Below are 71,669 nucleotides of genomic sequence, written 5' to 3'. Positions count from 1 at the left end.
GCGGTTGGATATGGTAGGAACCAGCAGGTCTTGGTTTCCCTCAGTGTTTAGCTGGAAGAGGGAGTAGATCAATACACTGGGTTGCTGCACTCCAGCACAAATAGACACCGTGCCACATATGTACATGAAAACATAAAGAGGCACAGCTGCATCCATTTTGGCCATCATCTTTAGAGTGTTGCTTCCTCCCTCAGTGAACCAAAACTAGATAAAGATGCACACAGCTTCACTACTCAAAATAAGGACCCAGCGCTTCCGATCGTAGTGGAGTGAAATGTTGTATGTATACGCAGACTAGACGCAAGACTAAATCACCCTCTGACTTTCTTTGGCCATAGTCATACCACTGGGTGTATGTAAAAGAAAGACTTCTGGGGCTGTTTCTGTGGGTAAATCCATTACTCCAGAGCTAGATTTAGACCTTAGTTCCTCTGGTCAAAAAGCACCTACATACGTAGTTTCCTCCTTGTGAAATGTGATCAGGATGTTGATATTTGAAATCTAAATAGTGTTAAGAAAGCTGGAGCAAGATACCTTCATCAGTGGATTCCTAATGTCTTTAAATTAGCTCTAAATGCTGTAACTCAGGGTGCAAACAAACTGCTTGCTCGGTTCTTCTACATCTCAGATAACTCCATTCATCATCGTTTCTCCAGCAGCACCCTGGAGAAAAAGGTGGATAAGAAGTAATCAGTTTGTTAACAGCTATTATCATTCTTGCCTCTCAGCTAGCTGGGAAATATATATACTAAGACAAGAATTCTGTCACTTCTTACTAAATTGATTATAACAATATAATTATTGCTGCATCAACTATGAAGGTAAGTGCAGGGCTTAAGTTTTAATGTCTGCCATAAAGTTTTTATGGGATAAGTCACTTTATAAATGAAGCCATCGCTTATCGAATATATTTATGTCATTCTGTTTGACCAGCCCATCTAATAAGCAGCCAAGACCTGCTGTTTGCAGTCCCACATTAAGCTCCATTTGGAGGAATTAATGATCCATCAGAGCTGGGGTCTGTGTGTGTGAGAGTGGGAACACAGGATGTATATGGTCAATGTTTCATCCCAAAATGAGACGTCAACACAACGCTTACCACCGGGTGACGGACGGTACCACAGGTGGTGATCGCAGTAGTCAGATCAGCTTTAAATGAGCAGCAAAGAAATCACCTTACTTTGTGCTTGAGAGTGAAATCTTTTCTGTCTTTTCTTACTTTAAACAGGCAACACGAGGCGGTGACACAGTGAAAAGGAGAGCGTGGGCATGGTGTGGGCACAGAGTGGGTTGAAGTGTTAAATCAGCGTTATTTTGGTGTCACAGAGAGAGTGCAACTTAAAATGTCAAGGTTAACATGGAGAAACTTGTTTTTTTTTTCTCCCCTCTTTCCGTCTGTGTGTTCACATTAACTTTTTGAAGGGATTTGTGAAAGTGCAGGAAATGACTTTGGCAGCATTTAAGCGGACAATAAAATAAATTTGACACATTATTTCCAACACTGAAAATGTAAATGTGGATAAGTTGTGATTTCAGACCAATAAGTAGAATGTTGAATAAGATAAGAAAAAAAAATCTCTGCTGACGTACTGCACAGTAAATAATCAGCTGATGTTTAGCACTCAGACTGGAAGTAAATAATGTCAAACCCTGCCTATTTATGACTCGGGGTGTTGGTAGAGCCTGCATTACCTGAGAAATGCGATGAAATATGTAAGATACTCTTGTCAAAGTGTCTTCATGTGCCAGATGAGATAAATTTCCAGGTAGCAGGCGGCTGCTCTTCCTCATGTCATGCATAATTCTCCGTGGACGGGAGGCTGAAGGAAGTTTGCCGCAGCCACCATCGCTTGTCAAGACCCTCAAGAGGCTATTTGTTATTCTGCGTCTGTGAGAGCCGCTGACATTTCCCATTGGCAGTTGAAGCACATCTAGCGGTGCCCTCTGCCCCCTTCATCTCCTGTGGTTTGCTCAGCTGAAATGGGACAAAGCTCGCAGGGCCTTATAGAAATTCAAGAGGGAGTTCCAGCGGAGCCGCGTCCATCCAGGGGGTTTTCTGACAGATGTGCGGAGGTATTGTGGGATCTATGATGCCCACAGGAGACTGCTGGGATCACCTTATTACATATATTTACACAGGAAATGGAAGCATGAAGATAATGCCCAAAGCCAGCAGGCAAGTTGGAACTTCCTATATGTCTTTTCCAGGAAAAGGACAAAGAGCTTAAGACTCAGATTGGAGTGTTGCAGCAAGGATTTCTGCTCCTGAGTGTCGGCACTGTACAGGCTGAACATTGTCTCACAGCATGATAGATTTCCTATAACTCCTGCTGCTTTTATTGGGTTATTTAAAAAAAAAACAATTGTCACCACTGGGACCACTTCCATAGCAACAGAGCAGTGAATAATATGAAATTAAAATTTTCCTGTACTTGAAGCTTTATCTTTTGGACGATTCAGATACTAATGCCTAAAAATCTCTCATGAAGGTTTCATGAAAGGTTACCAACACATGCTCACATCATTCTTAGAGAATACTTACACTGTTTGCAGAGAGGATGCCCTTCAGCTGGAGTGCCCTCTTGGATGACCCTGTGGTTGATAAAACATTTTAAAATGCTCTCTGGTTCCCCTCTCTGTGCAAAGCAACATGCAGATGCTCTTCCAGTAAAAACAGCGTTAAAGAAGACCATCTGTTTGCCCTCCAGAGATTGGAATGCAACAAGTAGTGCTCTCTGGATGCCCTTCAGATCGTTAATGTAAAGCGGGGTCTCAGATCACTGTCCAGTGGGTCAAATGAAATGTGCCCTGTTGTTACCTTAACTCTTTATGTGCTGTCGTGCAAAGTTTTAGCAAAGTTTAAAACTCCTGAAAGTTGTTTTGTTTTTAGTTAAATTGGTTAGAGAACCATTTGATTTACATTGTTCTTATTGGTTCCATGTTGACATCATGGACATGAACTGGGCCTGTATGCATGACCAGCCATCAGCGAGGAAAATGGACCATTTGTACCAATGGTGAAAAAAACATTGATTAGTGGTATGCATGAGTCAGGTTGACAGGCCAAAATCAGCGTTAAGTTTAATGGAGGTAGACCCCACCATTACAGACGCTAACAGCATGATTACAGCACCTGTTCAACTGTTTAAAGGCAGACATCACGCGATGCATTACCATTTGAGACAAAATATGCAAAGACAGTGGACAGTCCTTTAGAAAGGTGGTGATGTGTAGCCAAATGGCAAATTCAAAATTTAGGAGGCACACAATATTTTTCAGTGAACAGATGAGACAATTGAAGTCTCAAACCACTTGTTGCTGTCAGTTTAACAAGTTTGATTGGCTCTTTGCTTTAATACTTCTGTGTCCTTTCAAGATGTGTGTGGTGAGCTGTTCATAAACTGCTTTAAGAGTTATTCATCAAAGTGTTATCAAAGTATCATATTACTGATTGTATTTGTGAGGTTTTCTACTGTATGCTTGGAAACACCACACTCATTTACTCTGTTAAAGATCGCCAAACTTTCTCTTTCTCTTTGTTTATCTGATTGACTCACTGATAACAGCTGTTTGTGTATTCTCATTTCTCCAGCTGAAAATGTTTTTCTTGATCTCCTCTCAGTCACACCATTACCGCTCGCCAGGTTTATTGCTGTTAATGAGTGGTAGACATGCTCAGTTTGACTTTGTTTGAGGGGGTTTCCAGGAGGCTCCCCTTAATTATGGTGTAATTAGTTAACTGACCAATTATTTGCTGTGGTTCATGTGGCTGATGCTGCAACTTAACAGGCCATTCCATAACAGGATTTTAGGACTAATGGTCCCATTTGTTTAATGACTGTGCATGCATACAGGCCATGGTCAACATTAAAACATTGTGTTGTTTTTTAATGGAAACAAAATTATACCATCTTGTCACATCTGCTCTAACATACATAACACTGGGGAACAATTGAAAAAAAATCTGTTGGGTTAGATTTTTATGCTGATAAAAACCAAAATTGGCATGCTGATTCTAAAATTTCAATCTGTTTTTTTCAAGCACGTCAAGTTCATTCTCCACAGCTTACCGTCCAGATCAGCAAAATTCCACTGATTATCTGTGGTAAGACTCTCCAGTTGATTATGATTGGACTCATCTACAGCTACGTGGCAACTTGTTTGTGCAGTCACAATTGAGACAGTGCGGTGAGAGGTGTATGCACTTCTATTTGGTTTTATGCTGTTTTTTTTATTAGTTTAAAACGTTTGCAACTTTTCCATCTTAGTGTTTTATTTAAATAGGTATATATTTTCTTGTTCCAGATCATGTCTGTTCCTATTGCTGCTCTGGTCCCTATATCCTTTATAAAAACATTAAAGTGTCAAAAAAAACATTCCACTCATGCCTGCTTCTTTAATATTTCATTGTATGTCAATACTTGAAGATTTTTATAAAACAAGCTCAAATCTGTCAAGTATAATAATTTTTGGTATTTTTAAGAAAAAAAGGATCCTACAGTTCAAAAACTTAAATAGACAGAGAAAAACTAAGATCAGTTTTGGATTCTGCACCCAAAAATTAGTTGAAACAGCTGTTAGACCTAACTTAACAAAAACTGTGTTCCCCAGTGTAATGAACTGATGCTGTGGATATCAAAACTTAGAAAGTTGCAACCTTCCTGCTGACCAGGTTGGAATCTGACCTGTTGAACAACTACCTCATGAATTCAGATCACTAAGGACAGGTAAGAAACTGAAGAGGACTCTGGGATTTTTGTCAAACACATAGGAATTCTTGTGCAGGACTCTCTTGGAGTTGATGATTTATGACAAGTTTTAACAAAAAATATATAAAAAAAAAAAATAAAAAAAAAACATCAAAGCACTAAAACACCATACAGGGAAGGAAGTGTGTACAAGAATGGTGGTGATATGTACACAAGAAGTGATGATGTGTACATAAATTTTAAAAAAAAAATGAATTGAATATATAATACAGTTTGACCAACTGTCTTGTGTACGTATCACCAACTGAGTTGGTGATATGTACAGAAGTGTTTAAGTTGTTTATAAGGGAACAGAGCTTACATTCAGGCCAGAGGCAGAACTTCATCACCACGAGGCATAGTTCAGCAGAAGCCTCTTCTTCTCAGTCTAAATCATTGTTAAATATCCTAACCTGTCACCCTGTGGTAACGTGGTAATGATATTCGGAAGCAGAAGTAAATATTTATTGACAAAGCAGAAAAACTTAAACTTGAACACTGTCAGCCAGACACCAACATTATCACCCCCAGCTCATTTGTGGATGGAGAGTCTTTTTTAAATAATACCCTCTGGGTTCCCACATGAGCTCACCAGAACTTCATAGAAAGTTTTACTGGAAGGCAGCCATGATTTTTTTATTCTTTGCATTCACACATGCAGAACACTTTGGGGGATTTGTAGGAGTTTGGTGCAAAATAAATAAATAAATCAAAATAAAGCTTAAAGCACTAATGCTAAAGTGTTTATGTTTAAGATTGGAACATCAGGTTTTTATTTTACCAAAAGCATGTGAAACCAGGGAAAAAAATCTTGATGTCCCTGAACTAACTCTCAGATAAAGAGAAGAAAAATGCTCTGTCATTACTACTGATCATATCACTGATATATATAATTTTACTGCTGATTAACTGTGCAGCATCTTACTGCTGCAGCATGTGACTGCTTTGATACATTTCTTAAAATGTGGCTGGAGTTGAAAATAAATTGTTCCAGAGCATGGATAGACTATTTATTTATTTATTTATTTATTTATTTATTTATCTATTCATATTCATATATTCATTCATTCATTCATTCATTCATTTATCTCTGTCTTTATAGATGAGACGCCAGTTTCCATCTGACCTGATGTGTATTTTTAATAGGCTATGATAGAGAACAGTCCACTGTGTAAAGACACTGCTAAATTCAAAAGTGACAAAATGCCGTGAAAAAGTGTCCTTTTTTGCCACTGAGCAACTTTTACCTACTGAACACAGTGTATCTGAGATAGTATTTAAAGGGGATAACAACATGTGGTCTGAGTGATGAAACAGCCTTATGATAGAGGTGTGAACAGGAAGCATTAAGATCAGATCACACAGGTACTCTGTGGATATTTCTGCCACTGCCTTACAGCACCAAAGATGGACTTGCCAGACTCCAGTTGTTACAGTGATAACTGTTTCTCTGTTATAACTACTGTGTCTGATTCAATGTTTGACCTAAAATCAGTCCCAGGCATCCAACTGCTTTTTGCCTTGTTTAAGACAAAGTTTAAGACTTCTGACTGATTCCTGTTCCCCCAGTAGTTTATGTTATGAAGCCAGCTATGGTAAATCTTTTACTGACTGAAACCCAGGTAAACAGTCAATGTCAGTGTCAGTGCTAGCTTTATTTATAAAGCACATTTAAGAATCAGGGGGAAACAATAAAAACAGTAAAAGCGTATAACATAAAAAATAGAACAGTAATATAAATGAAAGACCTAATAAAAGTGACAATACTACCAAGCATTGTGTCTAAAGTAGTGTTTACAGTGAAGAGGCTAATCATAGTCCTCACGGTCAGCGGTAATACGTTCCATTGAGTGGGAGCAGCAACTGCAAACACTTCATCTCTAGAGTTTAAAAAGGATTGAGGAACATCTAAGACCACTTGATCAGCTGACCTAAGAGCTTTGAAAGGCTGATTAAAGGGGCTGTTGGGAGTTTCTAGGTGATCTTAAAAAAGTCTCCCTTCTAGATATCTGCCTGATCATAATCCACACTTAAAATGAGATTATCAGCACCAATATTACAGGTTACAGGTTATTGCAAAATACTACTTCTTAGCTTGCCAATCAGATCGAACAGGATCGTATTGATTTACATCTCCTTTCAGGCATCAACAAATCCATCTGAAGAGCAAAGAAGAACAATGAGAGCTAGCACAGGCTGGATATCCTTCATGCTAACATGCTAAATGGGATGTTGCCTTGTCCTTCTATGGTGTCATTTTCGCTGAATTGCATTCTTTGTTGTGTAACTGCCCTCTACTGCTCTGGTGGTGTGTTGCAGTTTCTCTTATATTTTATCCCTTCCATACATCTCTGGCCTGATTTGCACAGTCTTCCTGGGTCCTTGGCTCATAGTGAAAATGTAGGCAAATAACAGGCCTCAGGAACCATGTAGTTCTTTGAAATAGACCCTCTGGGTGAAAAGCACCTTGTGGTGCTGGTTATTATTTTTTAATCTACAGTTACATTTGATCATCAAGGACAATCTGCAAATGTGTTTCTATAAAAAATGCATCTTATGCTGATGCAATCTGACCGTAATGATTACAGCAGCTCTTACTTAACCAGCCATCAGCATTACATACATGATGGATTTATTAGAGGGATGAGTCACAAAATGCCAACTGAAAGTCACAAGAAGAGGATAAAGTTACTTTGGTTAACTCTTCTTCATCACTGTTTGAAGAATAACTTGGCCCTCTGCATCTCCAGAGAATGAATCCTCTTTCAGAGGAAAATACAGGGACGACTTCATAATATAAAAGCTTGTGTTGTGTGCAAATTTAACTACATTTACGTTATCTTTAAAGGCTGTAAAACAGCTGGACACTCTGTTAGTTCTTCCTGATGTCTTCTCCCTTTTCACAGGAAGTAGTTACAAGGTTTAAAATTATATGTTTTCTACATCAGCTTGCATTAAAACATAGAATTTGCAGGAAGATGACTCCAGTGGAATGTTGACTTGTGAACTTCAGTGATCCATACAGTGCATAAAGAAATAAGGAAAGTTTCTCCCTCAGGATAATCACAGTCACTAACCATCCACGATGGTTCTTATGAAAGACGTTCACCTCCAATTACTGCTGTCATTTTTCTTTTTTCCATATGTCCAACAAACATGATTTCAGATGTGAAGTAGAAGGATTGTTAGAGTCATACTGAACTGTCTGCACACTTAACACTCCACACTGTAATCTTAAGGCTGAATATAGCTTAAGTGCAGGGTTACGTGAACAAAGAGTAGCTGTAAGTACAGCTATCTCAGATTACAGCAACATAATACAACAATCTGAAGCTACGGCTGTGATCAGAATCATCAGAACCAGAAATATTTTATAGAAGGTGGCGAGCCAGTCTGATCAAAGAAGATCTTCCTCCAAGCATCTTCAACTTAAAAAGGTCAGACAAGAATTCAGAGTTTAAAAGAAATTAAAGAATCTTAAAATCAATCCTTTATCAATCTGGAAGCCAGTGAAGTGAAGCAAGCACTGGAATTACGCGCTCTTGTTTCTTTGTCTCAGTTAGGAGATGAGCTGCCACATTTTGAACGAGCTAAGGTCAGTTGAGCTCTGAAAGTGACAAACGCCAGGGTTGGTACCTGGAAACTTCAGGATGAAAATACGAAAATACAAAAAATCCAGCCAGATTCGCCAAAGCAAATGTTACAGAACCTGCATAGTCTAAGACTAGGTTTAGGTACTGACAATGACACAGCAAGGGAGGAAGCACAGCCTCTAAATGTCTGAACAATAAAGGCTGGTTAACTTTTTTTTTTTTCTTCTTTTTTTTTAACATTCTTTATTTTTTCACTCTCCAAAAGAAATGGAATCAGACTCAGGAAGTGATAAGAACCTGAACTGAAAAGCTGAACTGGAATTGAGAAAAGTGGAACATTACCCTATGACGTCTCTCAGTCACAAAATGACAGCAGACATGAGGCACTTATTCCCTCAAAACACAGAAAAATCTCTAACTGAAATTGTTTCATCCATTGATATCAGTGTAATGATGCAAAAGTTTGTCCTGGACATATTCAGAGTAATACAACTAAAAAAAGATCAGATCATTCATCTATGTTTGTTTTCAGCTACCAGTGAAAGCTTATTCACAGTAAACACAAAGATGTATCCTCTCAGTTTTCTGTAATTAGAGTTTTGACCACTTTTCTGAAAATGCCAAATCATTGTTGAAGTAAACGCTGTCAACTGAAGCAATTATCTCCTTGGTGGTCGCCTCAGTAAGAGATAGGACATTATTTCTGTAAAGTGACAAACACATCGAAGTGATGACACCTGACATTTGGAGCAGACATTTACCAAACATGCCTGTGATATCCTATTCACCAATGAGCAAGGGATTCAAAGAGCAGAGAAACTTGCGGGGGATAAAAGTCATTAGTGGACAGCTTTCTTTCAGCTCTGTAATATCTTCTCATACAGCCCCCAAATTCTGCTTTTCTACTCTTCATATTGTAGATCAGGACAGTATTCACAAAGCATCTTAAGTCCAAAAGAAGGTCTGAGTGACATCATTAGAATTTTCCCTCGGTAAGACAAAAGTTATTCACAAAGCATCTCAGCCCTTCAGAGAGCTCCTAAGGTGAAAAACTGTTAGGAGGGAGGAGGACTTTTAAAGGGGACATACCATGCTTGTTTCTCCTTTTCACTATGCCAGACTAGGATGCCTGTAAAGCATTTCTGCCCTCAGTACAAGTCATTTAGTTCCTTCATTGCCCCACAATAACGTTCTCAATATGCTCATTTTAGGCCATTCTGAAGATCTCGTTCAAACGCTCCATTTCCAGAATGACCTCCAGTAACCTCCCAACGTCACAGCCCTTTGTGCTCTGATTGGTCAGTTCTATCAGAGGGGCGGAGAGGGGTAGAGCCAGGGGGCGGTTTTTGCAGCATGGCAGTATTTACAAAATCGCTATAATAGATGGGGCAAACTGAGTGAGTTTGCTGTTTGCCAAAACTTCACCGTAAGGCACTGATAGCACTAATAAAATGGCAGAGTGTAGGATACGTCCTTTTGTATTGGACCCGAGTCAGACCCGGACGGTTCTGCAGCTCAGGAGGAAGAAAATCCACCTGGACACAGATCATCTCAGGATGCTTCAGTGTGGTGAGTCAAACCGGTACTGTAACATGTAGAGTTTATACGTGGAAATATAGGCAGACTTCACCAATAAACTATTTCTATAACAGGGCTCCATCCTGCTCCTTCACTTTTCTCTGTCTGTTTTATCCATCATGCTGAAAGTGTAGTCTAAAGATCGCCTCTACCGTCAGTTCGTCACTATGTTATTACCGCAGCATTGTTGTGGTCCAGGTTCACAGTGCATGTCAGAACAAGCATGCAAATATCACAGTCTCACAAGTATTACCACGTCTGCTAAAACTGCAGTGTTTTGACTGCTAATTCACCATGTAAAGCCGAGCTGCTCAGCAGAGCAGAGTCCCTGCATCCAGCACTCAGTCAAGTTAGCCAGAGCTAGTTGGGAGCTTTATTTATACTCGGCTCTTGGTGGGTGTATCCCTCAGTGGCGGTTGTGTGACTAACTGACATCACAGAGGAGGAGCTGCTTTATCAGATTACTCCAATAAAAAGAAAGGATCCTCAGGTCGAAATCTCGCGGCCAAATGTCAATGACCTATTTTCAGAGGCATCAAATCTCGTTCTAGGATATCAGAAAAAATACAATATCTCATTTTTTGAAAATTCAGGGGGTGTAAGGTCTTGTTTTCAAATGTATTATATTATATGTAAGTATTGAATCAGGTATCAGCATGATATCTTTAAGGTGCCTGTGGGAGTGCTCCAAAAAACAGCACTGGCCACAATGGAGCTCCCTACTACCATCATTGTGAAATAATTACCACTGACCTGTAAGCAGTCTCTTTATATAGTATTACTTATGATTACTGTTATTAAAAAGTGAATTGTGCAATCTTATTCAGAAATTTTTATCAGACAAGTAGCCCTTCGTGCCACTTATTACCTGTGAGGTAGCCCTTGGTCTAAAAAAGGTTGGTGACCCCTGCCTTACACAGTCCAGTAAATGAGCATATGAAATTATATAACATTCATACAGTTATTATTATTATCAAAGCAAGCCATAGCAGCAGCCAGAGCCTCAGGTTGTGGTCACACTGGAAAACCGTACTGTGCTTCAGAACGCATCAACCCTAAAGCCCAACTTGTTTGGCCAGTGTGACCACAACCTCTGACCAGATCATTCTTCATGTAAGCACATGCTTTACGACGATGGAGGTGGGCTGTGTCTGTGTGTGTGATACCTGCTAAAGTCTGGATCATATTGAAGAATTGTAACTCGGGGAACGGAGCTGTGGGGGCACAATCAAATAGCCAGTATGACCACGCCTTAAATAGTACTCTAAACACTGTTCGAGAAGGACTTGTGTGTCACAATCTCTGCCCCCACTTGGGATTGCAGCATATACAAAGTGCTGCTCACACTCGTTGCTCAGGAACAAGGAGAGGGAACGATGCATTGATTTGTTGGGCAATGAGCTCCCAAGTCTGCCTCTTGCCTTGTGCCGTGTTCCCTGGACCCCTCCTCAAACTCTTTTATTCTCCTTCACGAGCTGTGCTAACAGCTGGCACTGCCCTCCAGTTGGGCTTTCCAGCTTTTTTTTCTTTTATCAATTTTGATCGTTGTTTTGGTTGTTCTCCCAAATCAAACCACTCTTCATAAGAGGTGTGGAAAAAATATTGATACGGCAATATGTTATTAATATATTAATATGTTATTTGTAAATATAATTTACAAACGAAAACAAAGAGGAACATTTCAACCCCTCACATCTTCACAAGAAGCAGTTCACACCTTGTGATGTATAAAACATGTAATATCAAAAAGTACATGCCCTCCAACAAACCGATATTGTAATACACTGTGATACTGTTGTATCATGACCCTAGTATGACCCATGACCCTATTAACAATCACTGGACTCACTGACAGCTGAGTCTGTGTTCACCATTAATATTAAATACATGAAGTAGTAACATGAGCAGCATGGACAGTACACAGAACAACTAGCAAATCAATGTAAAATGAGCATGTGAATGAGGTACGTTCAAACATTTTAAAGCTGGGTCACAATTAATGTAACTTAGCTGAGTTTCATCATCATATCGTAAAATTAATGTAACAATGACATATTTCTTCTGCGAGGTGCCACCCTGTTGTTTGTGGCTGCCTGTTGCAGCAGCTCTGTCTTCTATGTCTGTTTCTTGTCATTTTTTGTTTCTTTTTCATCATCTTTTTATTTGGCGTGCATCATTACTTTGTGTGGTTCATTTGTTGGTCATGGACCCCAAACTCGTTTTGTCTTCAGTGATATTTTTACTATTTTTGCTTCTGTGTTTGTCTGGAGATCCTACATGTAACCATGGCTGCATTGCTTACATATGAACTCAGCTGTTAGCAGCCTGTAGCACCTGTAGCGGTGCAGATGACCTCCTGGGTGCGTTTCCTGACCAGGCTCCTCTGCTCTCAGCCACATATTTCTAAAATATATTAACCCTGTGTGTGTGTGTGTGTGTGTGTGTGTGTGTGTGTGTGTGTGTGTGTGTGTGTGTGTGTGTGTGTGTGTGTGTGTGTGTGTGTGTGTGTGAATGTGTTTTTGTGGGTTTGGGGCCTGGGTGGGTTGGGAGGTGGGAATGGGCAAGGGCTGCTTTTTTAATCATGTAAAGCACTTTGTGCTACATTTGTAATGTATGAAAAGTGCGTTATAAATAAAATTTGATTGATTAATTGATTGATGTAGCATGTCATTGCTAACTGGTGCAAGGCCTGATGTTTCCCACAAGGTGAGGAGAAGGAGGTAAGGATGACGTGCTGGTTCTCAGGTGTGAGCTAAGAAGTGACGACATAGACCTGTCCTTCCATCCATGGTTATTGGGAACATAAGATCGATCTCCAATAAGATGGACAAGCTAGCTATGCTAATGCTGCAACAGAGAGAATACCAGAAGGCAGAGTAGCATCATGCTATTTACAGACATGGCTAACAGAGCTAACACAGACACCAATGCCTCATTGGAGGAGCTTCACCTGCTGTGAGCAGACAGGATCCAAGAGACAGAGACTGAACAGACTGCTGAAGAAGCTCAGTCCTGGACCCTGTGGAGGTGGAGACTGGCTGAACTGGACAATGATAGACAAGCTGTCATCATCTATTTTCTTATGGACCTTTTTCCACTTTCTATACACTTTCTTACTTTTGTTTTCTTGATTGCTGCTGACTCCTGAATTTCCCCTCAGGGACAGATAAAGTATATTCTATTCTGTTCTGTTCTTAATACAGTCTGAGTTATGTGATCAGTTGATTTCACTGTCCATTTATCACTAAGAGCATAGGGAACATTATCTTTTTTTGTTGTTTTTCTTTTCTTTTTCTGTCTTTTTTTTGTTTTGTTTTCCCCTTTCATTGTAACAGACTTCATTATATCTAGCAACGGTGTCAACCATACCTCCTCTCTAAGATCAAAGTTTCTGTTCCCTCCTTGCTCAGAGTAGCTTTTAGAAATCTCCAGAATCACTCTTAAACAAAGATCCTTGGCTAGGATTTTTAGACTAATTTAGGATCTCTCCACGAGCACTCTAAGAAGCTTTGAGAACACAGGTCCAGGAGTTCATTTGCAATTTAAACGAACCATGTGTGAAATATTTAGGCTGGCATCTTTCTCTTTGCCAACAATAACAACTGGAACATCATCCCAGAGAACAGAGCGCACTCACTAACAAGACCAAGGCCCTGTGAGGTATAAAAGTATTAATGGGAATATGCCTGGAGTGTGAGGGGACAGGGGTCAGGTATTGAGCTGTCAGGAGCCAGGGAGCTGAGACTCTGGGTCGATGCACGTCTTGCATCCTCCACTGGTGTGAGAGGAGAGGAAGGGGAATTCAAGAAGGGCTTCCTCCATTAAGATTATTTAATGCAACAAATTTAAAGATTGAAAACAGGATGATTTTTCTTGTTTTATTCCAAACCTTGTATCCCATTGTCAGGTTTTGAATTATCAAAGATTTACTCAACATTTCAAACGCTGTCCTTCCTATCTGCATGCACTGTATCAGTCAGTGTTTGACTAACCTCTCTGCTGTTGCCTTGTTCAAACGTTGGCGGATGGAGCTCATCCAGGTGCACTGCGGTAGGTGGATCTCTGATTACATGGACTTTCTGCATAAAATCAGCATCCTGTCGAGAGCCCTGACTCCAGGTCAGCTCACACAGCTCTGTGGAAAGTTTCCACAGCTGTTTTCAGAGCGCCTTTAAAGTGTGACAGTGAGAGAAGCTGTGGTGACACGACACGGCTTCTCTGTGTTTTTGTTGGCTTTAAAATGTTGTACTGTTAGAAAAGTTCGAACCGTTGTAGCCGTGCTCTGAATTATGCATGCCCTTTCATTATTCATGCATTATTCAGTGTGCAAAAGTCTGGTGTTCATTTTCACAATTATAACTTTAGTGGAACACTGACTCTTTATATAACAGTTCACGAATGGTTAGCCACCAACAGCGGAGGCTTCGGGTAACCAGTCATCACCAATCGTTCGGAAAGCGACATGGTTTTCTCTTCCCTCGGCTGAACCCGTCTAAACTCAGTTCAACCATGAGCTCCATTAATGAGCCAACATCTCTCCTCCCCGTTATTTACAGCCTTACAGGCCGGGATGTGGTGACAGAAGCATGACAGGAGGATACCTCCCTTGGGGGTTTTTAATCAATAGCCTTGACAGCTCTCCCTCATCTGAGACACTCCCAGGGCAGATCCAAGGTCAAACTGAATGTAGCTACAAGCCTGTAAATCTGACAACGTGTGGGTCCCAGGGTGATGTGCAGCAACAGGAACTTAATGTCAGCATTTACTACACTGTGTCATGGCAGACTGGAACACAGTGGTTGAAGGGTTTCCTGCAGGACACAGGGGGATCTGCCTGAAGCTGACCATGGCTGTTCATGAAGGAAAGCTCAGGAAAGTGAGGTTTAACGCTTTCAAGAAGCTCCACACACACACAGAGCCAGGATTTCAACCAGTTTATACCAAGGAAGCAGAGACTGTAAAGACTGAGAGTCATGAAAACTAACACAACTGCCCACAGTAAACATTCACAGAAAATAAAAAATCACTTCAATGAACAAAGCAGGGGAGAGTTTGGCAGTGAGTCATGAGCCAACAGTACTGTTTGTTCAGGTTGATGCAGCTGATTCTCTGCTCTGTGGGCTCCAGCACACCTCCACCTCCTCTCCTTGTACAAAAGTGATGCCAAATCCCCCTACAATAGGTCTGACACCTGGCTTATTGGAGCCAGAGCTCCAGCCTGTACAGTGGTGTTCAACTCACACATGTAACTCACTGATCAAATGTCAAAACAATCACTCAGGACATTACAGTTAGTAGAAAAAAATACAAGTCTAGATTGAGGTGTTTTTTTGACCACAGGATATTTTCCCCTCAAACCATGCACTTTTTAACCAGAAGAACAATGACATGGTCTGCAACCTTTTCTATCAAATACCATTACGCCAGACCGACAGTTTCATATATCTGCCACGGAAATATTTCACTGATCTATCTGGGTAGCAGCTCTTCTGATTTGTTTTCAAAGGCAGGACCTTCAAAAATATCAGCAGCTGGTGATTGGACGACCGTTCTGATTGACACACTCACCACAGACCAATCCACATCAAGCCACGGTATGACGGAGCTTATGTGCGCCGCTGCAGAGAAACAATAGACAAACAACTACAGGAACATGAGAAACAGCTGTGGTAATGGCATTAAGACGACTGCTGCTGTTTTTGTAAAGTTAACGTAAGAATCAGAGGAACGCTGACAAGTACTAAAGTCTGCTGACGTCACGTCTGCTCGTGCATGTCACTTCCGCTGCTCGTGCCTGTCCTCCCTGATTGGGCTGGTCAGAATTTAGCAGAGTGAAATCGTTGGAGCCCGGCAAGATGGATCTGCAGGATTTCAGAAACTTCTGACTTCAGCGGGGAAGCGTAGAGTGGGTTGTTCCACTGTTGAAACTGGATGGTCATTGGATAAACGCTGGGCTTTGTCCCGCCCATCGGACGCTCAGCGTCTCTGTGGGTCTATGAGGCAGTAGGCTGGCCTGGACGTTGGGCTTCTGCATGATGATTGGATGATCTGTCTGAGGCTGAACCCCTTTTTGATTGACAGGGAAATGAGCCAGTCAGCGATCTTGAAGTATAACTCTCCACTGGAGCACTGGAGTTTTACAGTTATTTGTTCTGGAGTGATCCAGAGGCTTCATCTATCCCCAGCGAGTTCACTTTTCTTAAAAACGACGAGTGTTGTGTTCAAAGATTCTCCCTCTTTTCACCGATAAGCAGCTACAGCTTCTCCCCCGTCACTCACACTTACAGCCTGTCGTAGTCTCACGTGGCAGCTCCAGCTGCTAACAAGCTGGCACGGAGGGTAGAATTTACGTTTAAATAAATAAACAAATGTATGATGTAGGCCGGAAAAAAAATGAGCTTCCCCTCCTTGCCTGACCAGCAGCTGCCACTGGCCTGAACTAAGATGTAAATTTATCTTTGTTGGTTGAAGCTCCTGCTAACGTTTTCAAATGGCTTGAACCAGCAACCACTTTGCCACCGGTGCTCATCTCCTTTCAAGTGTAGACAAATCCATCTGCACTGCAATAAAGTACAAACAAAACCTGCACAAGCTGAATATCCGCCATGCAAACAGGCAAAAGGCACGGTCACTCTAGCCATCCATACCATGCCCAAGATCCCTTCAACCTTAAAGCCAAGGTTGTTTGATCTGTGTCACCCTTGCTGTGGCACGGTACACTTCCTTGGCTTTGGCAAACTTCAGAGAGGTGTACACTTCATGCACCCGCACAAGCACGTTTACATTAAAGATATGATGTATAATCCTTGCCACTGCTCTTTTGGACTATCATTAAAATCAGTGGCTGTGGTGTTAGAGGGCTGTGTCGGACCAAAATGACTTACCTAAAGCAAAAAAGTAACTCCAGTCTTGGCCATTTTCTCTGTGTCTCATTGTGCTGACTCTGATGAGACTGTGTAAACAGACACTTCATGATGGTGTCATTGGGCCATGCTTGTGCCTTAAGTTTGTACTGGTGAGCTGGGGATTGGTGCTGCAGGGTGCCAATCATGCTTGAGTATGGCACAGTATGGATGTCCAGTGTCACCACGCTCTAGCAGCGGTGTTGAACATGATGGTGTTGGCCTGTCTGTCTCCTACTCTGGGGTCATTTTTGCTCACTGGCCTTCATCATTGTCTTACTGCCCTCTACTGGTCTCAACGTTTGTTACAAGTAATTGTATTTTTTCTCTTTAAAATGACTTATTTATCTAATCTACTCATGTCTTAGTCTGATGGAAATGCAGACAAGCAATGGGCTAAGGGAACCATGTAGTTCCTGGTAATGTTAAACCAGGAACTTTCAGTTCTGGTAGAAAAGCACCTTCACATAACAGCCTATAAAAGTGGTGTGAATGTGACGTGATGTAAAAGCAGCATCAGTGTTCAAACGATGAGAGAAATTGTCATGGAAACCTATTGTTTTCTAACTCCTGTGTCAGTGTTAGTCACATTTTCTCTCTCTGTCCTTTTTCCACTCTGATAATCTGATCCACTCTGATCCACGGCGAAGCAGCAGAAGCCGAATTTGTCAATACAGCTGTCTGACTTTTCACTCCTTGTTAAAATCAAATAACAGACTCAAACTAAACTTTTCATAAAAAATAAACTTGTGCATAAATCAACTTGATAAGAACTAACTCTAATTACAGAATGGAGGGATGTAATATCTATGAGTGCTGTAGTTTTCTGTTCCAGATGCTCGGTATGCCAGCCACATGACACTGAAGAGTTTAAAATATAAGACTGACTCCCGGCTGGGTCATCTGTTAACTGTTTGCTCCAGGATTATGACAATCTTCTGTCTGCTTCTGGGTTATTGGAGGATCCCAGAAACAGCCCGAACAAAATCAAGGATTCAGCTTTTGTCAATAAAGCCCTAAAGCCATGGAGCACACCTCCTGTGGATATCAGAGAGGCCAGCTTGCTCAGTACTTAAAAAGGAAGCTAAAACTTCTTAGCTTTTAACAATCAATAACTTTTGCTCAAATATTTAATTTTGCTCTGAATTTACACTTGTGCACTTCTTCTCCTGCTCTACTAATTCTCTATGTATTAGCTATCTGCTGTATCTATTATAAATTTCCACATCCCACTGTTAATTTCATGTTTTTTTTTCTGCCAAGCACTGTCGACTTGTCATTTACAGAAGTATAACCAATTGAATATATTTCTAAATGCAGATTACAGTCATCATGAGTCAAACCTGAAAATTGATCACATCAGAAAAGTGGAAAAACATGACATGAATGTATGAATTCAGCTAATACTGGAGACAGAGCTTAGACTTAAATCACCTGATAAGTGCAGCATAATGACTCATGTTCACAGAGCCATAAAGGCTGAGAGCTGTGAGAGAAGATGTTGGGAGGAAACCTCGTTTCACTCCATCAGACTGACTGTAACACTGACAGGAGCAGGTCAGTATGCAGGGACACGTTTCCATGGTGACTAGGGTCACACTAACTTCGATCTAGTATGAAACAGCCTCTGGAAAGTGAGCTGGAAATAGTAAAGTACACATTACATTAAACTTGAAAGGCTGATTAAGACTCCTGAGAAGTCTAATTGAATGTATGTAACAGAGGAAATGAAGCACATGTTTAATCTGAGATGTTTTCTGTAGACTGAGGAGGCGTAGTTCCACACAAATAATTAAAATGTGATTATCTGTGAGTTTGATTCTTTAAACTCAGGAAGAAGTAGAAGCAAATAAAGAGATTATCTAAAACTTGTCACTGCATAATGAGTTAAAAATCTCCTTTTATCAGTCTCATTCTGAGGCAGTTGACTCACTGGTGCAGTGTCAGCTGAGATGTCTGTTCTGAAAACATGAAATGCTCTGTTGATGCCGGGCACTGGGCCAGCACTGGAAGTCGGGCACTGAAACAATATTAAACATCTGGGTGACTTTCAAAATAAAATACCCTGTGCAGACGGCAGGTAGTATTTATCTTTACTACAACAAAAAACCCACACAATGAATAATGAGTGGAGCCAGGCCAGGAGTCAACAGGATGGAGGTTTTTAGGGTCCACTTTAGACAGCATGAATAAAGAAGCACAGGAAACCCAAGGTTACATGATTCCAGCTGTGCTTGTTACCTACATTTAGTAACATTTAAACATTGAAAATATATCAATATTTATGTCCATGAAACTTAGCTACACCTGCTTTATCCATTAAAAAACAAACAACTTTACCCTCAGTTTCCGCAGTGCAGGACAAAGCACTTAACTCTGGTAGAGTCAAAGTATTTTTACTCTTGGTCAAAACTTACAGGGGCGTAGCTACAATTAGGCAAACACAGGCAGTTGCCTGGGGCCCCAAGATTCCCAGGGGCCCCCAAAACATCTCTTTAAAACTGATTTATGAAGTTCTCTTCAATTGAAAGCATTTCTTTTTTCTAAATCTTACTTCACATGCTTCAAAATACATCAGAAGGCTTAATCTTTAATGATGGTTTTGGGTACTCCCCCTCCCTTCTTATTCAATGGGCTATTCCATGTTACAACACATCTGAAAATTTGATTCAGGAAGAAAGTCGTAAAAAAGCACTTCTTTCCCATTTTTTTCTCATTTTCAACCAAGTCGGAAATAAAAACAATGTTGCTCTGAGATCTGAGATAAACATATAAGACTTTTAGGATTTTAAGGACTTTATCTAGCCCAGGAAATAGGATCATTTTCTCTAAATCAAACTTTCTGAGCTGGTGATAAACATTATTGTACAAAATCTCTTTTCTTGGAAACATAACTCACTGGACAGGGGGGTCAAATAAAAATACATTCACTTTAAAATAATAGTACCAAAAAGTATGGTAACTGTAAATATCACCTCTTTCAGTAGATTTTTTTCCAGTTTTATGTTGTACTTGATATTTACATATTTTTTCTTTACTAAATTATTTTTTTCAATATTTACCTATTGTAATGTTTTTCACTTCATACTTTCTTGTTTGTTACTGTTACTCTGAAATTCTCAGAAAGAGACAGTGGACCCAGGGAAGGCCAGTCTAGCTCTGAGGAAGATGAGTTACAAGGACATGGAGGGTCCCATTGACTGGGTTTTCCTTGGGCCCCCAAACCACTAAATACGCCCCTGAAAACTTACTTAACTACAGGTAAAGGTCTTTTACATGCCAATTTTTTTTTTTTTTTTTTTTTTTTTTTTGTTGCATTTTTTAGATGTATGACCTGAAACAAAGAAAAAAGGAAAGGTCAGGCAAAGACACCTTGCACACTGAATCCAACGCATTTATTTTTCTATTAATTGTGAAATTTCGCAGTACGAGAAAAATGGAAACATTTCATGACAGACCTAAGTTTCCATGTGAGTGTGCAAACACATGACATAACATGGAGTTAAATTTCCTTTTTTCACATGAATCAGTTTTGGATGAACGGACTCAGTGTGCAAAGACCTTCTGAGTTGCCCTTTCAAAGTTTCCCCTGCTGTAATCTTGCCTGCCCTCCTCCATCCCCCAACCTCACAATGGCAGCTCTGACTCCCCCTGAATCAAATTAATTTTACTTGCTATAAAGCACCAGATCACATCTCCTAGATCAGGTCTTTGTTCTTTTATTTAACAGACTAAACAGCCTCATGTTTTTATCTTAGTTACATGATGGGATGTCATTTATGTCTCTACATGGTTGTACGTTCACAATTCTCCTCTGCTTTCTGTAGCAAGCACAGCAGAGTTTCACCTCATTGCGTACACACACGAACACTTAAACTTAGGGTAAACACTGAAAGCTATGACTACTAGATATACTTCTTAAAAATGTAGTGGATTCAAAAGTACAATATTTGTGTTTGAAATGAAGAGGCGTGTAAGTTGTAATTTTTCCACAAAAGACAAAAACAAAAAACAAAACAAAAACCCTGAACCAAATACTCAAGTAAAGTACAGCTGCTCAAACAATGTAGTGAAGTACACTACTCAAGTAAATGCACTGTGTTACTGTCCACTGTGGTAGAGAAGCGAGATGCTCCTGCATTTTCTGACAAGGATTTTATTCTGCATAAGGACTTTAATCCTCCTAACTGATTTCTTTCTACACTTCAAATGGACAGAAAAAGCTCACACGACTAATGACCTTAATTCGATCTACCCCAATTAATAGTCAGACTCTGGAAGTTTTATGGTCACTTAAATCAGGAGCTCCCAAACTTTTCAAGTCGAGGCCCTTGAAATAATGGTACCAGAGACGAGTGACCCTGACTGTCCCACAAGATGACTGATCCCTGGGCATTAACGTCAGCAAACAGCTCAGATCATTTCATCAAGGGTGGCGGCAGAGTAAAAGTAATATTCATTTTAAGTAGAGACAATAAACAGGCAGACAGACGGACAGGTGATGTCTGTTTCAATGAGACTGAATTTATCAACTTCTCTGTTCCTTTTTTCAGAATTGTCAAAAAGAAAAAAAAACAGTAAAAAGTTATTTCAAGATGTGTTATTGCATTTTTTTTTAGGTTTTATACTGTCCTTCCTGTAACATTGTAGCTTTACATGATTAACAGATTATAAAAAAATCTCTATTTTTCTCTTTTTGGTGTTACAGAAAACCCTTATTTCAGCCTCTGTCTGAAACACTTTGTTTTAGCTGCTGGCTCTTTAAGGCTCCCTGTTCCACAAACCCCCTCCCCTCTGATTGGCCAGCCCTCTCAAGGCCTGTTAGAAACACAGCTATGGGCAGACCTTGGTGTTTGGGGCCTGACCCTCCTTATGTGATGACCTCATCGTTTCGGCAAGTTTTTAAAAGATCTAGGGCTATATTATTGATCGGTTTACAAACAAATTCACGTAGAAGTTTGCAAATTTGCACACATTCAGTATAAACATCTGGCTTTGTAACTTTATATCCATGTGGGAAAGCAGACTAACCCCTCTTTAAGATGTTTGTGGATTTTTAGAAGTCATCTTGTAACCTCCTGTTTGGTGTCTTGTTTTAAAGTTGGATTCAATAAGTTTATATTAATGATGATAACAATAAATGATAGCCTCAACAGAGCACTTTTCTAGAAACTAAACATTGCTTTACAAAGACAAATTGAACATATGGAGGGAGTAGGAGTCCTGTTTTGGAGCGGAGTGAGTCAGAATTGCTGATGTTTGAAAGTAGAAAGTTCCAGAGAGTTTTGGCAGCAATGACAAAAACTCTGTCCCTCGAGGTGCAGTACTTGATTTCAGTGATCAGGGGTCAGGAGGTTGGCATACAGTGACCTGAGGTGGCATGAAAGAGAGTGGCGTTAATGAAGGTAAGTCAAGGATAAAGTGGCGGGATTATGGAGGACTGTGTCAGTGATGAGGAGGATCTTGAAGTGGATTTAGCACTGAATGGGGAGCTAGTGAGGGTGTTAAAGGTCGGGTGTGGGGTGAGCAAACAGACCGCTGAGTTTTAAAGATGTTGTTGTTTTTGGAGGTCAGGTAAGAAGAAGACCTTAAAGAAGGCTGTGACATACATTCATTTCAGTAAACTGCATGAGTTCACTGAAATAAAACAAAAGTTTGATAAGCAGAAAAATGTGGGCATGTGTTGTGTGCTCATAAGACGCCATAACCCCTCATAAACAAGTCAAACCCACTAGATTAAGCATGTTTCTACCAGTCATCTCACTTTGTGAAACCTTTCTCTGGACCTGGCTGGAGCAGAGAGGGAGTTACCATGGTTACTTCAGTATATAGATCTTCTTTTATTACACAGAATTTGCTGAAACCCGCCTGATGTACTGCAGTATCCCTGGCTGAGCTGCTGATCTGGCTCCGTGCTCACTGGTAGCTGATGCTGTTTGTCAGAAGTGAGGGGCTCATCATTATCTGGAAAAACTTCTTCATCTTCTCACAGCTGCTGAGCCCCACCAGGGAGCCACAACTCATGCTCCATCAGCCCCATCATGGCCGACTCTCACTCAGCCGTTACTCCGAGCAGGCCTGGATGTGAGCTGCAGAGGAAAGTACTGGTTTCTTATGCAGCTGCTGAGATATGCTGCAGAGAAAAAAAACAAAAAAACAACAAGACTCCTTTTGTCTTTCCAGGTGCACATATGACGTGATGTTTGGTATGCAGCCCAGGCTCTTGTAGAGACAAACAGAGATCAGCAGGTGAATGCAAGATGGATCGTGGCCTTCAGAGTATAAAATGACCAAGACAAGAGAGGCTCTTTGCAGGACGTTCAGAGCCTCCCACCTGCCCCGTCTGCCTAAATCACAGAGCGCTGCTGCAGCACTCAAGTGCCTCTTCATCCTCTTGTCATAAATACGCTCCATTTTCCAAATTAGATCCTGGTGTTTTATATGATCACTGTCAGGCAGGTACACTCACAAGAAATAATGAGGAGAAATTCTGGAGCAAAACTGCAAAAACAAAGCCAGCAATATCAACAACCACGAAAGAACGGTTCCTGAGGGTACCCTTAGGAGTGTTTCTCCTCCTCTGTGTCTCTTCAGTCCCCTTCAAACACTTCCCTGATTCTTAGAAAGTTGATCACATAAGTTTTTATTTCTAGTTATTTCTGTATGTGATGGTGGATGTTGCTGCAGACACTTTTTCACACTTTGACTGGTGGACTAATAACACTAATAATGAGCCTGCACTCACTACAGGATACAATAGAGCGCAGCAATTAGAGTCGCTTCTCCAGCAAACAAGTGTCAAAATATGTCCTGTGTTGAAAGCTGGTAGCATCAGTTATAGCTGTGAAAGAAAAAACCCTCTCTCCATTTAGTTTATTATAACTAGCATTTTGTTCCACCTCTAAAGATTCTGCTGCCCATGCTCAAGTGATCAGAAAGCTCTGCATTATTCAGCTCTGTGTCAACACCAGGAACTAATCAATGTAAGCACTGGAACAACAGCATCTCTGTGTGCTTCACTGTATCCAGGTGCTTTCAAGTGGAACTCCACAAAGACCATTCACTCAACAGCGGCTGACAGGTGAAGAAAGAAAACCATTGATCATCTCTGAACAATGTCACCTGTCAGTAGGTTTGATGTTCAGCAGCAAGTCAACAGTAACTATGTTAGCACACACACACATCATATTCCCATTAGAGGGGCTGTGAGGAGTTTCTAACTGAATTGATATTTCCACCAAATGGTCCAGTATGCTCGCTTTTGAGCTATGCTGTGTAATATTCCTTCTTCATCAAAGTGTCACTAGAAGCTAGTTCTCATTCACCTCCTCAACCGCCGCTTGATGCACAATCTTTCGAAAAATATCACAATAGCGGTGCTTTCACCAATCTCTTTCATTATTTTGAAAGAGTTTGTCCCCTCCAGGCCCCAAAGTGTAAACTTTTTTACTCTTTTGCTGTTTGCCTTTTTGAACATTTGCAGATGTGAGAAAAAAAAAATCCTTTAAATCGCTCACTTAGGGGCAACTTCAACCAACACATTTACAGAACCCAATATTTAGGTTGATATGCCAGGGCTCTTAATTGGGATTTTAATAACTGGAAAATGAGCTTAATCAGGTTATGACAATCAGAATAAGGTGTTCCCATGACTCCTACGCAATCAGAATATTGTTGTAATTCCAATTAATATAGGAACGTGGCGTGCATGAAAATGTGGTCATTTTGAGCTCCAGGTTGATTTGTGTGAAGCAGGAAAAATGGGCATGTTTCATTTTTATGTCATCTGCTGTGACTCTGTTTGATATGCCATGAAGTCCGTCAGTCTGGCAAGTTGTGAACCAATATTGACTCTGGCTTTTGGAGATTTTGCTCCTGCATGAATTTAAATTTTCTCATCAGGAGGCTAATTTCTGAAGTATTCCAGCACGGCCTATCCAGAGAGACAGTTCCAAAAAGTTTCCCTGATTGTAAAGTGGGTGAGGATCTTGTGTTGTTATTTTGAGGCCTTTATGCACCCTTTTCTTAGTGTAAAGGAATTACCCAGAATCCATAGCAGGATTCCCAGGGGAAGCCTTTAAGCATGGCAGGGTAAACCAACACAGAACTTAAAGAGGGAGATGGTAAACAAGAAGCAGGGAAGGTTCAATGCTTCATAAACAAGTTTGCCTGTAAGTACAGATCCATAAAACGGCCGAAATCCACCTAAATCCCATGATCTTTAGACATATGTGTGTACCTGCAGAGTAATGAATATACTATTCTCCCCATTGTTTATTAAGCTGTAATTAAAAAGTAAATAGTGTATTGATGAAGAGCAAGTAGAGTCTGAAAATATGAGACAATGTCAAAGTGCTATTACGTAGCTGAAGCGGCTGTCAGCATTCAACTTACACGCAGCCTACCAATAACGGAACGGCTGGCTGTGGAAACACAAACAGGGCCAGGCTTTACTGATCCATACCAGGCCACTTGGTGGAAATGCCAATTTGCGTCCGATGTGGCCGCAACATTATAGGTGTTAGTGTGGAGGCTTTAATGCTGCGTTCCATTTGTTCTCGGAACTGGGAAGTCAGGAGTGGGAGTGACGTCATCTCCAAGTTCCAGTTGCCAAGTCGGAAAAACTTGCCGTAACAGCAGAATTTCTGTACATTAACAGTGAATACTTCTATCTACACAGCTGATTTATTGCGACAAACACAAGTCAGAAATAGTCAGAAATTCTAAAATAAAAAGAATTAAACAGGAGCTTAATTACTGTCTACCCCTGAACTTGGAATTTCCAACTAGGGGGTGGTGTGGATGCTCCAATTTACAGTCGGAAATTCACACCTCAGGGGTATTCCAGCTCTGCGTTCCCACTCAGAACTCAGAAATTCCGACTTCTAAGTACAAATTTCCAATATGGTGGCTAGCCAATTTGCTTCAAAACTGTTTCAGAAACAGATGGGTGACATCACAGAGACTAGGTTCATTTATTATACAGTCTGTGATAAACGGTCAATTACTTCTCTTCACATGGAAATCATTCAGTTGGACCTTCTCAGGCAGGTTTTTTTTTTTTATTTAACTTTTTTTTTTCTCTTTTATTGAGGGCCACATTTGATTTTGTGAAAATGACCATGGGCCAGCAGTTTAATCATTGTAAGATGAAATTTGGGGGAAATATGAAATCAAACCCGGGGCCTGGCTTTTGACCTGCCTGCTTTAAGGCCTTGGATTTGAGGAAATTCAAAGTTACAGAATAAATGCAAATTCTATGGTGAGCTTCAGGATGACCTGCAGGATATGATAGAAGTGTCAAAGTGCTAACCCAGGGTTGTCCCATATGATCACTTTGACCATTTGCTGAAGGTTAAAGCAAAAAGATGTCTAACGTTCATATCTCGAAGAAGTTAAAGATGCAAGTTTCAAACATTTTAAGCTGAAGCAAAACACCTTACAGTGAATCAAATTCAATTTATTACCCATTGAGTGAGTTACAATAGGCCATTGTGTTTAATGTTGGAACTAAGTGGAAATATTGGTTTTATATTTACAAAAGCACAATCAATAACCCTTTTAATTACTTAATTTACCAGATGAGTCAGGAACAGCTGTTGTTCTCCAGAGAGGCTTACATTAACTTTCTCAGATGAATTTTAGAGCACGAACATCACTGTCATACCTCATTATGGTACCTCAGATTTTACCAGACCTCCTCTTACCAAGGCACATGAGAACAAAAGTGCATTTATTATGTCTCTGTTTGTCAAGTCAGACTTTGAGCACTCGGTAATTGTGTCATGCTGCCCATCAGTTCAGATTCTCCTCCCCCACCACACACATTCAACCGTTTTGAAAACCCATTTATTTTCATCTAGCTCAAAGTTCACATTGTCTTTTTTTTCATTGTCCCTCTGACTATGGGTTCAAGCAGTGGACATCAGGGCATGCCCGGAAAGTAGACACAGAAATGATAAAGTTAAAACAAGAAGACGGCAACAAATTTGGAAACAATAAAAAACAGCATTCAGAGACTTTACAAGAGTTCATTTAATCCCAAGGACTGCTGGGAGAAAGCTGTAGAGGGAAGAGCTCATACAAACACTTCACTGTACATAGAGATTTACATCGTGGGGGACATGATGGAAGGTCTGCCTGGTGCACTCAGCCCCCCTCTGGAGTGAGTGGGTTTCTGTACATCACACATCTGATTTGGGAGGAGGGGCTTGTTTCCCAGCTCCATACCTGTGTTTGTATCTGTGGGCTCCAGGTGGCCTTCAGAGTTACCATGAATCAATCAGACAAAGCTGTGCCAACAACTGTTAGGATGGTCACACAATACACTCAGGATTATTTCTATGACGGGACATTTTGGAATGCAGACTGCAAAGTTAGCAAACTAGAGCACCACCAAACAAACTTGTTCGGTTATGGAGCTGGGAGCACATTTTGTTTGATTCATCCCAAAATGTTACATCTGTTCCTCAGAGAGGGGAAACACGGCATGACATCACCAACCTTGCGGTTGAAATACGCTGTATCAGGGCAGCGGGGCCTGCTGCTCTTTACAACATATCCCTTGATTCTTTGTAAAATCATACTCTGTCCTGGTAATAAAATCAAAAGCATGAAAATAAAATGAAAGTATATATAACTCTTTCAGGTCCATTTTCTAATTTTCTCCTCGTTTGCTTTCATTCTTCTTCGCTCTCGTTTTCATGATCCATGTCTTCCTCTCCGTTAGCTTTGGAATCTGTTCTGCCTGGATCCTCCTCTTCCTCTGACAGCTCCTCGTCTTCGTCCATTTTCTCTTCCATCGCCTCCTCCTCTTCCCAGTTCTGAGAGGAAAATTAGAAAACATAAGCGTCTGAGTGCTCGGCTTAAAACTATAAATTGAAAACAGCGTCAGCATTTCTCTGAGACTCTAAACAACAGCAGTCAGGTTGTTATCTGGGTTGCTGGGGTGTGACTTTTGATAACTTCTTTCTGCACACACACACACAGACCTCTATAATCATAGTTTGTTCTCACTTACTTCGGAGTCATTATCGGGAAGACCTTCGTCACCAGAGGCCTCATCTTCATCAGATGATTCTGTAAAGAACACGCAGAGAAAACAGAACCATCAGATGATGTTGCAAAACTGTTTGAGCTGTTTCAGCAGAAAGAAAGCTGAAGAACAACAAGGAAGGGGAGAAACACTGCCTCCTCTTATTTGTTCAGACACTTAGCAGGACTGGGAGATTTTTGTGTTCCAGATTTGTTGCTGGGCTTTTTGGTCATGAACAGTCCTTGCTGTGTGACGCAGGAGGGAAGGATGTGTGTGTGACTTCCTGAGGCTATTTGTTCTGTCAGGTCAGCGCTGCAGACTTTGGTTTAAGATATTACTGAGATTTCTATCATATGCCTAAAAATACAACAGGGGATGTGGAAGAGAGGTTATTATCAAAAGTGAGTCATGAAGCAAAATTTGGAGTCAACAGAGCAGCAGCACAGCGTAGTTAACGTGATAGGTTTATGCACTAAAAAGATGGAGAGACAGAAGGATAAATAATGAAAGAGGGGAAAATGAGCTGAAAGGTTGATCTGCTCTGATATCACTTCCCCCTTGAATTCCTAGTGAAACCATCTTGTGTCCCAGGCTACAACGATGAGTAGACATAATCGATAAAGTCAAATACAAAATTTAATCGATTGTCATAGTTGGTCAATTGATGTTTTCATCGTCACAAGGTGAAACCAAATACCAGGCAGTTTTTATAGATGCTTATCTGTAACTACAGTTCACTGCATGAGGTGTCATTTGACAGTTGTATGGATAAAGTTAGCTGAATTCATACATTAAGAAAATGATGAGGAAATATCTCCACAGCCCTATCACCACTGCCTGCTGATGCTCTACATCTGTAGCTTGCACATCCTGACAGCTCCTGGTGATTGGTGCCTGACAATGTAATTTAGTGGAATAAAAGTTGGCTCTTGTTTTCCTCGCTCTCTGTTGAAGACATTTTTTATTTTTTATGGGATGTGAATCACAAACTAGTGTCAAAACTCTTGTAACGTTTTAAGAGTAAGGACTTTATTGAGGGTGGGAGAATTTTTGTTCAAAAAAATTGTTCTGATTTATTCAATTCTTCATTTTAGTCTTTGTTTATAAGAAGAGTTGGAAAGAGTTACCGCTTTTCTCCAGCAGAGGGCGAATTGTTTCTTCAACTATTCAAATAAATCCTAAAAACTGACTCATGTGTGATGGGCATTTTTTTTTTGTAAAAAAGTAAACAAAAGAAAAATAATAATAAAGACACAAAAATTAGAATTATCAAATAATTGCAATTTAAACTGAATCTACATCCCAAAAAAACATAAAAAAAATTTAAACGAGAGAAAACTTGAGTCACCCAAGCCATGATGATAGTCCCATGGGTCCCATGTAAGGTCACACTGCACTAGGGATGGGTACCTTTCACATTTGAAACAATACTGTACCCATGCCCGGTACTTGGTAACCAATACCGGTACTCAATGGTACCAATTTTTGGTACTTTTGTGTGTTGATGGGGTAAAAAAAATCAATTTTTTAAATAATATATATGTATTTTTCAAATTAACATATATTTTCTTCAATATATAAATTAATGATTTGACATAAAAGGAGAAATGGCGTCAACATGCATCACCGTGGGTTGAGTTGCAGGGTAAATTTTACAGTTGTGCACTCTTCAGCCACTGCTGTAAAAACAGAGTCCTAATGAGGTATACACAAAATTGTGATTATCAACTAATTGAAAAAATAATTGATAAAATGATCAACAATAAAAATAATCATTAGTTGCAGCCCTACTTGTGTCAGAGGGTCACAGGTGAAGAATGTTGCAGCGTGTGGTGAAAACCACATTTTTGGGGCATTTTACTGCCTCAATCTGCATCACACTCCTTTCTTTGTGGGTTCATGATTTTGTCAGCAGTGGTTGGATAGACTATAAACTCTACAAACCCAGTCTTAAAAAGAAGACCAAAATAAAAAAATATATTAAAAAACACAAGGTGGAGTGAAACAAATGTGCCAGAGTCACCTCAGCACTTTGGTATTCAGATGTTGTGTCACAAGCTGATCTGCTGCCATGTGAGCAGGCTGAAAATGTGCTGGACTCACATCAGTTCTTTGTCTGACTGCTGTTGAAAGCTGCTGTTTTTGACACCACAGATAAGAATGAAGGCGGCGCTGAAAGGTGATGGAAGGTAAAGCTCGAGACTTGTGTAGGCGGAGGTTGAGAGTGTGTTGCTGAACGGAATAAAAAAGCACAACAGGCCTCAGCAGAGGCACTTAAAGGGATAGTTCTTGGAAGCTGAGCGCTGACCTGTTTGAGACGGCGGGATCAAAAAAATAACCATAAATCCTTCATATAAATGATCAGTTTCAGCTACATCACAGCTTGTATTATGTTGGGTAAATAGACCGGAATGTGTCACCTTGTTGCGTTTTTACCATTCAATGCAAGAGAGAAACAGTTAGGTCATGGTCTGTGACTGAAAAAGCCTGTCTGCCATCACCATGATGGTGATGGCAGACCATGATCCGAGTCTCCCTAATCCCAGCTAGGTAGAGATCCTTGGAGTCAGGTTGACCCTGGTTTACAAACAAAGCCAATTTAGCCCAATTTCTACCAAGCAGTCTGGTTCAGATCAGTAAAGTCTGATCCAGTTTTTGCTTCCACAGCCAACTGTGCCCTTCTTGGTAATCGGCGTGTGAGCCGGACGCTGATAGCCGTTCAGCTTACACTTACTTCTTAATAGCATGACGGCATAAGAGTGTGACACAGAGTATCCCACTAACAAATCCAACAAAGAAGATAAACACAACCATGTAACACTGTTTCGTGATGCTATTTTCCAGACAAAAAGAAAGTTATCTCCAGGAAGTCAGCTAGAGATTTGGAGATGGCAGAGATATGGGTTGCATTTTATTACCCATGTCGAACAGGAAGTGATGATTCTTTCAGCCAATCAACAGGCTGCAGTGTTTCTAGCTCCACCTTCTGGGGTTAGATTGGTATATCTGGCTCCCAGCAGATGGGTACTAAACAAGTGGCAACCTCTGGTTTGAGAATATGAGACAATACGGAAGTGCTAAAATCTGCTGTTTCTTGAGTGTTTGCTTGAGGCTGGCTCCGGAAGTAGCGGGAATCACATACACACCAAGCCAAAGAAGCTGTTTTCAAAGCAGAAATTAACCTATTTACAGCCTGGTTCAAAAACGTCTCCTGTCTGAGTTGCTAATTTTACTACCAGCACCCACTGTACGGGGGGTGAATTTTTTTCTAACGTGGCTGTTCAGAGGATATTAAGATCGTGAGCTCCCCTAATAAGAGGCAAAGCTGAGGGTCACGTGACGGCTGGTGCCCTATGGTTGTAGGTGAAGCCCTTGCCACTACCAACATGGCCGCTATGGCCAATGTGCTTCATTTTCCGTTTCAGAAACAGACAGGTGACATTGGCGAGACTACGTCCATGTTTTATACAGTCTATGGTACTAAAAAGTGGGACTGTACAGGCTGGTATTTTGAGGACCTGTCTCTGTTTTAATCAAAGGAAATGTCACAAAATGCAGGCTGTGCTAAGACAAACCAAACTGCAAAGTGGAAATGGGGCTTTTAGAACCTGAACATAAAGGATGGGTACCTTTCACATTTGAAACGATGTGATACTAATGCCCCATACCTGTCAATTGGTACTTAATGGTACCAGTTTTCTGTAAGTTTTTTTATTTATGTAGTGATTAATATTAATATTTGTTTAAAAATAAATTTTAATTGAACAAATATATTCCTAAGTATACAAACTTGCAACAATGAGTTCATGTCCAGTAGGACAATCGCCTTCTCTTCCACTTCCTCACAGTCACAAGAAAGTGTTAAGGACCCGAAACATGGCACAGTTTGATTCTACATGACTTGATATGTGGTACTACAGACAGAATTTTGTTGGTACCTATAAAAGTACCTAATTTGGGGCCCCATCCCTAGAACATAGAGATGCAGTAAGATAATTAACAGAAACAATTAATTAACATTTAACAGCATTACTCCTGCACACAAAAGACTTAACAAGAGTAAAACCTGGATTATACAAAAAAGTCAAATACATTTTTTTTTCTAGAGTGCAGAGCTCATCAGTTTGAGCTTAAATGTTCCATTTTCTGTCCAGGAAGAGTCAGAGTTAAAGTCTGACGGACAGAGAGGGTTCACAGAGTACAGGTAAAACAATATGTGTGCATTAATGTTCCTCATGAAAGTCAGATGTGGAGGCTTACAGTTAATATAACATAAAGCTTGAACCCTGATCTGCTGCTTTACATACATATTGGCCTAAACGTGATTCATTTTAACAGCTGCTGTAATGAAATCAGCACATGTTGCCAAAGTCTCAGTGGAGCAGAATGAATGCTTCTCAAGCAGGAAACACCTGAACTGTTTGTTTGCAACTTGAAGATCAATAATTTGGACTCCGGCTCTCTGACAAGTCTCCGGCTTCCTGTCACAGTCCTGTACTGGAGCTGCAGCCTCACTGGACTGGAACCACCTTCCTGTTAATCAGCTCTTTATACCAACTTTTCCTTTAATGAACCTTCACGTGCTGCTCCGCTGACGGGTGTAGCAACTCAAAGCGTGGCTTAATTATTTCACGAAAGCCAATTTTCTACGCGGCTCAATAAAGCGGTTTATACAGTACGGTAATGAGAAATGAGAGTGAACAGAGCAGGGCCTTGTTGTTCCGCTCAAAAGGGAGGATCTGAACGCTGCTGGTCTGGTTGCCAGGCAACAGGAGTCATGTTTGCGTGCGGTGCATCAGCAAGAGTGGAAGCATGATGGGCAACAGTGCATCTGTAAATCTTCGCCGCCTCAATGCAGTGCTCACAAAGCGCCGCTAATGACCTCAGGTGAAGTGACAAGATAATAACTGTCAATCAAAATGATGAAGGAGCAGAAGTTGGTGTGTGGGGTTCAAACCAAACAACACTGAGTGGTTTCAAGGATGCAGGGATTTAGTCAGACATAGATCTGGTATTAAGAGGGTAAAAAGGGGTCAAAATTATGGTTTTTACAGCTGCTTGTGAAAGTGAATCATCCCTTGGACAAATGTAGGTGGAAAAAAGGAACAAAGATTTGAAGGAGAAATAAAGAGTCTGGAAAACAGAAAATCAGAGAGATTTGAGATAAAGAGGGACACAAGAGCAACAACTTACCTTCCTCATACACCAGCTTGGCTGTGTGGTCAACATCTTTAACTGTGTTGCTGCTGTCACTTGTCGCCACCTAGTGGTAAATGAAAAAAAAACACTTCAGATCCAAGATGAACTCAAACACAGGGTCCATCTTCACGCTGAAACAGTGCGTCATAACAGTTTAGTATAAGAAAAGCTATGAACTTTGCAATCTGCAGAGAGATAAAACTTGTTACTTAACTACAACCTCCGCAATGTTCCCTATGACACAGCTGACCTCGAACACATGCAAATTTCACAAAATGAGAAAGAGGAAGCACTAAAAAGCTGGGACAAAAGCGGCCTGAAAAACTTCATTGCTTGTTATACGGTTTGGCTGAGACAGCCACGCATTTTATGATTTGGCAAACTATGAAAGAGGGATGCTTTTATAGACCAAGCAGAATTAACCAGCAGACAGTGAATCAGCGGTGGCAGGAGGAAGATAATTCATGCACTTTATAAAAACCAGTCTATGAAAATGTAGATGCAGCACATAACTCAACGAAATGATCTTTGCTCTAATATTTGAACTGGTGTATAAAATTACAAAACTGATAACACTTTGAAAGTTGGCCTCAAGCAGATGACAGGACATTCACTGTGGATAATTTTTAAAAACATCAAAAAATCAACCTTTAACATGTAGAATACTCAATCTTCTGGCAGTATGAAGAGAAGCTCCCATAGTTTGGGCTTGTTGTAAATTTGTAGATCCTATCCCCTTTTCACATTACACAACACCTTACAGTCAGAGGGCACTGGTCATTTTAGAGATCGTGTTGAAACCATAACAGAGCATTAATCCCTGACATTGCATTAACCTGACATTGTAAAACCTTTCAGGGTAAGAGTCTGTTCAGTTCTCAAAGAGATGATGAATCTAAAAGAAAAGTTGTGAGCACTGATCTTAGTGTTTAAAGTACAGATCCTCATAAGGTGGGTATTGTAGCAGAGTAATTCCCAATACCTCACTAATGGCTAACTCAACCCCCTGTATGATAATTCATAAGCCTTTAGTCTTAAGCAGCACGCCATGACTTCACTGATACCATTAGAGGCTGCAGGTTTTCATGAGATCCTTTATTTGGTTACATGTGCATAGACAAAAATAAAAAGTTATCCTCTAAGTTGTAAAATGCAGCACACTCAATTTTAAAGGTCCCATATTATGCAAAAATCACTTAATTAAGTCTTTAAGTGAAATTTCTGGGTCTTTGTCTTTCCTCTCAGCCAACAAAATGTGATATTTAATGACAAAACCTGTACTTAGTAGAGCTTGTGAATGTAAAATCCTGACCTAAACGAGCTGTTTGGAATTTCCGGGGTTTGCCAACGTCAGCGATTCCATTTTTTGACCAATCAGGAGCAAGTCTGACCCGAGTGTGGCTGTTTTTGGCTGTAAACAGCCACATAGTTCCATGCACAAGCTCCCCATCTCAGAAGAAGACAAGACTAAATGGCTAGAGATCATTTATCAAGGAAATGTGCCAGCTACACTTAGTAAAACTGTGCATGTGTGTGCTTGTCACTTCACGGCCGACTGCTTTTCCAACTTTGGACAGTACAACAGAGGGCTAGAGAATAGACTGGTCCTAAATCCAGGCCCATTACCAACCATCCACCAACAAACCTGGGACCCTGGAAATGTGAGTATTTTAAATCCTGTGTGCTGTGGAGCAGATGGAAGAGCTTTTCCTCAGTGTCCCCCCCTGTCTCTGTGTTAGTTTCTGGTTGCTAACTTTAGCTGCAGTTAGCCTGTTGTTTTAGCCTACGGTAAACAAGCTTCGCTGTTTTCTAAACATTGTGCACTCGGAGCTCCTGGCGCCGCTCTCAGTGACGCTGAAGAGCGGGGCGGTATCAGCTGTGGCTCATTTACAATATGAAGGCCACGCCCACTAAATCAGAGCGTTCTGAACAGAGGGGCTATGAGAGCCTGGAAACAATGCTGCTGTGCTTGATTTATTGGCTTTTTAGACCAAAACATGTTACTACCATTTCATGAAGACACCAATAATCCATATTAAACTGCAGAAAAAAGGAGCAGAATATGAGACCTTTAAGCCCATATGCCGATTCTGATATTTTTTCTGCACACCTGATTGCAGAGATCAGCAACTCTCTTCTGTATTGGAAGTAGCGTACAGTATTATAGTGCATAATCAGGTCGCAGATATAGTGTTCCTAAATGTAGAACCAACAGGAAGAGGAATTCTTTGGTTCCGGCAGCCATTGTTCTGCTGAGTAACTCTCTGTAATGTCCTTGTTGTATATACTGCCTTAAATGGTCGATTTATTGTATTTACTGTTGTCTGTGAAAGTGCTGGCTGCAGAACAAACTGCCCCTCAGGGATAATAAAGTTAACCTTGATCTTGCATACTCTCATCCCATTTGTTATGTATTAATCATTTTTCTTATTCTACACAAGAAACGAAAACACCTAGAACTGCTTATTTATTTATGATAATTGCTTTCAAATAATATGAAAGGATAAACCCTACTTAAACTTGGATGATGCTCTCCATGAGACAACCATAACAATACAACACAACCAGGGAAAACTGACCAATTTCACAACTGACTTGGTAAGTGAAAATTTACTCCGTTTACAGGGAACATGTAAGAAATGCAAGTCTACAGATATTAAACCCAAATTAAAGAAAATGTTTCTCTTTGACAGTAAATGGGTCTAATTTAGTCAGCTACATGCACCCAGCAGACTGATACTTGTATTCAAATTTAGCTTAAAACAGGAGCAAAATATGTGACGGCTCAACCTTCATTGTGCAGTTAGGATCAGAAAGTGCAAAATATATGCTGCTTCAGTCCCTGATCACAACATGAATAAGTAGGTGGGCTATGCAAACACAGCACAATTCTATGAGCTACAAACATTGTGTAATGAAAGCTGAACATACTAGCAGCAGCTTTAGTTCATGGCCCTGATGGCGTTTGATAAAGTAACAAGAAATCCATTATTTATTGGTTTATTATATCTGAGGATATCAGGGTGTTGGCTGATGTCCGTTATTTCATTTTTAAGCTAATGTCAGCTGATATCCATAGCGTGCTAATATCACGCTATGCTTTTTAATGATGCAATCCTTGCTGTTTCTTTCAGCCCACTATTAAATGTCACAGTGGGATAGAGCTGGAACCAAGTCATCTTCAGCTGATCCACCATTCAAAGTAGTAATAGAGCCAGCAGGGGGGAAACAGATCTGTGTGTGTGCATCCAACTGTGCATATCTGAAGCTCTACCTGAGTGTTTAAATACAAGCCCTTAAAGCTTCTCAAAGCTAAAACACAATTTAAACCACACACCGGTGTTGCATTGTGGGATCAATGTGAAAGCATAAGGCTGTGATGACGACAGCGCTTTGTGTTTGCTCTGTTGCAGAGCTGCTGTATATGTTTTTTTAAAAAAAAGCTTGATCACAGTCTGGATGATGCATCATTCACAGAGCTGTAGTTCTAGGAAGCATTCGGATGATTCTGGATTTGACAAACAGAAACTGCTTCTTTCACAAGGTCGCAGGTATGAATGGTATTATAAAGTAAATCTTGTGGGACAGCTGTGCCTGAGGCGGGGCTGGAACACTGAAGACTAAACTCAAGGTTAACAGCAAACACAAGCAGCAGTGTGACGAAAGTGTTGAGATTTTTTTCCAAGTTCAATTTGAATAAGCACGGTGGAGGCTGTCAAACATAAACCAAATAACATGCATGAGATGGTACACGTATCTAAGGAAAAGCAGCTCAGAGGTATCCAAATGAGCTCTCCTTCATTAATTCAACAATTGGAATGATTAGTCAGCATTAAACATGAGTGTATTCTTGTTTTGTTGATGTATGTCTGTATTTTTGTTTCCACTGTCCCACCGTATGCAGAGCAACTGTCTGGCTGGCTGTAAACTGCAGAGAACCACTCTCAAAATGACCCTTCAGTGTTCATCGTTCCCAAGGCTTTCACCCAGAGCCAAATTACCAACAGAGGTGCACTTCCCTGAAACTAACCATCTTGTGATTAAACTGGTTAATAAGACTTGATAAAGCAGTTTCACTTTGGAAGTCAGTGTTTCTAAAAAGCAGCTGAAGGGGCCGGGAGTGGAGATAGCCTATTAACGTTTAGCTCAAATCTTTCATCCACTTAAACGACAGAGATAACAGATATTAGGTTTGAGATACTGAGAATAAAGTGAGATGGAAATGTTTTACTGACCATCAATCAGCTAACGTTTGAAGGGCAACTGATAAATTTGTGATCAAGGGTAGAATATGACCTTGGGCAGGCTGGTAAAGATGGTTTGTGGTGGGAATGAACCATCGAACAGCTAACTGACTAAACTGTGAGTCAGTAAGGCGCTTAATATTTTTCTTTTGTATTGGACCTGCTTCTCACAGTAAATTCACCAACATGTGATCTATTTGGCTCTGTTAGCACTTCATGTTCCTGCTATGAAACAGACTCTCCCAGCATAAGTTTGCTTTTATAACCACAGGTGAAGAAAGAATTTCTTCAGTGACTGTGCTTCTTGTCACTGCAGCACCATAAGGCAGAGGATAAACCTCTGTTCATACTTTTACCATCACAGTCCAGAAGTTTAAACCAGTAAGAGGAGACTTGTCCTGCTCTTTTCAATCATTCACACCAACACTTACCTGTGTCATCAGGAGGTACAGTTTCCCTTGCAGCTTCGTCAGTTTGTGAAACATCTTCACTCTGTTCTCGATCATGTGATACAGGGCGCCCAGCTGGGTAACCAGGTCTGGCAGCTGTGGGGTACACAAAGGGATCAGCATTACAGGAGGAGAAAACAAACACAGCGACACTCAATGGAAAGCAGATCCCCCATCAAGTGGTCTCCTCAACATGCACCAAAAGTGTTGTTTCTAGATCTCAGTGGGCTTTACGAGAATGTCACAGTAGCCACGTTTACATGAGGAGTTTTTCGTCTTTCCGAATGGAATCTTTCTGAATGACTTTTCCGAAAACAATAGTATACATGGAAAGGAATATTCCAATCTCTGGTCTACATGCGCCGCTAAAATCAAACAGAATAGTCAACGGGGCATGCGCAGAAAAACATAAACATCACGTGATTTATCAAAGACGGAGGACGACAATTTGTTCATCACGGTGTTGCAATAATCCGTATTGCGAGTTTGTCGTCCGTCCAGTCTTGAAATTATGTTCAGTTCTTCAAAGTTTGGATCAAAAACAAACTTTCCTCCAGTGCTGATGGCTGGCCGCCATTTTTAAAGTTGAGGAACGTCTCTAGTTGCCTCTTACGTCATATCTGAGCATGCGCTGAAAGAACGTACCCTGACAACTTTCTATTTGAGTAGATACATGATACCTCAATCGGTTTGGGGAAAGGAATATTCCAAACCTGTGAAACCGATTAAATGTCCATTCGGATTGACACTTTTCTTTCAGAATGAGGTGAATACAAAAGTTAAATTCTCTCCGTTTGAGCAAATAAACCGAATGCAAGCGGAATATTTGGGTCCATGTAAACGTGGCTATAGTCTCTTTCAGAGGCATCTCAGGCCTTGCCTACACAGCAAGGTTTCACCTACAAATTTTACATTGAACATTTTATTGAAAGGCAGTCAGCAGCACAAGTACAATCTGGTCATCTGTGATCGCTACTTTTTTCTTGCTTGTGCATGTCAATTTAAGTTGCCACACTGAAAATATAGTGTGCAAAGAGGAGACTGGTGTCAGTGTTTCCTCTAAAAAGTCCAGAAAAAACACAAAACTGATAAAAGTGATTGGGGATCAGAACACCTTAAAATATAAAAGTCTTATGTGTGGAAATAATGTTTAGGAAAATGCTGCAGGTTTGAGATCACTCCTGACAGGATCAACATAAACATCAAGTTTTACAACATTAGAACTTACAAGTAAAGAAGCACAGCACTTGAAAATGAAAACTATAGTCTCTTCAGGCTCTAGAGAAAAGGTGAAGAGGGAGGAAAAATCGATTCCTCTTGTTTTAGAATTAATGTAAAGATACTTGTTGATGGCAGTTGAAATGTTGATGGTGTGAAGAAAATATCAGGCCTGTTTGTGGGTCTGAGCTCCTGTTTGCTGTGCCCACTAACACACTTCTATGAGCCCTGCACCTAAGCTGTGGTGTCTCAGTAAGCATCAATAAAACAGGTTGTGTCGGCTTTTCATCAGAGGAAGAGGAAGGCTGATTTGTTGCAGTGGACTCACCGATGCCAGGTATGATGTGTGGTGCATGAGTACAGCCTTGAGCCATCGGACCATTAGGACCGCCCTGAAGGAAGAGGGAAACAAACACACGGTGAGACGCCGGATGAATGAATTGAACAGGATGAATTTATCAATGCCTGAAAAAGTAACTTTGAATGTGCAAGAATCCTGAACTTAGCAAACAGATCCCTCAGAGGTAACCAGCCAAACTCTAACTTACGTAAAAGGATGCCCCTGAAGCCTCTTTGTGAGCTGGAGGAAAGAAGATGGGTGTCGATTAAAAGCATGAAACAGTTAGCGTAACAACTTCCAGGTATCTGAACAGTTTGACAGAATATCAGTGCAGGTTAATTCAGCTCTGAGAACTCTGCTGCCTCCATAAAAACACAAGCTCCTGACAGATTAGAGAGAGATTTGCTGTTTCTTTTCTTGTATTTCACAGAAATTTGACTCACCTCTTCCACTAACGGTAATACAGCAGGGAGCGGTAACCGAGCAACCGTTTTCTTTATCACCATGTCTTTGCGAGTTTGAAAAACTTCCTGTACGAGGAAAAAGGAGAAAACAGATTTAGACATCAGAAATGTGTCAAGGAGAGGCTGCCAGATGAGTTTCAGATTATGGCATCCAGGTCAAATTTTCTCACAGTGAAAACTTCTTTAAAAGCAGCAAAGCCAAACTGAATCACCCAGGCTCTGTTTGAGAGATGTTTAGAGAATTAACCCTTGTGTGAATCCCTGAATCAAATCACGTTTTGCCAGAACATGTAACTTTTTGAATACCAAAGGAGCAGAATCTGTGAAAATTCACTTTAGTTTTTCATTTTTCAGAGTTGATCTTGATTTAAAACTCAGAGAGAAGACAGACTTACATTTAGGATGGTGGCATCGCTGCTCTCCAGGCCCTGTATCAACAGAACTGCAAAGTTATCCGTCTGTAAAGAAGACGTCCCTTTAGGAGCTCTCTTCCCAGCAGAAGCTGCGGACAGATCGATTTCTCCGAGTTGCTCTGCTATCAACAACTGCAAAAAGAAAAAAAAGAAAAAAAAAGATATTTTAGGTCAAAATCACACACTTTAAACTGGATACATTCTCATTTCAAGGGAGCCACTTTACAAAAGGAAGGAGTTTTAAGACAATTATTTTTTATCTGATCATAGTTAAACTAGAAAGGCACTCAAGAGCGCAGACCTCAACCAAGCATATTGTGATTGTCACCAACACTTTAGTCCTACTTTAATGTTATACTCCCTTTCAGCAGACTGTCTGCTACAATTTGGTGTTATGCCGCGGCCACACCAAACGTGAACACGCGAATTTACTCGCGCGAATGGCCTGTCACGCGCCGCGTGAACGCCCGAGTCTCGCCGCTGGACTTTTTTGACAACCTGAGGCGCGAACACGCGAATGCGCTGTACTGCGCATGCGGAGTAGAGAGCTCATTCATTTAAAGACCGAAAGTCCAAAAGAGCAGCTGAAAAACAATGAGCTGTGGTTTCAAAAGCATGACAGGAGAGTGTGTGAAAGCTTTGGAGATCACAATCAATGCCTGCTGCCTCTCCCTGGTAATCCACCAGCCCTGCTTGGCTGTTCCCTGCGATCTCATCCCCGATCCCCCGAACCTCCGACACCCCGTGCCCCCGACCACCCGAACCCCCGACCCATGTTCCCGGAGGTCTCCCTGGGGATAATGAAGGGGTGGAGGAAAGAGAGGAGCACAGAGAACTTTCATCTTTTCCCTGGCTCTGCCCCTGCCCCACTCTTTCCTCCTCTCTATCAGGCTCAAAACTCCGCTGAGGAAAACACAGTCGGACTCAGTGATAGCCTGTACAGGCAGATCCAGCTGGGAACGAATGTTTTCAGAACTTACATTCAAAACCTGTCTCCTCAGAAACTTTCAACCAAGCCTGATCCTTTTTTCCCGGTCTCTGTAGAGTACACACGTCGTATCGTATAACTCTGGATGATGACACACCGCACAGATTGTTTTCTCCTCCATCCTCCGGCGGAGTTGGAGCCGGAGCAGGCGGCAGTTGCCCCCCAACGTTGTCAAAACAATGACGTCGTGGGGGAATATTTTGAACTCGAGCGAATTCGCGTCTACCGCCCAAACGCGTGAACGCTCCAAACTCGCCGCGCCAAACGCGCGAATCGCGCCGCGAGAGGCGAATCGGCGGCTAAACGCGTCTTTGCATAGACTCTGTATGTAATCGCGCCGCAAATTCGCGTTTGGTGTGGCCACACCATTAGTTGCAGGTTTGTACAATGGTTTGTTTACCTGACAGTGTTGAAAATGATGATGACCCAGTACATATTTCATATGTGGGATCTTAGTATCCAGAATATTGGCAGGATCTGGATCATACTTTTACATCTCTCAGAAATGATGGTGACCTTGTCTTGTATTGTTTTGCAAAGCAATCTGACCATTTATGGTGGAGTTATATACACATTAGAGCCCAACCGATTAATCGATTGAGACGATCAATCGGGCCAATTATGCCTGTCACCAATTAATCAACATCAGCCAAAATGTAGCCGATAAAATTTTTTTATTTCACACGTCCACCATTATCTAATGTAAGACTATAATATGGCGTTTTAACATTGTGTAAGTTGCTCATTGTGTGTTTAAAGTCTGACTTATTTATTTGAGGTGTTTACAGTTTTACTTCTCTATTTATTGTGTTTACAGCTTGTTCTTATTTATCATTGGTTAACACCACAGTTCTTGTGTTGACAGTTTTATAATTAAAGTTCCTTGTTGTAATTTAATAGTGTTCTGTCTCTGTCTTGAATCATGTGGGTATTGTAATGATTTGTGTTCATATACAGTACATATCCTGTGTATATCAATGAATGTATTGTATATATCAGCTGATATATTGGATATCGGTCAATATATATCGGATATTGGCTTTTTTTTGCCCCCAGTATCGGCATCGCAATTGGTCACAAAAATCCCATATCGGTCGGGCTCTTATACACATATGGTGAAAACAGCCCTATCTCACAATGATAAAGAATCCTTAAAAAAATCCTAGATCCAGATGGTGATCTGGATCACCTCCACAATTTAATCACTTCTTCCTTATCCCATCTTGAACATTTCCTGAAAATTTCATTCTGATTTGTTTGTTACTTTTTGACTTATGTGGTTCTCAGACAAACAAACACTCCCAAAAACATAAACGCCTTGGACTTTTTTTTTCAGACAATACTTGAAATCTACAGAGTACCATTTGTTGTTTGAAATAAGTAAATGAATGAATGTTTAACATGTAAGTTTGTCAAATGTTTGTTTACTGCTGGTGATGTATGTTGTCCTGCATGTTTGTCAAATCTAGACCCAGCGTTTAGAAAGCACTGTGCTTGTTCATTCCAAGTTTTATACAGCCAAGTTAAACTCCTCTGGTTGCCCTTTGATTTCTTTTTAATCCCTCAAAGGAAATAATCTTCTACACTCAGTTATTTCACCACTCTGATAATGGAGAACCGTTTCTGGTAAGAGTCTTAACAGCTCTCTGGCACAGCAGTGTTGGCTGCCTGCTTCAAGCCACGAGGAACACTTTGGTTTCAGGATCAATTTGTTTATGGACATTTTGAAGAAGAGATCACACATACCATCATGATGATTCACATGTGACTACTACCCGTACATTGGAGAATCTTTTTTTGTGACTAAAAGAAGCCCCCTAAAGCAGGATGTGATCCTCAGTGCAGGTCTGAACCCACCTCTTTGGTGTCTGCGTCTTTTTTCCTCTTCTCTGACGCCTGTGAGCTTCCCTTCACCAGCGCTTGGTGACCAGGGAGTCCTGGGACCAGCACTCTGCTCTTGGCGTTGACGATTGGCGTTTTTACCTGAGATGAGAAATAAAACGTCAGTTTTTCATCTTGGGGCAGAAAATAAATTAATCTTGTGTGAGCAAAGAGTGGAAATCTAAGGTTTGGAGGAACATCCTCAGACTATATTGGTCCTCTTGACTTGTATGATAAAAAGTAAGTCGTGATTGTTACCTTGGAAACAGTGGTTTCCATGGAAAGGGACAAGTTGGTCTGAACATCCCGGGTCAGACAGACCTGTCTCTCTGCTGTGTTGATCTCCTGCAAAGATGGGAGGAAAGACAGGGTGAGGCAGGTGAATCACAGTCCAACATGTGTCATAAAAACTGATTTATTGGTGGATGAAATCTTAGAACAGAGGATGTTTACTGCTGTGATATTTCCAGGTAAAAACAAATGTTTTCTCTTCAGGCTCAAAACACATGAAGAAAACAAAGACTTACATTTCGGTTTTGCTTTTTCTTTCTTGTTCCTCTAACTTGTATTGTGGCTGTGAATTCATTTATGAGTTATAGAAATAATATCACCATAAATCTAACTTCAGATACATTTTATAGTTTAGAGTTAAAATTAAGGCTGTCAAATAATTAGTTCTTTAATGAACTCCTAATAACTCCAGTCCTTCTAAAGTGATCCATCACCATATAAATAATGTAGTTGTTCTCAGTGTCTTGATTTAGGTTTTCATTGAATATTTTAAATGTGCTTTATGATCTTGTCTTTTAGATTCATTCTCCAAAAGTTAAGGCGGTTACTTCTTCAAAATAAATCAAGTTCAAACTGATTTTTAATGGCCTTTAACTTGTTTGAATAAATTGATGAAAAAATGCTTACGGCTGCAGAAGTTGTGTATCCTGAGGAGCTACAAACTTTTGCCAATGTTAGTCTGATGAGGAATACTGTGGCAGAGAGGATTTCAGAAACATTTGTCATTTGTGTTGTACATTTTCAAGTCAGTGGAAAACTTAACTTTGTTCATTATGTCTAAAACAGCTCCCTCTTCACTCTGTAAGGTGTAGGGAGTCTTTTTTTGTTCAGAATAACTACACGTGGAAAATAGAGTTAAAATTATTTGTAGATCTTGATAAGTTGATTTAATCTTTGTAGAAAACTATACTTTTCATTTACAAATGCTTGTGAGTTCATTTTTTGTGCCTCTGTACAATCACTGTGATGGTAAAGCACATGTGTAACTGATTAACAGAGGGTCAGAACGTGAGAAATTGCTGAAATCTCAGGTTGTTCATTGAATGTCTTGTAGACAGAACGTTAATCAAATATAAAGACTTAGTGGGACAAGATGATGTCAGAGTAAATATCCAGTTAAATACAGTTTATTGTCATCAGTGTTAAAAGGATGTTCCTGTTAATATTAAGAAATGTGCAGATATTTGATTAGTCTGATTGCTGTACACATATGCATGGATGGTGGCTCAAATTCAAAACACTTGTATAATATGTTGATTCAATTTAGCTTAACTTAATTCAGTGATACCTAAAAAGCCTCAACTTAGTCTTCTGGGGTATTTTTGGGGGGTGAAATGAGCCAATTAAAATATTGCCATGACGTTGAAGCAGGGATAGACTTCAGAAGCTTAACTGCACTGTCTTAGATGAAACAATGTGTGAAAAGTCAAAACACATTCCTTATTAAACCCTTATTGTATTCCAATACCTTTATGCTGGCAGTCCAGATTAAAGTACAAAACATTTTAATCAAAGAAAATCCCTAAAAGACAACTGAAAGAATGTTCATGACAGCTTTATCAAAAAAGTCAAAACCAAATCTTTCAAGTTGTCTTGAAAAATGAAGAGAATTTGTGATGTAAAAAAGTACAGTGCGTCCTTTAAGTGGTCTGAAGTGGCCATGTTCTGTAAACCTGGTCCTATAAAAGGGGAAGAGCTGGTAGCGTAACACAGACTTCTACAGTCTCTTGAACACTCACCACTCTCTCTATGACAGGCTGAAGGTGGGCGCCGTATGCCAGCAGCACAGTTTGTGTATCAGCTCCGAGGGCGGCAGCCAGCAGTGGGATCGGCATCGGGGAGTCTTTTGTGTCTGACATCTGCACCGAACATGAAGGTGAGAGGGGCTTCTTACAGGGCCTGTGGGACAGATGTTGACACAGAGTCAGTACAAATATTTTGTGTAGCATCAGGACCTGACATGACAAAACGAAAATCTGCAGTGTGTCTTTTGGCGATGATTTCGGGTGGAAAAAGAAGTGACTCTCAAAGAAGTCACTTCTTTCTGGTGTAGTGTGGGCGTTTTGAAGCTTACCCGTTTAAAAAGTGCTCAAAGAGATGCAACTGTCCATCCTTGCACACCACTGCCATCCTCACCGCCTGTTTGAGACAAAACACACACACAAACATCTAGATATGGCTAAAAGGTGGCAGCGTAAACACATCATGTGAAGAGATGCCGTATTGCTGTAGTGCAAATTTTTTTAATCTTCATCATTTTCCCAAATGGACAGAAGACTTCACTTCTGCTTCAGAGGAATTGTCAAGTTTCAAAATAAATAAATCCATCACCACAGTCTTTGAAAACACTTCTCTGCTCTGACCTCTTCCTTGCTGTTAGACTTGACTAGGTCAATGTGTTGTGGCTCATCCGTCAATGTGAAAGAAACAACCGAGTTCTTGTCCTTCCCGTCTTCTCGTACTTGCCTGTAACGAGACACCACCATGTCAATTCAATAAAAAATAAACAAGCAGCAAGACATTCAAATGATGTCTAACTGAAATGACCGTTTGTCAGCCAGGGTGAACTCACCAAACACTGAGAAGTCGATCGTGTGCTGCACCAGAGAGGAAATAGAGGCCGTTGCTGTCCGGAGGTCGCGTGGTGGCAAAGCAGAGGGTCGTCACAGCTGTGGAGTGACCTGTGAACTTCTGCGGCGGGAATAATCAGGACAAGGAGGTCAGTTCTGTAAGGTTTCATGGGGTTTTCACAATCCTTGTGTGTAGGCCTGTCACGACAATCAATAAATCAATGAACCGAACAATAAATAAAAACGTCCTCGGTGAGTTTGCCAGCCTCGTCAAACTGACACGAGCATGCATGTTTGTTTTCCTCCTCTCTTTCCACCAAAGAGGCTGAATGAGAAGATGGCTCACTACATCTATCTTTCCTAACATCAGGGTGCATAGGTTCTATAGCAGATTTAGCGGATTTATAGCGGAGTGAGCATCTGTCAAAAATGCGATCTTTGGGGTGAAGACGGGCTGCTCGGATGTACACATGGAGAGAGCTGAAGCGAGCGTCCTGAGGGGTAAGGAGGAAACACACATTAATATGAGTGATGGCACGAAAGATACGGTTCTTAAGCCGCCTGCCTCAGTCCCAGTGTGGGAATATTTTGTTTTTTTATCAGAATGAACCAAGTGTGAGCTCATGAACACCAACGAGCTGATATGTCGCATTTGTTTGAAAATAGTGGCGACGAAGAAGAAGAAGGGGAGGTGCAGCGGAGCCTTGTTCTTTGACAATCCGCTCTTACTGAGGCTTTTGGTCTGCAAAATAAATATAAATAAAAGCACCAAATGGTGGGCGCTGAAAGACAGCTACATTGCCAAAGAAATGCAGCCCTTCAATACGGTTGAAAGCCAGAAATGTTAAAAATGTTTGACAGACAGTACGGATTGACTGGGAAAAAGTTCATGTTACAAACAATTCAGGAACTGTATAAACTCCCTTTTATTTAGGCTATAGTTTTTTATTGTTTTTGATTAGTATTAATTATTTTCATTGACATGTATTTTTTTTTCTAAAACAGAGTCCATTTCATTTTCCTTGTAGTTTTTTTCTCTTTCTTGTTTTTTAATTTATTATATTTTTTGTTTGTTTTATTTTAAAGATCCTGACCTTTTAATTACATTTAAATACTCTTAAGAAATTAAAGTTTCTTGCTTATGATATGGTGTACTTACTTTATTATCCCATTTATCATAATTACATCAATGAAAAAATGGAAAATGAAATGGAAAAAAATCAAAATAATATTGACAATAATATCGTTTACAGGCAATAATATTTTGGAAAATTATCGTCTAGCAAAATTTGTTATAGTGGCAGGCCTACTTGTTTGTGTTCCCTAACAGGTCAACATGACCCAAAATCTTTTGGTCCAAGGAAGTACTACAAGGAACTTAAAAGCCAGCTGAGAGCTGCTTCTACAGCTAACAAGTCTTACAACAAAAGTCAGATCAAAGTGATTTAGTTAGCGAAAACACCAGATTTTCAAATTAATGTCCTCAACTATGGAAACAGATCAATCATTTTTTTGTTTGCATTGTTTTTATAAAGAATTTTGCAGATATTTGTTTATATTTTTACCAAAAATGATGAAATATGCAATCCCATACACTTTTTCAATTTCACACCCGAGGAGGAGGTCCAGGCTCACTCAGGGAGCTGCTGCTCTTACATGTTACCAATAAACTTGAAACAGTTTTCCACAATAAAATAAACATTTCTGGATACAAAGGGAAAAAATGAAGATACTCACCCTGTAAACCTCCTTGGTGTCCAAATCCCACATCTTGATGGTCTGACCGGCTGAAAGCAGCAGTTTGCCATCAGGGCTCACAGACAGACTGGTCACCGCTGCACGGTCTGCCTTCCACTTACTGTAAGGGTCATCAAATACAGGGACAGCTTTTAGTATGTGTGTTTTTAGATAGAGATGCTGCTTTATAGAGCAACTTCATTTTTATTCCACCTCTTCTCGCTGACATTTATCACGATAAAGAGCGTCAGAGGCTCAAGTGCCTTCAGGATTTTCTGGCTCACATTGTCATCTCGCCATTTAAGAGACAACTATGAAATTTTACTGCTACATTTAACAGTATAATGTTTACTACTGCACCTGACCTGACAGCAAGAGAAAAAGTGCAACACACTCAGCACTCCCTGAACCACTGTGGGGACTGTAAATGGGCTTAAATGAGCATCGAGTGGGGATTCATGGCTACATTAGAGGCCATGTTGAGGAGGTAACTGTTAGTGCTAAATAAAGTTGTGTTCACCATAAATACAGAAATACTGCGTGCAAGACAGTGGAGCCTGTAATAATGGTATAACATCACTGAATAAATCACACACCCTGCTCTCTGTTAAGTTTAACAGTTAAACATGTTTTGTTCTTTTAAATCATTTGTACATACATAATTTCACAAGAAAATAACATGTACCACCTGAAAATGTTTGAGAGGACATTTTGTAAGCATGGTTTTTGATTTCAGAGTTACTGACAGTTAAAAAGCAGAGAAGTTGATTTTTCCTGCCTTGAGCTAAACACACATCCTGAGTTATCAAATCTGAAATCCCTGTGCCCCTTAAGAAATGACTTCTATATTTATGGCACTCCATTCTGACTCAATTAAAACATCTCTTACAGTCAGCTCAAACGTCTCCTGAAGGGATTTCCACCCACTGCCTCCCACAGAACAATTCAAACCTGGGGATATTTGTTCTTAATTAATGAGTTTTAGACTTTTAAAACAACTTTTCTTAACTGAACACTTCCTCCAGACGTCTGAACCAGATAACTTACTTGCAACATTAAAGTGTGGTACAACGCACTTTAGTACACATATTGACTGGTTAATCTTGAAACTTCCTTTCTTATAAGGATGTAGAGATGATCGTGTATTAGGGACATGTAATAGGGCTAAGCTGAGAAACATGGCAACTGGAAGAGCTCATACCCTCAGTGACCTGGAAGAAGAATCAATGTGAAAAAACTTGGCCTTTTTTACTCAACAAAAACCAAAAACAATACGCATAATGATCCAGCTGACTTTTAAGGCTGCTTAAATCATCAGCTGACAGAGTCCACATCAAGCTGAAGAAAGTCCAAACTTTTTTTTGAGCAGAAAAAAAGTTTTCAAAGACCAGCGCTTGACTTTGTTAATAATGGAGACCAAAGCACATGACGAGGGAAGAATAAAACCTCAAATTTGCTGACAAACTCTACAAAAGACATAAAGTTTAAAAACAGGAACATACTTTAGATTAAAACTAGATATTTTTACTACAAAAGTTACAAACTTGTACGAAGCAGGCTTATATTAGAGGAAGGCTTCTGTATCAAAATCTCACTGAGGTGTCCTGTTACGATTAAGGACGATGTGAGGGCCTGAGTCAGAAAACAGCAAACTTTTCCACTGCTTAGCTTGTACAAATAAGTTAAAGATGCTAACAGGAGGATCTGTTTTAATTGGACTGCCTCGCCACCTTCTGGCCTGGAGTCTTGCACACACTGTCGTAAAGATGTGACTTTTTACCAGGCGTGTTTATTTAGTAACAATTTTTTGTGTTCATGACAAATTTTTTAACGGGCGCAAGGAGGTTAAGTATTTATTAGTCCGGTGCTACGATATATCCGTAGGCTAACGTGAAAACAAGCAAACTGTTAGTTTACATGAGGTTTAGTAGCGGTTCGTACGTAGGGCTACTGACAACTCTGATCATGTCCTGCCAGTCATCTACCAATCAGAGCTAACGTAACCACACTCTTCATTTTATTGATAGACTCTCAAGTTTGAACAGACCACTGCAGAATAACTGATGACTGTGGGTTAAAATGGACAAACAGTTTAGCCCACGTTTTAGCCTTAAGCTCGTGCTCTATCTCTCTCCTGTTTATCTTTCTTCTGCTCTTCTGTCCTTTTTCTGTCTGACAGTTAGGCTCCAGTGTCCACCATCACTACAAAATTAATCACAGAAATCATTTTTGGCAGAGAAAAACACGGATGTCTCGTCTCTACTAAATTTCATCAGCCGGCATGGTGTTGTCATGGAGACTTGGACGGGCTGTAAATCAATCCGGTCCTGCTCAACCTGATCAGAAAGCTAAAAAGTAGCATGTGGAAATAACCTATATTGGCACTAACAGACTCATTGTTAAGTGTGGATAAAGTTCAGGCATATCTAGAAGGGAGAATTTTTCAAAATGACTTAGAAACTCCTCACGGCCCCTTTAAGTGAGTTATTTACTCTAAACTGCACTGTGAAGCAAACAGCACCCCTGTGTGCCAGTGACATTTGCTCACATTTACTAGAGCCATTATGCATACTTTCAAAAAATCCCACCTTTTTCTATGCAAACCAGTAGACTCTTACACACTGACATTTTAAGGCAGGCCATTTACACCCATGCTACATCTTTTCTACAATGTAGAGCAAAAGGGGGGATAATTGCTCCACTGATGCTCCCTCAGAGGTAGAAAGGGGACTAGAAGGTGTGAACGTGCAGCACCTGGTCCAGCAGGGTGGAACATGACTGCATACATGCATCCCTGAGAGTGTGTAGGCGTGTGTAGGCGTGTGTGTGTGTGTGTGTGGTGCTCCATGTATTTACAAGCGCCACCTCCTGCACTTCTGCAACACTGTAATGCCATATTTAATCACACTCTTGGGAACAATCATTTTAGGCAAATATTTCAGTATGCTCAGAGCTGACAAGGTATTCAGCATTCACAAACAGCTTCACGTCAAACTCCCCAGCCATCAGTGATTAAACCTCTGTATGACTTATAAATAATCAATAAGTACATCATGACTGTTAGTATTACTTGAACAAAAAAATGTTTACGACATGTATTTTTTCTACTTACGGCTAGCTTGCTACTAGAAAGGGAACTAGTTTTTGACCGTGACATTTGTCTCATCAGTCTTCAATAGGGTGTAATGAAATGGTTAACTCGCGATACAATACAAAATACAATATGGGGCTCAAAATACTTTAAAACTTTTGTTCAAAATATCACAGAAAAGATTCACATTCAAAACACAACAGCAGCTTTTTTTTCTTGATGCTTGTCTTTTCACTACTTCCTCAAAGAACTGATTCTTGTGTCTGACTGGCAGCAGTATCTTTGGAGTTATATTTGGATTTACAATATATATTTATTGTATAATATTTGTGTATTGTATTAAATTTATTGTACAACACTATTACTACTCCACAAACAGGGCAGGCTGGGTGAATAAGTCAAACGCACCCTGACTAACGCTGTGTGTGTTTATGAAGCAGCTGACAGCTCAGTGGATCAGTCTGAAAACAAACACTGAAGTCAAATCTCCTGCTCAGCCCCTCAGAGTTAAACTAAACACCTTCAAACAACACCCTGTTGGCAGTTTGATGCTGCGTTGCTGTAGTTTTGATCAAACTTAACTAACGTTACTTAAAGTTTGTTTTGTTAAGACTGCTGTATGTCAGAGTTATGATCTCCTAACTGCAGTATCCCCCTGTGTCCTGATCAATGCTGGAAAAGTGTGTGAGAAGAAGCGCTGGTCCAGACTGTTTTGTCTTTGACTGATCTGTGCTTCACATAGCCTAACACAAACTTGCTGTTAGTTAAACAGAGCTCTTTTATGAAAATTTATCCCAAATTAAAAGAGCCAGACTTGTGGATACTGAATAGCTTGTTCAGAGTACCTGCTGTTGCACAGTAAAATTCAGGCCCTTTGGTTTTGTTTTTCTTTTGCACCCTCTGAGTAATGAATTCTGATGAGTCCTTACCACTCTCATTCGAGTATTAAAGTGATACTCTGGAATGGAACAAGTTGGGTCATATCACAAGGTTTAAGGCAGAAATTACCCCTACAGCAGTTATTTTGTGCAGCAGAAGCCCAGAGCGCTCGCACCAAACACCCCCTCCCTGCTCGTCAGCCGGTTTCCTCTGCACTCAGACGGGGCCAATTTTTACTTGACCAAAAACACAAATAAACGGACCCCCACCGAAAAAATCTAATATCAGTCTGCATTCACGCTTTATTTAGAGAATTTTCAGCGCGTTACTTTCACACAAAAACACTGCTAAATAAGGCTCTAGTTCTCATCGAGTCTCTTCATCCAGGGCCCTGTTCTACGAAGCAGGATTACTGCCTAGCGAGGTAGCTTTGAGGATAGGTTCCGGATTCCCTGTTCTACGACACGGGATCACTCCTCAGCAAGGTGAGTCTCCATGGCAACGTACGCTGAACGGCTAACCTGCTCCGGGGCAGGTTAGGTTCCAGATTGAACTCGCGGACTATTAAAACCCCGCCCACTGACCAATGAGCCCTCACGAAAAAATGGCTTGTCCGTTCCTAGAGGATCCCGTGGACATCGGAGCCCGACCCACTCTCTTTTTGGGATGACCACCTTTATGAAAGTTACCGGTTTTCCAGGGAGGGGTTGGTAGTATATGACACTTTCTACAGGTAGTTAAAGGGAATGAAGAACTCTCATTGCCGTAATAAGATCTTCAATGCCAACACTTCTGTTCCATGACAATATTTTATTGCCCGTATTAAAATTGTGACAGGAATTCATGTAGGACTCATGTGGGCTACATATCACACAAAAATGTAAACACGATAGGAATGAACAAATGAATAAATTCATCTAAGAAATAAATTAGGTATGTTGCATGTTACAGTAAAAGTGCATGGTGAACAGTGCTATTTCAGGATGATAATGGCACAAAATATTTTATTTGCACTACACCACTACACTTACGTATTTAGACTGTCAGCAATTTTCTGCCAGCACTCCTTCCGTGCTTTAGCAGCGGCGACGGTGTTGCTTTTAACGTTAATTACATGTTTCAGCTCGTCATACTTCCTCATGCTCACCTCCTGCTCCTCCTGTGTGAAGTATGCGCTCCTTCTCTCTCCGGCCTGCTCTGACGCTCCAGACTGCTTCATGACGCTTCAATCTGCTTCTCGCGATTGGTCAGATGCAGTGGGCTCCGCCTTATATGTGTGTACGCACTCATTGCCTAGCTGGATCCACTTATGAGGTTGATAACCAGCGTCGTAAAACCGTGTAGCGAGACCGCCGGCTACCGCGCTCAGTTCAGCGAGGTAGCTCCAAGGCTATCTCGCTAGACCGAACTTGCTTCGTATAACAGGGCCCTGGCAGACTACCAGCGTTTGTTTATATCTAGCATGCCGCACACCCGAACTGATACACTTAGCGGCGAGCGCCTCGTAGCCAGCTGTGGCTCTGCAGCGGAGGTAGCGCCGTTTTACGACACGATAAGTCCTAGAGCCCTATTCAGGGGTGCTTTTGTGTGAAAGTAACGCGCTGAAAATTCTCTAAATAAAGCGTGAATGAAGACCAATATCAGATTTTTCGGTGGGAGTCCGTTTATTCGTGTTTTTGGTCAAGTAAAATATGGCCCCGTCTGAGTGCAGAGGAAACCGGCAGAGGAGCAGGGAGGGGGTGTTTGGTGCGTGCGACCTGGGCTTCTGCTGCACAAAAACACTGCTGTTGGGGTAATTTCTGCCCTAAACCTTGTGATAGGACCCAACTTGTTCCATCCCGGAGTATCACTTTAAGGACTTTCCCTCTCCATTCAAATATATGTATATGTGGACAAGCTTCAGTGCAGGATTAGAGCGCAAAGCCAAAATCTCAGGAGTACACAGCCCCGGCCAGTAATAAAAGGCCAGACTTGATTCACGTTTAACCAAGCTTTAAATTGAGTACTGATTAAGCACTGTTAATCTATAAAGATTTTAAGTATCTGCATGACGATGTCTTATAAAACATATAAAAGCACTGCAGTTATGTAAGAATTATATCCCAACCAAGTTTTACTCAAATGTTGCATTCAACTTTACTTTCAAGTTAAATAAAGGAGAAAAAGGTTCAGACTAATGTGTTAACTAACAAATAAAAGTAAAGTGCACCAAAAGGAAGTATAGCAAAGAACATATAGAGAGCATTGTAGAACTTAACCTGCCAACTGCTGATCATAGCCTGAATAATACTTTGTTGCAGTGGAGCTGAGATGTTTGAACCATTACCTGTTTTTGCCGACAACAAAAATGATTAAATAAGGAATCATACATTTCTTACACCAGTCAACAGTGTGACTTTCAACGGCATTACTTTCAGTTCATTATTTACAAACTATAGGATTAACAAGTGTTTTGTGGTCTTTCAGTAACATCACAGAACACACCTCCATGGCCTTTGACTTAATGGTATTTTTTTTTCTCTTTTTATGTGGATTAAAGTCCTTCATTTTATTCCTAGTGTTTTTTCTCTCAAGGGAGGCATCACAAGTAACCCAGTGTGTCTTATGTTACTGGTTGTGACAACCTCATTCACATATTAAGATCTTAATAAACCTTGTATCTTCTGGTAAACATTAATACTGACCTTCTTGGTTTGCCTGTTTGCAGGTCCCACTCTACTATGTTTGTATCATCTGAGCCACTGTATAATAAACTGTCTTCAGGATGCCACTGGACACAATTCACTCCTCCACTATGACCACCATCCTAGCAGGGACAGACAATCTTAGTATTAGCAGCAATAACACAAAATTAATATTTGTAAAGTGATTGAACACAAATGTCTATAAATTTCTTCTTCATGGTCTTAAGGAAAAAAACATTTTAACTTTAAAGGTTGTCTACAATCACATTCTTAGTATCTTAATTTTACAAACTCTTAACAAGGTGCTGTAAATAAGTGGGAATGTGTGTAGAGTCAGACTTACCAGAGTACAGTGCAGTGCCCCCTTTGCTGTGCTGTATATGAGAATACTGCCCGCTGCTGTGCCCATCGCCAACAGGTCTGCCTTCTCCTCCACCTGACCTGCCTCTGATTTCCTCTTCTTCCTCTGAGGCCCCTCCTGAAACACAGATCATACCAACATTTAAAACATTAACACAAATTTTAGGGACATTTTCAATACACTTGGAGAAAGTGTGTGACAACATTTAAAGAATTCAACCTCTTTTCTGAATGATTTGACCTTCTACACCTGTACATTAACAGCTGATATAGACTGAATGTCTTCAGTCACAAAAGTTAAGCAAGATAGTTTCACAAACAGGCATTAAGTGGGCTGTATGACTCTGACAATGTATTGGGACAGAAGTTACAAATTTCAACAAATAAATATGAAAATTTACTGTTCACATTTTTTTTGTCACTTTTGACGTGCTTTCAACAAAGTGCCATCATTTTCGAGAGGTTATAAGTTTGAGAATCTCGGCTAAGTGTAGTGATGGTCGCACACGCGTTAGGAGTTTTGGTAGGCTTGAGCTAACTTAAATATCTACTTTGCTTTGAACACTGCCAACGTGGGCAGATTCCGACACACTTGGTCCAATAACTGTGCAAAATCAAATATTCTTGCACAGCTAGCGTACATGTGAATATCGAAATCATACGTTCTTCACAGTTTCCCCAACTACCATGTGGGTCTAACATGTGCGTCCTGCGCAGCTGTTGAAGCTAACTAGCAGCTAGCAGGCTAATCAAATCTGTGTTAGACACACGAGAGCTTCCGCTTTGGCACACAGCAGGCTGTCTAACATTTTTCAGTCTCATCATTTGTATCAGAAAACGTTTCTCCGTTTGTCTCAGCGTGTGTAGTTCCCTTTGAAATTGTCACAGGTTGCTTGCTAAGGCCTCGCTAACTGTAGCTAACAAGCTGGGATCTCCAAAGCAGACTCACGTACCTTCACAGTCCGGCATGGTCCCCAAGCTATGCAGGTACAAGTGGCACTCAAATGAGCTGAAGGCACATATTCTTGGTGAAGTGTTTTACTGTCTGTGTTCCAAATGCGTAGTCTGCCATCCTGGGCACACAACGCTAAGTACTGTCGTGATTTGGGTGAAAAAACGCAGGGTAACTGCTGCGAAGAGCTGCCACCATCGGCCGCCATTTCTGAAGCGCTGCCTGCGTCTGCGTGCGTGGTTTACACGAACCACATGTGCCTCTCTCCGGACATGCGCGTTAGCAACGTCAGCGGCGGAGCCCTCCCATTGGCTGCTGCTGCCAGACAACAAAGCAGGTTTAGCCGCGATGCATTCAAGTCTCTTTGAAAAAGACGATTCCTTTATATTTGGGTACGTAGAGAAAGGTTCAGTAAGTCTTGCCTCTTTCCACTCCCTTTTATATAAACTTTTCTGAATATCTGTTTGTCTGAATATTCCTTTTTTCTATTGTTTCTTTTTTTGAATGGTCAAAATAGAAAATTTGAAAGACAAAAAAAGAATATAATTCATAGAGTGCATGCACCATCTACACAAATTAACCACTATATCTCATTTCAAACTGTAGCACACGTGTTGCACTTTGCTTAAATTTTTCACTGGACTTGCAGCCTACAACAAAGATAACATTCTATTTTGATTGAATATGTCACCCATGTTTCTTCCCCCACTTGTTGCTACCTGTTACTTCTACACCTTTATTTTCCTCCACTCCATACTTTTTACTGAACATGAGTGCAGTTAAAAAAAACCAATATTTCTGTTTTCTTGACAATTATAACTGGTGGACTAATAATAATAATTATTATTATTATAAAATCAAAACAAATCTTAACAACGAACGTTTGAACCAAAGTTTAAAACCAGTGGTTGAAACCTAAACTAAATTTGATATTTATCAAGCTAATTTTTCATTTTATAGGTAACGCTTTGAGACAGCTCTTGCTCTCAGAATAATGCTGTGTTTAGTTGAAGTATGGCAATTTTTCAAACTTCAACTAAACACTCAAGAAAGGTTCTGAATTCCTCAACTATTCAAGTAATCCTCCTTTTTTTCTGTACAATTTACATTTTAATGTTCACCCCAAAATTCTCACATTTGAGCGTTTTTTTTTAAAGAAGGATAACTTTTATACCCCTTTTCCTTCAGTGTTATCACAGAAAATTACTGCCATTGTCTTACCCCGTCTTCTCCCCTTGAGGTCGAATGAGCTGTATTCAGATTCTTTTTCTTATGGCTTTTGCCTTCATAGACACCCCCATCACCCTTTCTCAGCCATTAACTGTATGATGTACAATTTATAAATTCAAAATGGTACAGTTTGGGTCTTTTGCGACTTTTTAAAACAGCACTTGAACGCAACAACAGTAGATCGATAGACAGAATTTATTTTTTAGCCAGACCAATAAATAAATAAATAAAGAAAGAAAGAAAGAAAGAAAAAAAGAAAGAAAGAAAAGCAAATTCATTTTCATGACAGTTCCGTCATTATATATGCAAAACGAGTATCCAACTTAGATAAGAACTTAATTGTATATTCTGTGGAATTAAAATGGTCTACTGAAACTGTGTTAATTGTGTTGAACATATATATTTTTTTTATTTTTCGAATCCGATTTTTTTTTTTTTTTTTAACTTTGACGTGTATAATAACTGTTTAGCACATTCTGAAAACTTCCAGGAATTCTCAGAACAACCCACTTTCTCTGTTTGTGGCTCTCTCCAGGACAACAAGATGATTTTTATAACGCAGATTTTTTAATAAATATGAGTGTCTGAAACAGGATAAAGACTTGTTTTTATTCTTAGTCTGTTACAAAATACAAATTTGAGCGTTGAATAAGACCCAGATATGATGCTCGTTGTCGCCGTCTGCCGGTAGACTTTGATCATTGCATGCGTCGCTCAGTGATGACGGCGTTCACACGTGTTTCCCAGCATGGTGACCTCCTTGGACTGTAAATACAGCCGGTAGCGAACTGGAAGTGTTTCGTATACAATCTATGACGTTCCGACGAGGAAAGGAGTAAGTAACATTCAAACAACTTAAATTCAAAGTGTTAATTTTCAATTTTTCATTTATTGGGATTCATAAAATGTCTGTCTTCCAGGTCTTTCTGAAATGTGCTTTCAGTTTAACGGATGATATCCAAGGACAGAGACTGTTTTTACTGATGCTGTCTTAAAGGCTGAAGTAATGGCCGCACAGACCCCTTTTACTGGACTCCTGTTCATGCACAGATTGGTGAAAATCAGCACTTCCTCTCAAAGACTCCTCTGTAGCAGGGACAAACTTGTAAAACTCTACAAACAGAGAAAGGAAATAAGGACTTTTTCTACAAGCGCAGTGAAATTTAAAGAGGACGATGGAGACAAATCAGATTCTTTATCCCTGGACTCCAAGCATGCACTGCCATTCAGAAGGAGGAGACCCCTGTCCCCCCTGGAGAGGATAAGTGGCATGCTGCCCCAGGACACCCTGAGCCCTGAGGTGATGCAGTTAAGGGAGCAGGACCAGCAAGACCTAGATGATGGCACACACATTCAGGAATCTGCTGCACTAGAGGACTCTGAACAGGGGGGAGTCCTGAGAAGTGATGATGAAACAGATCCTGTGGTGGAGCCAAACACTTCAGGCACACAGTCAAACTCAGCATTTGCTGCAGATAAAACCTGCCTTCCTGGGGAGAGCTTGCTCACATTTGGGGAGTTTCTTGTCGCAGAGTATCGTAAGCAGGGGCAGCTGGAGTTCAGGAAGATGTTTAGGCTGCAGACAGGGACACGGCTGCAGAGCGGATGGGGGGTGATCATGCATGATGACATAGCTGGGCAGCCTGCAGGTAGCTTCCTGAAGACCAACAGAGGAGTTTCCCTCTGTATACGTCGGGCCAGTCTGGAGGATTATGTGCTGTTAATGAGGAGGGCACCAGCCATCACCTACCCCAAGGTGCAGTAATTGTGTCACACGAGTCATAATCCTAAATGTTCTCTGGCTTTCACATTGTTTGAAGTGAAATCTACTTTTAATCACAGTTCTTCTAATTTCCTTCTCACTGTGATTCTGCTTCAGGATGCAGTTACCATGCTTATGATGATGGATGTGAACGAGGGAGACTGTGTGCTGGAGTCTGGCTCAGGGTCAGGGGCCATGACTCTGTTTCTGTCCCGGGCAGGTCTGGGTTCCTTCATATTAGATCTTTTAGTTTTGCATTAGAATGGGAGCAAAGAGTTTACATGTTTTAACTCTCTGATATCCATGTTGTTTTATGTCTTTATAAAATGCCAGATAGACACAATGCTCTAGTGTCCACTAGGATACTAAAAGCAGCTGTTTTTTTTATCCTGATAGATGCAGAGGAATAACTTTCTGTCTCAGAAAGATAAACATGATCCAATTTCCAGTTTTATTACCTTCACACATTAGCACTTTTTTCTAATCAATTGTTGGAGTCATTGCTGTTTCAAGCAAAAAATAGCTATTTGGATTTTACACTGATAAAGAATCTTAGATAAAAATGTCAGCCCATACATTTGTTATGGTTACATGAAGCCTTTTGAAGCTTTTTAGCCTAAAATTCAGTCATGTTACATTTTAATGTCAGGTCAGCATGGCAATGTGATCCTTCATAGTCAGATATCAGATCAGCTGATACTTTCAGAGCATAATTATGGATTGTTTATCTTTTGCAATGTGCATCATTTTATTTTTCTCCTCCCTTCTTATTTTGTAATCAGTGTTGGGAAGTAACAATTATTTTTCGTTATGTTACCTAACGTAATTACTTTTCTCTGTAACTTCTGACGTAACGCGTTACTTTTGTCATTCTGTAGTGCTGTTATAGTTCTTTTGAATTAAATAGGTGCGTTAGTTGCGTTAGTCGCGTTATGATGAAGCACTCCCCGTTCCTCCTCCTCCTCTCACAAACGCATGGACGGGGAGCGGTGAGCTCTCACACTAATATGAATCTTGCTGCTGAGAAAGCGAGTGATAGTGATGATTGGTTAACAGAGGGGAACTGCTGACGGTAAGCCAATCAGAAACAGTGTTGGGCGGGCCCATGCTGCCGCACACACACAGACATGAGTATGATCAAGCACACACACACAGTAAACAAACACGACAAGATGAGCAGCAGCGAGCAGATGAGTACCTCACAACCATCTACAATGGAAGGCAGCAGTGCCAGCTTTGCAGGATTACAAAAATAGATAATCCTTTCAATATTTCTTAACATATTTGTTGTGTTTTATCGTTCCACTACATGTCATAAAAATAGTATCTTTAATTATAAAGTTGACCTTTCTGTTACTGTTCCACCAAAGTTTTTCTTAAAGTAAAGTAACTAGTTACTAGTTACTTTTATAATTTAGGAACTAGTAAAGTAACTAATTACATTTTCTCAGCTCTAACTATAACTATAACTAGTTACTTTTTTAAAGTAACTTTCCCAACACTGTTTGTAATAAGTAAAAATGAAACTGAAATGATTTCTTTAAAGTGCTTAAGTTTTCTTTGTTAGCAGCCGGGGGCAATACCCGGTTTAGAAAAAATAAAGCTTAAGTGGAAGTTCTCCAAGTTGCTGTTCATCAAGCTTGAGGCTGGCCACAGAAAGACCAGAAACCACACATAGACCAAGCCAAAAAACAGGCTTTTACAGCATTAAAAACATATTTACAGCCTGGTTCAAAAAACAGCTTGGGTCTGAAACGCTGATTTCTCTGTCAGCACACACTGTACGTGGGTGAACCTTTTTCTAACTCAGTGGTGGAGAAGATAGTAGGATCACAACTTTATCCAATCAGAGACACAGCTCAGCTCACATGACTGAAAGGCGCAGTGTAGCTGTCAGACAGGAAGCTCAAACTCTGCACCATATCCAATATGGAGATGGGTACCTTTCACATTTGAAATTATTCGGTACCCATGCCCGGTTCCTGGCAATCGGTATCAGTACTCAACGGTACCAATTTTCTGTACTTTTTTGTGTTTATGTTATAATAAGTACTTTTTTTTTTTTTTTTTTTCAACTTAACATATTTATTCTTCAATATACAACCTTGCAATGCTGTGTTCATGTCCAGCATAGAAGATGGTCTACTCTTTCACTCCCTCACAGTCACAAGGATGCGTTAAGGTACCTAAACATGGTACCTTTTGATTTTATGTCAATCTGTACCTGGTACTTTTGACAGTATTTGGTTGGTACCTATAAAAGTACCTAATTCGGTTCCCATCCCTAATCCAGTATGGCCCCGCCAATGATCAGCTTCTTTACTCTACATCAGGAACAGACGGGTGACATTGTAGAGACTACCTCCATATTTTACACAGTCTATGGTCAGCAGTCCTATAACTACTGCTTTGACATTGTTAGAGCCTGATTTGTAACAACAAACCAAATGTATCAGTGACCCGAAATGTAATAACTGGTTGATAATTTAACAAAATTAATTAAAAAAAAAAGTGAAATGTCAAAAAATTACATTTTGGGATCTTCATTGTTACGTGTTGGTTCAGTTATTACATTTTAGGTCTTGTTAATTTTTTTAATTACATTTCAGGTTATTGTTACATTTAGTCTTTGTTATACATCAGTTTCTAAAAGAACAGGTTCTAAAGCTGTGCATTTCATTTAGGCAATACAAGCATAAAGCTTTTGTATCCTCTGCTCATCTCTAGAAAAACTACAGTTAATACATGAATAAAAAATGTGTTTCACCCTGTATGGAGTAATATCTCTGTATGAATTTAGGAGAGAAAAAATGTGAAATTTATTTGATATTACCAAATACTTGCTAATTTTCTTTAAGTGTCACTGGCAGTGATCCAGAAAAGCCTAACTCTGAGTTAGATATTGGTGACATTACTTTATATTTCTGTTTCTCTGTTTCCTCAGTTGGCCCTAGAGGTCGTGTGCTGAGTGTGGAGGTCAGAGAGGACCACCAAAAAAGAGCCGTGCTGAACTACCAGCGCTGGAGGACAGCCTGGAGTCTGCGACGAGGAGAAGAGTGGCCTGACAACGTTCAGTTTCACAGCGCTGACCTGAGCACAGCCTCCTCGCTCCTCAGTGGTCAGGGCTTCCACTCGGTCAGTGTCTGCACAGAGTTTTTCACTGTACAATTCAGCAGCACCTCATCGTGTTAACAAAGACCTCAGGAACTTTGTGACACTCATCAGATGGATCATGTCTGTTTCAGGTTGCTCTGGACTTAACCAGTCCTCAGCTGGTTTTATCCACCGTGATTCCACATCTGCACCCTGGAGCTATTTGTGCAGTCTACCTCGCCAAGTGTGTACCATAAACGTTTAAGCATCACCTCTGAGAGCTGGCATAGGATGAGAAATTAAACAGTATTCTGTTTATGAAGGTGCTGTCGTTTCATGCTGTAAGATGAGTTTTCAAACGCCCTTGAAGAAACAGGAAATAATATTTTATAAAGGACTTTTTTAAACATTGTTACAGAAATGTTTAGTAGTGCACCTTTATTAGTTTAAGAGGGGGCTTTGTCCTTGATTTCTCCCACATTGGTAGGATTTTCTCCCATCTCATTTTGATAGTCTCTATGATCCACGTTCCCATAGAACTCAGACTTAACAGTCCCTATGATTTTCTCTGACGCAGCATAACTCAGGTCACTGACCTGCTGGAAGGCCTGCGATGTCTGAAGCTCCCTCTGCTCTGTGAAAGCATCATCGAGGTTCCGATCAGAGATTGGCTGGTGACCGCGGCCCTTCAGAAAAACGGCCAGTACTGCATCAGGAGATCCCCGATCCTGAGCAAAGGTCCAACGCAGGAGGATGAGGCGTCAGATGATACAGGTGGATATAAATGATACAAAACATCAAATTTAAATCACAAACTTTCTCTGATTGTGAGATTTTCTTTAAAGATATGAAACTCTTATTTCAGAGGAGACACAAACAGAGGAACAGCCGGCCTTTGGTAGTGTTCCCTACGTTGCCAGACCTCATCCTCTTCAAAAGAGCCACTCAGGTCAGACAACCACTGATTTATCAGCTCAATCTTTGGGTTTATTTCCCTCGATTCAGACTCCCTCAAAGTCCCTGTGGAGACGTTTTAAGTGATCTAGAAAAAAATTCACGCTGTTGATAATCCACACTTTAAAATGAGATTATCAGCACCAATGTAGGTCATCGCTAAATACTATTTCTTAGTGTCCTGATCAGGTTGGACTGGACCAAAGTTTACTAGAGAGAAGAGACATCTGTGTTTTTCTCTGCTGGAAATGATTTCTGTGATTAATTTTGTAGTGATGGTAGACACTGGAGCCTAACTGTCAGACAGAAAAAGGACAGAAGAGCAGAAGAAAGATAAACAGGAGAGAGATAGAGCCTGAGCTAAAGGCTAACACATGGGCTAATCTGTTTGTGTTAATGTTGATTCCAACCCACAGTCAGCAGTTATTCTGCAGTGGTCTGTTCAAACTCGAGAGTCTATCAATAAAATGAAGAGTGAGGTTACGTTAGCTCTGATTGGTAGATGACTGGCAGGACATAACCAGGATTCACTAATGTTACACGGTGGTAAATAAAAGCTAATGTCCACATTTTATAACAGTTAAATACATCATGTTTGTGTTCTTTCTCCTTTTTTGCAGCTTTCCTGGTAAAACTGAGGAAGTTTGTGCAGTAGCCACTCTGCTTGGAAAAAACTTCGGACAAAAATGAATGTTTGAAATCAACCCTAAATTCTGTATTTTTGTGTGTTTTGAGTAAAAAATGCCTCCGAGTCAGTCTCCTTAGTAATCACTAAGAGTGCCCTTGTCTTCTCGATGATGTGTGTTGTTTTTTTTAAAGCCATTTTATTTGATTCAACTCATTAAAAAGTCCAAATGATTCAAGGTCTAACTTTTGACTCTGGGTTTTCTCAAAGCAAAATTTATAATTTGTACAAAACCACAAAGAGGAAGAAACACCAGGAAGGAGAACATATTGATAGACAAAGTCATGAAAATCGTAACTTGCTTGTGGGATCAGGGAGAATCAAAGAAAGTTCATAAATCAGAAAGTCAGAAATCAAGCCTTTATTTCAGACTGAGAAGGAAGAGTTGAACTTTTGAACAGGCTCACTGGCAACAACATGAGGAACACAGCCAGCAGAAACCCAGAGTGGAACAGACGATGGAGAAGACATGTTAACACTGGCAGTTTAACTTATTCGGATTTGTGAAGGAGTGGTTGTTGAGGAATCCCAGAAATGCTCCAGTACATAAAAAATAAATAGTTAAATAAATACATAAATAAATAAATACCAGGAATTTGTATGTAAACAACAAAGCACAATTTATCAAATCAATTTCTCTGCATGTTTCAATGAAAATACATAAACTCATTTTACATGAAATGAATGTCCTGAATCATTAGAGATGTAAACAGAGATCACAGACCTGTACTCAACAATAAATGAGGCCAAATGAGAGTTATACAGAAAAAACATCTGCTGGTGAAAGACTGAAGAAGAAGAAGACAGAGGTTTTGGAGTGCTCTACTCCTCATTGATCCAGTCCATGGAGGTGTCGTATGAGGAGTCGCAGGAAGACTCGTCTCCTGAAGGACGCAAGAGACAGAAAAAGATTTTGAGATCAAGAGAGAAGCGTCATTTTCTGCGATATCCTGTTGAAAAAATGTACAACTATATTTTTAGCATAAATAAAAAAGTAGGAAAATAGATCAGAGGGTCTGCTTCTACAAAAGTTTGCTTTTGATATCAGATATTCCTACTTTCTTTGGAAGATATTTGTCAAATAAATAAGAGGACTTTGAATTTGCTTCTTAAAAAAAGACTCATGAACATTTTATAATTAGTCATTATCCTTAATCAAATATCCATGTCAAATTAAAAAGACAGCTTCTTGTAAACAAATCTTTCAAGACATTTACACAGTCCAAACAGTTTACTAAACTCAGCTGAAATACCATCAGCTGTTTTTTTATCACGCTTCAACCTCAAACATCCAGCTTTCAGAAGAGTCCAGGTTTTAAAGTCAGATCTTACTCTACAGCTCAGATTTTCAGCGATACCCACCAGGAACCCCAGCACAGCAGCAGGAGGAATGCTGGGCCTGGTGCTGAGCCCTGGGTGGGCTCAATTCCACCTGCTGGGCAGAGATGAATGGAAAGGCAGCATGTTGGGACTGTGCTGCAGAGCCTCGGTGAGACAGTGCAGGGCCTGGGCGTTGATTTGACCTGTTGCCACGGTTACAGAGGGCACAGAAGACCGGGGAGGCTGAAGGTCCACGGGGGAAACGTAATTGCATTTGGTCACCATATTGCCGCTGGGCAAAGCCGTGGTGCTCTGAGCGGTTTCGCTGCCACACGAAGTGAGAGGGCACGATAGCCATCACCTGTGCAGTGGTGACAAAACAAGTCAGAAAATAAAACAAATCTGCATTCTATGAGATAAAAAGATCAGACAAAGAATTCTGGCGTTGAACAAAAGCAAAAACAATGGTAGCCTGCAGCTAAAACAAGACAAACACATTCATCAGCCTCCTCAGGCGCTTGTACGTGTGTGTACCTCTTCACAGCAGCGCCTGCTGACAGCCGCTCTGTAGTCGATCCGAGCCCAAAGTCTGTCTCGCTGCTTGATAAAGCGCGGAAACTGTCTTCTCCAGTTCTTTCCCAGAGCCCAGGGAAAAATCTCATACTTGTTCTCCTCCTCATCCTCCTCCATGGTGTTGGCCAGATACCTGAAGATGGACCAGGAGACACATCTAGAGCTGCAGGACACACTTTAAGACAAGTTTTTACTTCAGACTTACAGTGCAATGAAGAGGTTCTTGGTGTTGAACTCAGTAATAGTGAAGCGAGCTCTTTTGAAGTACACAAAGGTCATGGCTAGAAGGTACTGTGGAGAGAAGAGGACGAGAAGCATTTTTTCAGTTACTGAGTCAGAAATATAGAGAGAGTTTTGTCACTTTTTCCTAAATTAGGGATGCACTGATCTGATGAATTTGTGCTGGGCAGAGTTAAAATGGCATGAAAGAAGTTAACTACAGCAGCTCTGCAGTTTGGAGGAATTTCACACTTGGTTCACGAACAATTCTGACTGCAATATGCACCAGTTTAATGCCTCACGTACCCACTGCTGAGGTTTACAGTTAGATCAGGGGTCTGCAACCTTTACTTTCCAAAGAGCCGTTTTGCCTCCGCTCACCTGGATAAAAGTCATTCGGGAGCCGCAAAATCTACTTTATCTTCACATTAAGACAAAAAAGTGTATAATCAGGTGAACAATTATCTAAACAAGAAGTTTTTGTGTTTTTAAATTTGCACATGTAATTTGTTATTTTTTTATTTGTAATAAATTTGCCAATTTAAGAAAAAAAAAGAAATTTGTAGTGTCATAGATCTTATAAATTTGCAAAATGTATGAAATTTCAATGAGTTGGAAATTAAAAAAAAAAAATTGCAAAATAAAAGAATGTAATTAAAAAATGGGCAAAATTAAAAACAAATGCTGAAATGTCTTAAATTTGCACAAAAAACTAAATAATGCAATATCAAAATTTTGCTTCATTTCCAAAAATTGTAAAAAGCTTTTAAAATTGCGAAAAATAGGGAATTTTACAAAAAAAATCAAAAATTTGCTAAATCTTCAAAAAAAAAAAAAGTGGAACTTTTCTTCTTAATTTGCAAAAATGTCAAAAATTGAAATAGAAAAAAAAAAATCAACAACTGCAAAAAAATCACAAAAAATTAAAAGCTTTGTTTCAAGAGGCGATGCATTTTTAGTAAAAATCCTTTATTATGTTTTTACTTTGTGTCTGTTTCATTTTCATTAATAACCTCTGTAACAAAAATAATAAAAGAACTTTATTTTAATGATATTTTAAAGCTACAAGGAGCCACTGCAAAGGAGTCAAAGAGCCGCATAAGGCTCCACAGCCACAGGTTGCAGACCCCTGAGTTAGATCATAATTTCTGTTAGTACTGAAGTCTTACTCACCATACCTTCATACATTTCTAGTCCTATAAAATAATGAAACAGTCAGTTTAAATTTAGGTTCATTTCATTTTCTTTTACAAAGTTAGAAAAGCCTGAAGTTTCCAAAACATAATTCTCAGTCCCATCCTCATATTAAAGAACAGAGGATGTTAAATTACCATGTTGACCTAAATATAAGACAAGGTTTTTCTCATTGAAGATAATGTGAAAATTGGGGGTGTTGTCATATAATCAAGGGTCTAACCAGTGACACATGCTGATAGTTATATAGGGTCGCTACACAACTGCAACAGCAGAGAGCGCCAGTCACCTCACTGTGACTGCAGTCATCTTTCAATCACAGCAGAGACGCAGTGACAGAAGATCAGACATGGAGAGGCGCTGTGACCGTCCAGAGCAAAGTGGGCCAAAAGTTGGTCAAGTTAACAAACAACTGAGGCAGAGTTATAAAGCTGATATAAAGATAATGATGGTCAATGGAGCAGAGACTTTAAATAACTGTCAGAAAGACAAAATATGAAGTTACAGAGAGTAATGTCTGAAGATTGCGTGTCCAAAAAGACCATCTGAAAAATATGATATATGAGTTTAATGAGAAACGAAGGCATATCCATCACCAGAGCTGTCCTCTGAACTACATTTGAAACACAGATCTTAGTGAATGTATCTAAAGCTAAAAATGAAAGCAGTCTCCATTATTTCATTGGCTGTTTCAGAATTTTAATAAAATATTAGTTACAGGGTAAATTTTGGTTACCATAGTCTTTTTCTGAAGTTCTGTCTCTGAAAAGAGGGGGTCATCTTTTTAAGCGGGGTTGTCCTATATTCGAATCAATACGGTAATACTGTGATCAGAGGTACCAGGGCCCAGATATCAGTTTTGGTGTTGGGTCTTGAAAAGTTGGATCAGTGCATCTCTAACTTAAATGTTTCCGTGTACCTTGTCAGTCATTTTGTAGCAACAGTCCATCACCAAGAAGTCCTGGATCAGCTGAGTATCTGTAACCAAACATAACTTTTTAAAACAGACATTCTTCATTCAGTGAGTTTAAAGAAGGTCCATCATTTTGATGTAACTCAGTGCATAGCTGCTGATTTTACTCAAGTTCCCACCACTTTTAAACATTTTCTCATCCTAAACTCATCTGCTTCGGTCACCAGACTCACAAGGCCTTGAGTTTCATGTTTGAGGATCAGGGATTATCTAACAGTGATTTTAAATTACATGTTTTCATCACATGGAAAATAAAGGGATGAGTATAGTATCATTTTTAACAAAAACAAACATTTTATTAAAGGAACAGTATTTTTGAAAGTAGCTAGTTTTTTACCAAAAAGTCTGAAGAATGCAGTCATTTCCTGCCGCATGACAACAATGGTCGAGGTCACTGTCACTTTGGGATAACCCGTCTCCAGCAGCCCCTGATGAATCTTCGCCTTTAGGCCCCGTTTTTCTGTCTGTCTATTTGATCTTTTCAGCTGAAGACCTCTTTTGACTTGGACAGAGTGTAGAGTGCTCGGTTTGACGTGGACCGTCACACATGGAGGAGTCTGGCACCACTTGTGTGTATGCTTCATCATGCTACAGCTTGGATCATGTGTAGAGGAGAGATCTGTGATGGATCCAGAGAAAAGAAAAGTTAACTGACTGTAAGACACTAAATAATAAAAAAGGCTTGTTTACAAAACTCCCTGTACACTTTCTCTGACTTACAAACAAACCAACAAAAACTGACTTTATGTTTGTTTTTCCACCCATAAGTCACAACAGTTGAGTGAAGAAAAAAAAAACTAAGTAAATACTGTTTTTTTTTTCTTTAAAACTAGAGGACAAACCTGAAAAGTGTTTCTTGAAGGGAACATTATCAAAACCATTCAAACAAAAAGACAAAAAAAAGTTGTTGTTTTTTTTAACCAAATGGTTGTGAAATATGAACCAAGTCCATTACTTGCACTAATCCAAATTAAGGTTTCCACCTTTTCTGCTACCTGGAGCCCATTTCTGAAAGTGCAGCTGATAAAGGATGAAAATGGACAAAGTTTTTCTTATAAAATTTCTCTTTATTTTTGGTGCACTGCCACTTCAAGAGCACTGTTCAGCACAGCTAATGTCATGTATTTGCTTATTTATCTGTCCAATAACTTGTCAGGCAGCCTGGCAGAGGACACCAGACTTGCACAGTCTGTCCCCTGTTTAATTCACTACCAAAGAACTATTTTTACAGAAAAGCTTTAATTTTTGTTTTTATCTTATTTTATTGGCTAGCCATTATGTATAATTATGGATCATCATTATTGATTCGCTGTTTCTCTTATTTATTTATTTATTCATTTATTTTTTCACTGTACTACAGAAGCGTATTGCATTCACTTGAAGAAAAAAAAACAGGTTTTTCAGAGTAATTTTCCTCATTTTGTTTTTGTGTTAATTAATTTTGTTTTTCTAAGTAATATTTTTTGTTTGTTTTTTGTTATAATTATTATATTGTTTTTTTATGATTATTTCTGTTTTTATGAGTAATTCTTTTTCTGTTTTCAGATAACTTTCTTCCTTTTTTTCTGAGTAATTTTTTCCTGAAGTATTGCGAGAACCTCAACCTGAAGTTTTTCTTCGTAATTTTTTCTTCCTGTTTTTAGGAGTAATTTTTTTTCCTGAAGTATCCAGCTTCTTCAAAATCCCGTGAGAACCTCCAACCTGCAAACGACTCACGTGGATGTGTGGTGGCTCCTGTGTCCCGCACGGATCAGAGATCCTGTTCAGCACATTTATGCCTTATCCTTAACTTTCTACCGGTCTGTACCTGGTCAATAAAGGTAAGGTATTAGCCACACACAGGGTATGATACCCTTGTTATGTTAAAAATGTTAAAAACAGATGGAAAAAATTACCACAAAAAACATCAGGTTGAGGTTCATACGGGATTTCTAAGTATCTCAATTCTTCAGGAAAAAAATACTCAGAAAAACAGGAAAAAGTAATCTGAGAACAGAAAAAAATTACTCATAAAAACAGAAATAATCATAAAAAAAACAAACCAATAAAAAAATATTAACCAGAAAAACAAAATTAATTACCACAAAAATTACTCATAAAAACAGAAATAATCATAAAAAAAAACAAACCAATAAAAAAATATTATTTAGAAAAACAAAATTAATTACCACAAAAAACAAACTGAAGAATAAATTACTCTGAAAAATCTGAGTTGTTGTTTTTTTTTATTCTTCAAGTAAATGCAATACGCTTCCATACTGTACTGGTTGATTTTTACCTGTTTTTACTGATTTTTCTCTTTCCCAAGTCACTACCTGATTATTTGGATTAACAGTATATGTCTGAGCCTTGATTTAAAGGTCTATAAAGTTATGAAGACATCAATTAGCGGAAAAAAGATAGCTGTTAAATGTACAGTTCCTTTCTGGATTTATTTCTATTCATTTACCCTTGTTACTCTTAAGTATTTGCTCATTTTGGTTTACTTATCCTACGGTCAGATTGACTTAATCTAAATCTAAGATACATTTTATTTTCAAATAAATGAAATAAAATAAAAATGAAATACAGACATACCAATGAGTTCCTCTGTTAAAACGAGTATTTTACCTTTCAGTAGCAATTCAAGCAGAATTTCTTGATCGTGTTGAACTGAATTCACACCTGAACTCATCACAGCTTAATAGACTCCCACCGATAACCACAACGTTAACTTTTACTAGTTAGCTGACAGTTATCTGGCAAAATATGAGTAATATTACTTAATTAAGACACCAAACATTGCCAACCTGTCTCTTCAGTCATCGTTAACTTTATCCTACAGAATTCGGCTCAAATCACCCTCCGTCATTCTAAAGTCAGTTGAAAACTATTTAGCAGCTAGCTTAAATATCAACATTTGAGTTCATAAGGTGGTCGAAAGTTGACTGGTTTCAGCGTTACTAACACCTTTATCAGTGACACAACAAAGCAGAACTTTACGGCAACAAAGGCTTACGTGTCTTGCTATCACCTGTCAGAAATGCTTACGGTTAAGAAATCAAAAAAGGGACCATAGATGAGTCTTTACACGGCTGCTTTCAGGCGCTGTGGCAGGACCGCAGTCTGTGAACGCGCTTCTCTGCTGCACGTTCCGCTGTATTCCCCGCCAACCTGCGGACGGGGGCGCGCGTCTTCCTGTGCTTCACCTCTCTGCTTCTTCTTAAAAACTAAATCTCAATTTAAAATAAAATTAAATAAATATGAAAGAAGATGAAAGTAACATTAAATAGGACTGGAGTCATGGAGTCAGAAATGTTCCCAAACTATCACAGATTGATATAGGAATCAAAACATAGTGGGGTCATTCTTTAAATGCGGTGCCTTTTGCATCCCCAGCCTAAATCCAGCTGTAATTTCTGAAAATAATAGAATAAAAAAAAAAACGTTTTATTTCAGTGAAATTTCACGAATTATCTGTTTAACAAAAAAATAAAAATAAAAACAACAACAACAAAAAAAAACAAGGATATAACTCATAAAACTTAATCTTTTTTTTTTTTTAATACCATTTAAAAAAATTAAAAATGTGCTATTTTGCCATGTCCCCCAGTGCCCTTTCCACTGTTTCGTTCAAGACAATTATGTTGTATTTTTTTTTAATATTAAATATTTCTGGATATTTTTATTCAGCCATAAGGGGTTCTTTATATTTGATAATTTCATCAGCGAAAAATATATATATTTGTCTAAATTTGCAGTTTAATATTTGTCCCTCGATTCAGTTATCCTTAGTTACAGTACCTTTATTTTTTATTTTTATTTTTTTTAATATTTATTTATATTTTGACATACACACCACAGCACACAACAGACAACATATGTACATATATACAGTACAATTTACAAAACACATAACGCAGCAGAGAGATAAACCCAGCGCAGGGGTATCAAACTAGGAGTTCATAAATCATACACATAATTTAAGGCTTCACATATCTGCAATGTTTTAATTGCCTTTTGATTCTTGGGTCCTGTCAGAGTTCCATAATCAATTTCCAGTTTAAGCTG

General features: G+C 39.9%; 3 protein-coding genes across 8 annotated transcripts; 1 reads left to right on the top strand and 2 right to left on the bottom strand.

The window, feature by feature from the left end:
• Window positions 1-26,329: 26,329 nt before the first annotated feature.
• wdr43 (WD repeat domain 43) lies at window positions 26,330-55,903 on the bottom strand. The gene is made up of 18 exons (XM_074692662.1): window positions 55,618-55,903; window positions 54,648-54,782; window positions 54,305-54,426; window positions 47,651-47,771; window positions 45,916-46,034; window positions 45,707-45,809; window positions 45,418-45,482; window positions 45,083-45,242; window positions 43,311-43,397; window positions 43,029-43,154; window positions 40,166-40,315; window positions 39,750-39,836; window positions 39,515-39,546; window positions 39,295-39,358; window positions 37,731-37,844; window positions 33,050-33,119; window positions 27,842-27,900; window positions 26,330-27,644 (listed from the first exon to the last, which is right to left on the bottom strand). Exons 1-18 carry the CDS (start codon window positions 55,822-55,824, stop codon window positions 27,501-27,503), a joined length of 1,965 nt encoding a protein of 654 aa, XP_074548763.1. The 5' UTR covers window positions 55,825-55,903; the 3' UTR covers window positions 26,330-27,500.
• A 1,652-nt stretch (window positions 55,904-57,555) lies between these two features.
• trmt61b (tRNA methyltransferase 61B) lies at window positions 57,556-63,520 on the top strand. Its single transcript, XM_074692892.1, has 8 exons — window positions 57,556-57,681; window positions 57,767-58,602; window positions 58,726-58,828; window positions 61,553-61,743; window positions 61,854-61,945; window positions 62,279-62,475; window positions 62,567-62,650; window positions 63,276-63,520. Exons 2-8 carry the CDS (start codon window positions 57,853-57,855, stop codon window positions 63,308-63,310), a joined length of 1,452 nt encoding a protein of 483 aa, XP_074548993.1. The 5' UTR covers window positions 57,556-57,681; window positions 57,767-57,852; the 3' UTR covers window positions 63,311-63,520.
• Window positions 63,521-64,040: 520 nt separating this feature from the next.
• On the bottom strand, window positions 64,041-70,784 carry spdya (speedy/RINGO cell cycle regulator family member A). 6 transcript variants are annotated; one of them, XM_074692898.1, is made up of 7 exons: window positions 70,690-70,784; window positions 67,957-68,238; window positions 67,566-67,624; window positions 65,439-65,524; window positions 65,195-65,366; window positions 64,703-65,021; window positions 64,041-64,224 (listed from the first exon to the last, which is right to left on the bottom strand). In XM_074692898.1, exons 2-7 carry the CDS (start codon window positions 68,204-68,206, stop codon window positions 64,163-64,165), a joined length of 948 nt encoding a protein of 315 aa, XP_074548999.1. In that variant the 5' UTR covers window positions 68,207-68,238; window positions 70,690-70,784; the 3' UTR covers window positions 64,041-64,162. The 6 variants fall into 6 exon arrangements, with proteins under 6 accessions (XP_074548999.1, XP_074548997.1, XP_074548998.1 ...); XM_074692896.1 differs by having other exon boundaries at window positions 70,618-70,779; XM_074692897.1 differs by having other exon boundaries at window positions 70,633-70,779.
• Between the last annotated feature and the right edge of the window lie 885 nt (window positions 70,785-71,669).

This window comes from Halichoeres trimaculatus, unplaced genomic scaffold (assembly GCF_033239565.1).
Source record: "Halichoeres trimaculatus isolate MK-OKI-2021-1 unplaced genomic scaffold, fHalTri1.1 fHalTri1_scaffold_17, whole genome shotgun sequence".
Taxonomy (NCBI): Eukaryota; Metazoa; Chordata; class Actinopteri; order Labriformes; family Labridae; genus Halichoeres; species Halichoeres trimaculatus.
The sequence above is the reverse complement of the archived record's forward strand: the minus strand, read 5'-3'. Positions and strand labels throughout refer to the sequence as shown.

Bases quoted from the DNA above. Each gene is read 5' to 3' on its own strand.
- trmt61b (XM_074692892.1), top strand. From the start codon at position 57,853: ATGGCCGCACAGACCCCTTTTACTGGACTCCTGTTCATGCACAGATTG. The intron at 58,829-61,552 runs GTCTGGGTTCCT...CTGTTTCCTCAG, and splicing joins TCTGTTTCTGTCCCGGGCAG to TTGGCCCTAGAGGTCGTGTG. The intron at 61,946-62,278 runs GTGTGTACCATA...TCTCTGACGCAG, and splicing joins TGTGCAGTCTACCTCGCCAA to CATAACTCAGGTCACTGACC.
- wdr43 (XM_074692662.1), bottom strand. From the start codon at position 55,824: ATGGCGGCCGATGGTGGCAGCTCTTCGCAGCAGTTACCCTGCGTTTTT. The intron at 45,483-45,706 runs GTCAGAGCAGAG...TGTCTCAAACAG, and splicing joins AGTCTAACAGCAAGGAAGAG to GCGGTGAGGATGGCAGTGGT. The intron at 33,120-37,730 runs GTAAGTGTTGGT...ATTTACCACTAG, and splicing joins TGTACCTCCTGATGACACAG to GTGGCGACAAGTGACAGCAG.
- spdya (XM_074692893.1), bottom strand. From the start codon at position 70,293: ATGAGTTCAGGTGTGAATTCAGTTCAACACGATCAAGAAATTCTGCTT. The intron at 65,022-65,194 runs GTACACACACGT...ACCACTGCACAG, and splicing joins GCAGGCGCTGCTGTGAAGAG to GTGATGGCTATCGTGCCCTC. The intron at 64,225-64,702 runs GTGGGTATCGCT...TGCGTCCTTCAG, and splicing joins CTGCTGTGCTGGGGTTCCTG to GAGACGAGTCTTCCTGCGAC.